Raw genomic sequence first — 71,323 nt, 5'->3', positions numbered from 1 at the left:
TTTCATGCTTGGCCTTATTTTGACGATTGCCCAACAGTAATGGAGGATAACCATTTTCAAGAAACTACAAGAAAAGGGCAAGGAAACGATCCACCTCACATATCCACACTGGTTTATTGAAAATGAAAGTTACACAGCAAAAAAAACTTGTGGAATCTTAAGTGACAACTTGATTGTCTCTGATCGTGAAATGTCCTGCATTACGTTGCTCTGGGTAAAAGCAATGCGCACACCATATGGGAGATTCTTGTCATTTGTGTCCAGGTGCCATAGCGAGGAGAGACAAGGGGCACTAACGGCTGTTTGTGACTGAATATATGAACAGTATTCAACACGAAGACCTTTTTCTGCAAAGGTGAGCATCGACAGGTAGCATAGGGAGGGCTAAGTCGCACGAAGGAAGCTCCAAAAGCCTCTAATATGGAGAATAAGACCGTCATTACCTCTACCTCTCGAATGCCAAGCGAGCGCTCTATCATTTGAGCAAATTCCAGTGCATTATCGGAAAAAGACGCGCATTGCTTTGGCTCAATGAAACGGGGCACACGGGGAATATGCTTTTACAAAGCGCCTTGAAATCACAATCGCTGCACACCACTCGGCACGTTGGTCTAGGGGCATGATTCTCGCTTTGGGTGCAAGAGGTCCCGGGTTCAAATCCCGGACGAGCCCTGCTTTAAGCGTTCCTCGTATTCTGAGGACACTCAAGGTGGCAGTATGTGGATCCAGATCATGAAAGCAGGAGACCCATGTCCGGTTAGCTCAGTTGCCTAGAGCGTGGTGCTAATAACGCCAAGGTCGCGGGTTCGATCCCCGTACTGGCCAAAGGCTTTTCTCTGGCATTCTGTTCCATAATTCAGGGCTTCAGCGCCAGGGGTCGTTCGCGGACTACGATTCGCAAGTCAAGAAAACTACAAACGTGGCCGAAATAGCTCTGTTGGGAGAGCGTTAGACTGAAGAGCTAAATGTCCCTGGTTCGATCCCGGGTTTCGGCATGCGTCCCTCTTTCCACTCTAGTTATAGTGGAGCTCTTGCATTCACAAGACCGTGCACTCTTTTCTTCGGAATCTGGCATGTCGAAAACAGCTTCACATTGGGTTTCATGGTGTAATGGTTAGCACTCTGGACTCTGAATCCAGCGATCCGAGTTCAAATCTCGGTGAGACCTCTCATTGAAAGTCTTTTCGAGGGGGTCATGCCAGGGATTGTTACAGCCCCGCTCTTTGACCTTTGTACTAAAACGTTTAAGCTGTCAGGCAAACACAAGTGAATTTCATCTGTTTACGTGCAGGAAAAGTGTTGTACATGTGGAACGAGGAACCACATAGAAGGCGGAGGGTCTTTCTAATGATAACGTAAGACAATGGTAGGTTAACAACTAGGTTTCAGTAAACCTCAAGTTAAAGTAGCATTTGCTGCTTTCACACTGACAACAGGCCAACGGTACACAATGAGCCAAAGGTCAATACAACCAAGGCAAAGCGGAAAATAAATATAACAATTTGCCCATTTCTGAAACGTTAATGTGATTGCACACACACACGTACCATAAAGAGAAGATTAGGGGAGAGAGATTTTTCATGCTTGGCCTTATTTTGACGATTGCCCAACAGTAATGGAGGATAACCATTTTCAAGAAACTACAAGAAAAGGGCAAGGAAACGATCCACCTCACATATCCACACTGGTTTATTGAAAATGCAAGTTACACAGCAAAAAAAACTTGTGGAATCTTAAGTGACAACTTGATTGTCTCTGATCGTGAAATGTCCTGCATTACGTTGCTCTGGGTAAAAGCAATGCGCACACCATATGGGAGATTCTTGTCATTTGTGTCCAGGTGCCATAGCGAGGAGAGACAAGGGGCACTAACGGCTGTTTGTGACTGAATATATGAACAGTATTCAACACGAAGACCTTTTTCTGCAAAGGTGAGCATCGACAGGTAGCATAGGGAGGGCTAAGTCGCACGAAGGAAGCTCCAAAAGCCTCTAATATGGAGAATAAGACCGTCATTACCTCTACCTCTCGAATGCCAAGCGAGCGCTCTATCATTTGTGCCTTGAAATCACAATCGCTGCACACCACTCGGCTCGTTGGTCTAGGGGCTTGATTCTCGCTTTGGGTGCGAGAGGTCCCGGGTTCAAATCGAATGCCAAACGAGCGCTCTATCATTTGAGCAAATTCCCGTGCATTATCGGAAAAAGACGCGCATTGCTTTGGCTCAATGAAACTGGGCACACGGGGAAAATGCTTTTCCGAAGCACCTTGAAATCACAATCGCTGCACACCACTCGGCTCGTTGGTCTAGGGTCATGATTCTCGCTTTGGGTGCGAGAGATCCCGGGTTCGAATCCCGGACGAGCCCTGCTTTAAGCGTTCCTCGTATTGTGAGGACACTCAAGGTGGCACTATGGCAATCCAGATCATGAAAGCAGGAGACCCATGGCCGGTTAGATCCCCGTACGGGCCAAAGGCTTTTCTCTGGCATTCTGTTCCATAATTCAGGGCTTTAGCGCCAGGGGTCGTCCGCGGACTACGATTTGCAAGTCAAGAAGTCTGCAAACGAGGCCGAAATAGCTCAGTTGGGAGAGTGTTAGACTGAAGATCTAAAGGTCCCTGGTTCGATCCCGGGTTTCGGCATGTGTCCCTCTTTCCACTCTATTTATGTTGGAGCTCTTGCATTCACAAGATCGTGCACTCTTTTCTTCGGAATCTGGCATGTCAAAAACAGCTTCACATTGGGTTTCATGGTGTAATGGTTAGCACTCTGGACTCTGAATCCAGCGATCCGAGTTCAAATCTCGGTGAGACCTCTCATTGAAAGTCTACACCTTTTCGAGGGGGTCATGACAGGGATTGTTACCGCCCCGCTCTTTGACCTTTGTACTAAAACGTTTAAGCTGTCAGGCAAACACATTGTTACAGCCCCGCTCTTTGTCCTTTGTACTATAACGTTTAAGGCTACCGGTTTTGATTTGCATACGCAATAATTTTTGTTTTTTCCAGACCCTGGTCCCAAACCTTTTTCATGACTTTCATGACTGCATAAGCTTTATTCATGTATGGATAATCCCATATTGGGTCTCCCCAGCCTTCATGTGACATACCCTTTGCCAATAACATACACTCATCAGAAAAGGACCCTTTCTTCGGATAGGGAATATACATATTCGGTTTTATTCCCTCCGACCATCCTGCGAGATTGCTAACATATGGATCTAGATAAAATCCTTGATTATTTCTGTACATAAATGCCACTTGCATTTCTCCCAGCATTGTTCTTGAAACAGAATTTCCCATCTTACACTTCAAACCAGGCGGTGATAAAACAGTACAGACAAAACAAAACAAAACAAAGAAAAACCCTTGTGTTCAATCGACCAACAGTTTCAACAATTCTGCATGTATTATATTGTGATCATAGGTGGATATTAAATTCACCGTCTTTTTCTGACAACAATATTTCAATACATGCCGTAACAGTGATATCAATAATATTTTCAATTTTAACTGTAAGAATGTTATCTTTTAGAATAAACATTAAATAGATTTTTTTTGTGAGTAACAAAGCCCCTAACTCAAAGCTAACACTTCGATCCCAAATTACAGTGTGATCAGGACTGCCTTATATTCACATTCGTGCGTTAATAATTATTTGACTAATTACTGTTGTCAGCCTCACTGTCACAACAATGGGAGAGTCAACTCCCACTAACATGAATTGAAACACCACAAGAATCCTACAGGGTAAGCGTTAGATTTCTGTAAGTCAAAATGAACTGTATAGAAAAACAATTAACCCTTTTATGTAGGTCTGTGACCAATCGTCAGTGCGCTTGTCAGGTCTTTGTTCTCTTTGTTCTAAGAGAGAAGAGTCGCTTCCCCTCTTTCTCAGACGAGCCCCCATCTGTAAGAATGTAAACTTCTTACGTCCCCTTGTCTAAACAATATTCATACGGTTGAAGAGTCTAGTCGACAGAACACACAGAGTTTCTGGATCCAGGAGACAAAGTTTGACACAGACACAAGCGCTTGTTCAATCAGAGTCAAATGTTTATTGTTTTAAGGACAAATATTTATAAGCTTGAAACAGGAGATGTCATATAAAACCACCAGAGTGGAAAATCACCAGACTATCTGTTTAGTCTTACTCCTGCTGAACAATCAGATATGATCACGTATTTAATATTACAATATCAAAACAATTGTCCCTAGGCATCATTAGGATCCTTGAGATGGAGAACAACAGATACTTATATCAACATAAGACAGCATAAGATACGATACAACTTTAAACGAGGTTACACAACAAGAAAGTAAGGCACATCTTATATGAATAGAAGCTAATACTAATAGGAATGAATACGAATTAATAAATATGATATATGAACTTTGTATTAAACACAGATGCAATATTTGTAGAGGACAGGACGAAATCCAGATTCTCATAGAAACCCACGAACCAAAAGTATAAGGTTGCTAGAAAAGATAAAACATACCAGTGTATTTGGCAGGTGACCTGAAAGTTGGCACAAAAGCACGGCCAAACACCTTTAAGCTGTTGGTGTTAACACAGTGGGCCATATCCCCGGAGTAAGTTAGGAGAGATGCTGTTTGCTGGTCACTGCTGCAGTCGCCCGATCTTGATTCCACCTGTTCAAGCCTTCCAGGAGGCAGAGCTGGATATTCAGTAGAGAAAAGACGCAGCTCAGCCGTGTATTACTCCTTTTGTAAAATGGCTACTAGATTGAGATTAACATTGTTTTATCGATTAAATATTCTTGTTGACTTGTTTCTAGACCAGTCAAAGCACCTCATTGTTACATTGTTACAAGTCAATTACTTGATTTTGGCTTAGCAGTAACAATGCTAATTTACTCACCATTGTGTGACTGTTGCAGCGTTCACTTCTGGGAGCTGGATGGTGGTCTCGATCATCACCTTTGCATTGGTGAGGATATTTTCACAATAGTGACCCCCGTCAGAGTTTTTTCTAACAATCTATGGTTGGAACTGTGTCCATAGCAACGTAAAATTACTTCTCAACATAAGGTCAACATTAAACATAAATCACACAAAAAAATATATGTTTTAAACTTAACAGGCTGCAGAAAGATAAACCTGTCGTCTTCATGACAAGCTTAACTAATTAGGGCCCGATCATGAAAAAGCAAGCCACCGGCTTGCTCTGCAGTGCATAGCCCTCTTTTTTCTGTGTTGATTATTATTATTATTATTATTCCTATCTCGCTTTGATTGCAATTTAGACAGCCTAAACATGCTCGAAAACTCACAATAAATTTTACGCACATCAGACCTTGCAAAACTTAGACACCTGGAATTGCCCAGACCTCTACGCAATACGTACATGCACCAAAATTGGTAGGCTCATGTAACACCCCGAATCATTAAGAAAAGTCTCTAAGGGCATATCTCTAGACCAAACAGGATGTCCGTTATTTTTTATTTCCTGTTGAATTTTGTAATTTGTTTCAATTTCAACACATCGTATTTGAACAAACTCCTCCGAGAGATTTAATCTGATCAACATCATATTTGTGTCATTTTCATCTTAAGGCCTCTGCAAAGCTAAATTGCAGAGATCCTGACTTTTCCTAAGGAAACGTGACCCTGGCGGCCTGCTAAAGTTAAGCCTTCGCCATGAACAGCAAGTTGTTGTTTCTCGGGCATAGAATGTCCAACAGGCCCCAGACTTCATATCCTGAGTATAATTCGCCTGCATTATTTTGATCAACTATCATTTACTTTTTGCTTTACATGGTAATATTCAGATAGAGTCATAGCGCAACCAGCTGGCAACAGGAAATGTCATTTTTTAAACTGTTTGTAACTACTCATAGAAACACAAACAGGTCAGCATCATATTTGGCCAGTTTAGACATCCATGTCAGTTGGACTTATGGTAATAGCGCCACCAGCTGCCAACAGGAAATATGGCAGGTATAAATAAATAACAAATCCTACTATAATTCACCTGCATTAATTTTATAACATATAATATACATTTTTATTTATATGGTAATATTCAGATAGAGTTTTAGAGCCACCTGCAGGAAAATGGAAATGGCATGTTTTAAACTGTTTTTAACTGCTCATAGAAACTCAAACAGGTCAGCGTCATATTAAGCCATTGTACATATCCATGTCAGTATTCAATTATAGTCATAGTGTCACCAGCTGGGAACAGGAAAGCTGGCAACCGGAAATATGGCACTAATATATAAATAACTTTAATAAATAAATAACAAATCCTGCTTTTAGCTACCTGCATTAATTTTATCATCTAGTATTTACTTTTTTCTTTATTCAGATAGAGTCGTAGCGCCACCAGCTGGCAACAGGAAAATGGCACTTATAAATATATTACAAATCCCACTATAATTCACATGCATTCATTTTATCACCTATCATCTACTTTTTTCTTTACATGGTATTATTCAGATAGAGTCATAGCGCCACCAGCTGGCAACAGGAAATATGGCACATATGTATAAATAACGATTCCTATAATAATTCGCCAGCATTAATTTTATCACCTACCATTTACTATTTTCCTTACGCAATCGGGTTGCGGTGCCACTTACTTGTCTATCGTCTCAATACCAAGAAAGAAATCTCTTTTACCGATGCACTAAACCCACAGGGAAGTCAATTTTTTTCAATGTCCACTGCACGTTCTTTTTATCTTTTCTTTTTCCAGGTGTCATACTTAACAAACTCCTCCTAGAGTCTTAATAAGGTGAACATCATATTTTGTTAGTCATTGACCTTGAATGTTCCTGTGTCGGTTTTACACACACATTTGTGTGTACGCATGCTTAGTGAATGAGACCATTATCCACTCTGCTCCAAACATAACATGTTTGATTAGAATCATCCACCCAAAGACGTTTTAAATATGTAAATAGTAACCTATTGTATTGCGTCACAAACTGACAGCGGGAAATCTGGTACGTGTAAATAAGGGACGTTGTCCCTAAAATGTAATTCCCTATTTGCACGTTGCCCACCGTTTGCTGTTCCTGAGGCCGACGGGTCGTGGTGGCACGAGGTTGCGGTGCAACTTGCGCGAGGGCCCACACATCGCTGCTTGCAGCTTTAATTTGACTTGAAACCTTACTAAATAAACAAAGCTGGAGGTGATATTTCAGCCAGTTTTAGTTATGCTATACAAAACATTTTAGACAATCAAGAACCTGTATTTGCTAAACTTAACATACCTTTTGGTGCTCTCCACACCTGGTGCCACAATCTTCTTAGTGGCCCTCAATCTTCCCTGTTTTAGGGTGGTTTGGTGACGTGGCGAGTAAATGGTCTTCCTCTTATCATACTCCCCTAATGCCTGCCATAGGGTGATGATCTTGATGCACTCTTCTCCAGTCAAGGCCAGGCGGTGTTCTCTAAGGCTAACCAAAAACTCTGTCAGGTCCTGCACGGCTCCATACCCCTCAATATTATCAGGTCCAACAGAGTCCTAAAATGAAAGATAATTTAGGATATTTTGATAGCAACAATGAATACAAATATTCACATGAAAGCACAGCCAACATAACCCAGATTTTGTTTGTACACATGTAAATGTACATTAAAAAAGTAACTGGGCCATTACATCATGTTAAGGGTTCTCTTCAGATGTTGGAAGATCAGTTTCTGTGGACAATTGTTCCACTGGGACGACATGAAAAGCGTAAATATGCGTCAATATGACAAATATACATTTAAAGTTAGTGTGACAACAAATACAGAAACCTATATGAATGTTTTGGTAAAACTCACAGCTATGTGCACCAAGATAGAGTGAAGGCTTTGATTGTGTGTGCAGTAATCTATAAACAGGAGATGTCATTTGTGATGGAGGGACCACAGCCAGTGATGATGTGGAGCAGGTGACAGGAGGTGTCACTGGGGATGGAGGGACACCAGACAGTGATGACATGGGGATGGTTGCCGGAGGGGTTGGAGATGATGCTACAGACGCAGATGCTTGTGAGGCAGCAGGTGTCTGTTCTGTGTGAAAGGTTGGGATGGTGATGTCCTGAAACTCCTCAAGTTCAGCATCACCTTCATCCACCTCTATACCAACCTCAGTTGTCTCTGACTCTTCAATGGCCAACTTGTAGTCCTGCAGAACTTTACCAGATTTGCTGGTAAAGATATTCCATTCCATAAGCTCACCTTTAAAATGTGCATTTATAAACATTGACAATTAGATAATAGACCAGAATAGTATGTTATAACTCAGTGGTTAAATGGTATGTGTACACTTCAATGAAATTGTCACCAAAAAGAACAAATAGTTATCTACCAGTGTACTTTCTTGGCCCAACATAAGGGATGATTTTCTTTGCCATAACCTCCTCTGCAAGAGTATTGACAGCATGACGGAGAAGATGATTGTAGGAATGTGGCTCCTGCTCAGTTGCTGCTGCCAGAGCCCGGTCCTCATTCCACCTTGCAAGTCCATCCAAAAGATATGCCTGGAAGAAGGTGTCACTTGCCACCTACCTGTACATTCAAGAAAGGAAAAAGAGACCACACAAATATGTCATAAATACACAAATAGTTGTTCTTGCCATGCTCATAATTCTAAAATATTAAAAATACAATTAAAGTTCTCACCTAAAAGTTCCATTAAAGTGTTAAAGTTCTTTCTTTGTTTTGCTGAACACACAGGAAGATATTTGGTAGAATGTCAGATCTCGCCTCCCCATTATTTTTCCTACTGTGGGAGTCAATAGGGTGCGAGATCTGTTTTTTCTTCTTCCTTTGTGTTCAGCAAAACAAGGAAATGTTTACAGGTTTGGAACAATCTAGGGGTTAGTAAAGGATGACAGAATTTTCATTTTTGCGTATTTCTCAAAATAAGTCAAATCTTATTTTAATAATTTAGTGAAATTGCTTTTTTACCTGGGATGAATCTGTTAAGGAGCGGGTGAATTGACTCCAGCGAAGTGGAACCTCAGGCACAGCAGAAAGTTGGCAGACTGTGCCCTGCCTTTACTAGAGTGCCCATCTGCATATGGAGCGGAACACCTAGAGGATCCTGGGTAAATGCCACATGCTTCCGCTCGGACTTGAAGATCTCTCTCATCCGGCCGGAGATTATTAGTGGTACTCCCAGAGTGTCACAACCAGCATCGCCATCAAAGGCATGAATATGGCTCTCAATCATCGTCAGGGTCTCCTTGGTCCCACGAGTGGCTAGCTCGTTATGGTTGATACAGCGCAACACACCAGCCTCGGATGTTGGTTTAGAACTCAGCACACTTCGCCTTCTTCAGGGCGGTCAAGTCGTCCTGGTCCCACATGAAAATACAGTGGCTGAGGCGACTCATAAATGTGGCATACTACTGCTGAGAATCGGTGGTGCAACCCACAGAAAACCTTTCCATGAAGTGCCATACATCTAATCGGATGGTCATTTGCTCCCACTATTCAAACATCCTCCTCAGAAGAGTGTTGCCACAGCAGGCTCGGTCGACATACAGTACCTCGGGACGAGCCACCCTGTATCGCTTGATGAGGCCTTCAATCATTGGCCCGAGACCAAAACCTTCACTGGCTGTGATCACCTGTCCATGCGCATTGCCAACATCGGGTGCCCAGGTAGCGGTGCCATAGCTGTGTCCTGCTAGTTTTCTGGACACTTTTTTAGTGGAATCCATTTTTAAGGTTCGACCATATTGTGATGTGATTGTGGCCTTGATCTCATACAGCCGTTGCAGGATATCCTGGGCATACACCTGCATCAGCCACCGGTGCTTAGGGAGAGAAGGCATTAAAGGAACAGGTTCAAATGTCACAGGCAGGATCAGGCTCGACTTGACAGCACTGGCAATACCCTTGCAACCTGTCAGATACTGGACTGTCTTTTGTAACCAGACAAAAGACAGTCCATCAGCATGACGCTCCTGCAGCTTGCGCTGGATCTGGCTGCTGCTATTTCCCAGCCCTCACTGATGCATCAAACTAACTACCTCAAAGTCACATGCAAGTTTTGATGTAGGCATGCAAGGGAACTGCACCCTGTGGCCAATGTCGAGCTGGGAGACGATACCACGGCTCCAGCTGATGACCTACCTCTTACATCTTCGGCACCCCAGGTACACAGATGCCACAAAGTACATCTTACCCATGGCCACCACCTGCCTGATCTTTTGATGCAAGCCTGCTGAGGTCAAAAGGTCTTTCTGACAGTCTGGTTGTGGACAGGTAAGCTTCACTTGCCACAGTTTTCGTGGCATCCAGAGCAGGAGGGGATGGCCCAAGAAATTCTCCAAGGAAGGAGAACTGCTTGTCTTCAGTGGCACCAGTGGAGGATACCACCAAAGTTTGTCCTCTCAAGATCATCTCTGGATGCCCCTGTGCTGTCTATGAACAGAGCCTTGGATATCCACCTCTGGTCCACTACAGGCAGGGTATGTAACCATCCCGCTGGAGGACAAACTTTTCGTGCTGCAAAAAATTGAAAAACAGAAATAAACACAGGAATAAACAAATGCTAATTTACATTGTTTCACTTTACTTTATTATCCCTGGAAAGGATTTTTTTTTTGTTATATGTTTTAAATAAGATTAAACGTGTGCCTCCTCAATCTCAGTTGCCTTTGCCAGCAGTGTGCTGTCATCTATCTCAGTGGGTCGGGTGACGGTGGCTGAGGGACCTGTCAGGGTACCCCCAGGATCCTCCAAATGAAATTCAAGACTTTTTAAGACCTTTTTAATACCATTTTAAATGAAATTCAATGCCAACTCCGTACCCATTCTGAAAGAAGTATGAGGGGAAAATGTCAAATCTGTATAAATTTTGAACCCTAGAAAATAATTATGTACAAGTAGGCTACTTGAATTAAATAAAACATTTTATTTAAATTATCAGTTATATTTAATACCAACAGCGTAGCACATTTGATTTGTAATAAACAAATAGATTTGAACTTGGTGTTGAACACTACAGCCTTCGCAGCTCTGCTGCCTTGGCTGCAATTTTTTCGCCCAGGCTCTCAAGTTCTGTCAACTACTGCCTGTAGCTTCTTCTCAACGTGTTTGACTTGGCAATTAGCTCTGCCATTTTGCTGCCTTGTTTGCCCTCAGCCTCCTCTGCCATCTTGTCTGCCTCCCTCCTCAGATGCTCCGCAACTTCCTGGATGGTCTGTCTTGTCTTTTTTAGCTGCTCCAACTCCTCTTCAATCATTATTCTTCTTTGACTGTGTGCTTGAGATTCTTTTTTCTTTCGTTCACTTTCAAGGTGCATCCTGTACCTCACCCTTGCTGATGTGACTGAAGACAGGAGCTCTGGTGTGAGGGGCACCTTGGTAACACCCCCATGCATGGACAGGTAATCTCACACGACTCTTTGTGCAATGACAGTGTCCTCTTGGATATAAGAAGTTTCTACTTGTTTATTGATAGAGAAGCCCCTCTCCACCGTAGCCTGCCCATGGGAGAGGAGCAGAAGGTTTTTGATGAAAGCCCAGAGCTTTGGGTAGGGCTGACTTATATAAGGATGGAGAAACACATCCAGCCTCTTCTCGAGGGGCTTGAAAGACAGGAACTTCTCATTCCTCACCTCCAGGGACAACAATTATGAAAATTGCTGAATGATCAGATCACCTAAAGAAAGAGTGAAAGAAATAGCACTTACATCAAATGTACACATGTTTCTTTTGTAAATTGTATGCCTCACGTCAAGACTTAATCTTATGTACCTGTAGCAACCCCATCTTACTGCTTGTCTTGAAGAAACCTTTTGACTAGACACTTCATCTGGCCCTGACACAATTCTAGATTTGAATACATCACAGCTGGGTTAAGACAAGTCATTTGCCTTACAGTTGGGAATTTCAAAGGGCTCTTCTCTTGAATCTTCTTCACAACTTTGGACAGACCCTCCATGCATTCCTTTCTGAACTGGAGGACAGAAAGCTCCTCAGTGGATCTACTCTGCTGCTGACGTTCCTAAGGATGAATGGGGACTAAATTAAGTAAATTGCTTCCTCTCCCTCCTCTTTCCTTCTATCCAGTGAGGGGCTGAGCAGACGGGTCTAACAACAGGGACACCAGGAGCAGTCTGGTCACACATTATGTATTTCCTAAATACCTTTATTGCAGCTTCAGCTCCAATGCCAATATCAACAGCTCTTAGATGAACTCTGGACTGTATGTCACTAACATCAAGCCGGACCAAATGCTGAGGTGTGGCATCATTGAGAAGTTCTTGTTTAATGAATCACCTCAGCAAACTCTATGAAAAGACATAAATATACATATTTGAGAATACAAAATATTTTAAAATACAAAATAAGGACTCTGACTTTACAATGTTTCTTTTCTTCAGTATTATTAAATGAGCCTAATTTATCTGACTATTCAAAATATTTGCATTTTCAATTCATTCAGTCTTAGCTGTAGTCTTAGCGTAACTGTGAACGAGAGGAGATTTTAAAATCACTATGACAATAAAATGAGAAGATTACCTCACCTTCAGCAGTTCAGCCAAGTCATTACCAATGAAAGGCAGCACAGGATCATCAGTCTGGTATCTGGTGAGGAAAGGTGTTACACTTCGACACACTGCCATGAAAAAGTGAAGCTTTGCCAGAATGAGAGGCTCTTTGGTTGCCGCCGCAATGGTATCATAGGAGGACGTCGCAGGGTTAGGAAGCTTTTTGGTGCTAACAGCCTCAACATACTTGATCATGTCTGGCCAGATGAGGGGGCCATCTCCGCCACAGGGAGGTTCTCGACCCAGCGATGACCACAAAAAGGCAAAGCGAAGATTTTGGACTTTGTGAGATTACAGAAATCCTCCCTTCTTGCTGGCACATTGTGAAAAATTGTATGCAGAGCTCTTAGGAACTTCTCCATTTGCCAGTCGGTGAATCCACATTTGACAGAATTATGGAGAGTATGCAGGCCACAACTCCCCACCACTGCCAGCTGAGCACCCCCAAAATGCTCTGCATGCTCCTGCTGCAACATTTCCAAAAAACGCCAATTAACACTGGGTCCAGCCATAGACACAGAGACCATCTTCCTCAAGTCAAGGTCACATACACACTCTTAAAAGACATGAAATGCAAATTTTAAACAAAGACATTATACAGCCTACATAATATCTAGCATGATGGAGGTTGGGGCATCAAGGTTAAAGGGTTCTGTCTGAGTGGTGAGATACAGGTTCAGACATGCAAACTCACAACTTGTGAAAATGGTGACATGTTAACAAAGTAATTTATTTGGGGAATTATCCCCCATGAGACAATTTTTATGATTTAAACATGTAAATGAAGCATTCTGGTGCATTCTGAAAAGAAAACATTTTGCTTCAAGACATTTCCTTCAAGTAAAAAAATAAACAATAAAACCAATAATTAAAACAATTTGATATCATATTAATTAAGTTGGGGCCTATCAAGTACAGTACATAAGAAGAAAAAGATATCTCACTGTAAAGTAAACCATAAGGAACCCCATATGGTAAATCATTTTAATATTAAAGGTTAAAAATTATTTATTTGTAAGCTACTTTCATTTAAATCACACATAAGGAAGTTTTTATAATAATGTTACAATACATTTTTAATGACATAATATGTTTCTACTTTTTAAATAATGTCTGTCATAAATAAATCAAATTTATTTTGAAGCAATATTCTCATCAGACTTTACATACTTAAATCTGCATAATTGTGATTTTCCTGTCAAATTCTTACATTTGATCAAATTCAGTATTAATGATAAGGCTGCCGTTATCAATCAAATTAAGTAATTTACACTGCAAAAATGCAACTGTAATAAATAATTTTGATGAGATTGATGTTTAAACAAATAATATAAAAAAACAATGATGCCTTTACACAATAAAGTAATAGCTGGCAGCAAGTGACCGTCTTAATAAATGAATCATTGAGTCATTCATTAAAACGATTTGTTCAAAATGCTGAATCATTCAATAACAGAACACAGCACTTTAGTGTTGCTTTTCTTTTGTAACTATTTTCGTCGTTGAAATAGAACAAAACGATATTGTGTCTAAATTGTAAAAGACTACATGTTAGCTAGGCTACTTGTTTATTAAACTATACATTTAATGTAACATTTGCAATCGTGATATTATAGAACAGCTCACTTGGTCGTGTTATGTTACTTTACTATATCATATATTATTTATAAATAAAAAAAACTCTGAATTAAAACTTACTTTGAAATGTTTGAGCAAGTCCACCGCCGTTGCATGACCCATTAACTGCAAGCCGAAGTATCGTGACTGGACGTGGTCTTCCACCCAGTAGCGAATATGAAGGTCCGACTGCTTACTTTTCGTCACCTTATTGAGAGTCTCCTTAAACATGATCACAAACCCGTTGGACATATTGACATGGTCAGTCAGTTCTTTCGTTATAAAGGGAGCTAATCCGAATTGAGTAATATATGCCGTTTTGTTGCTTCCACACTAGAATGTAGCTGCAACCTCGGAGTCAGGAAACATGATTTTAAAAATCTCTGTAACGTTTTCATTTGAAGTGTAAGAGTGGTGCTCAGAGACTGTTTTAAGGACCCACATCACCTCTGCCCGCAGAGTTGGTGTCGAGCCACAGTACGATAGAATGTTCCTTGCCTGTGGTGGCATTTCTATTGTAGAAATGTCTTCATTATTGATAGTCAGAGCTGTTTCAGTAACCGAAGTGATCTGTGGTGCACAGCTGAACGGGCCAATAGATGGTTGGCGCTGGCGAGCAGTGCTACACGCGGTGTGTTTGGCACCCTTCATATGGGAGTCCAGGGCCGTAACACCCATTGTCGCTAGCTTAAAAGGTTTCCTGCACCAACAGCAATAGGCCTCGCGTTCATTTCCTGGCACAAGCTTGACCCAAACGTAATTCGGATTCCTTGTCCACAGCGGATTAAACCGACACTTTCCCATTTTAGCCGACAAACTAGGCTAGCTACTATCTTGTTCTGTAATTTACCTCACTTGCCTAGTAACCATAGTAACGGGTGAGCGAGCTTTCGCGCTTACTGCTATGACGTGAATTTTTAATTAGCCCACACTAGTAACAGTTCATTTTGTTACGGTATGAACTTAATCCTAGGAAAAGTAAAAAAAAAAAAATTAAAAAAAATAAGACCTTTATAACGAAATTACGTAATGTAACTTTTATGTAACTTTTTATACCAACTTCAAGGCTATTAAGGCCTTAATTTTAGATTATCAAATTTAAGACTTTTTCAATGCTTTTAAGACCCCGCGGGTACCCTGCCTGTGGCTGACTCAATGGACACAGTCGGGCGGGTGACGGTGGCTGAGGGACCTGTGGCTGCCTCAATGGACACAGTTAGGCGGGTGACGGTGGCTGAGGGACCTGTGGCTGCCCCATAGACACAGTCGGGTGGGTGACGTTGGCTGAGGGACCTGTGGCTGCCTCAATGGAGACAGTCGGGCGGGTATGGGTGGCTGAGGGCCGCGCACATGCCTGGGTCAAAGCTACAAAACACAGCACAGACAAACATAACAACTGAACAGGAATAAATACTAAACAAATCAAAAATGTGTTATACAAATAAATGTTTGCCAACAATGTGTGGCATTAAAGGGTGAAACTAGCCTTTCTACTGTTGTGCAAGGTTTCTCTGGTTAGGCAACTTCCCAACCAAGAGGGAGCATAGAGAGGCGGTGGAAGTATGAGGGGTGGTAGTGTGCTGGGTGGGGGAAGCATGCAGGGTAGGGGCAGCGTGCTGGGTGTGGGCGGTGAACTGTGTGGGGCCAGCGTGCTGGGTGGTAGCAGCATGCTGGGGAGCTTTCCCAGCATATTGCTCTTCCTTCATGGCAATGGCAATTCTGCCCGAAGGAAAGAGCTCAATATACTCCCTGAAACTCCCCTTGTTGTGGGAATGTTCTTGGGTGTCTTTGCTGCCTCCTGTGGGGTCCCTCTTCATATCTGCCACCAGGTAAGCAGCATACCCCAGGTCATTTTTAGCCACCCACCTGAATGTTTGCCCAAAACTGGATTTCAAAGAAACCCAGCAGGCGCTTTCTAATAGATAAATCCCCATGGTGCTGATGTAGGCTTTTCTTGGCCTGGTCAGGTCTGCCTCTAGGGACAGGGGCCTTGTGAGCGGCTTTCCTTTGCTGGCTTCCTTCACCTTTGTCACTTCCACTAAATCTGTCAGATTCAAGCTGCCATCAGCCCGTCTCCTGAAGCGAGATTCCATCTAAATAAATAAAAAATCAAGATATAAAAACTAGAGGGGCAGACAATCACATTTTGAGGATTTATTTTTGTGTGTACTTATGCCTTTTTCCATGTATAACAGTCTTTGGCTGGTCTTAAAATTTTAACTGTATAGATTTTATTTCTATTTCTTACAACTTAATAATTGTGTTTTTTAATAATAATTGTTCACTTGTCATCCAGAAGAGCTGCTAAACTGTATTTCATTGTTCCTAAACAGTGACAATAAATATCTATTCTATTCTATTTGGGAACACATGAGTTAATGCAGCCGTTTATATTACAGTATTACCATGGGCAATTCGACGCAAAGATCAACCTTACCATGAAAAACATTTTTTTTACAAAGAGTTTCCACTACATTTATAGCTCAGATGGAAATATTTGGTAGTTTCAATACCCGTGTGATGTCTCTCTAAAAGATTTCAAAGCATTTGCGATTTTACATTTACATTTAGAAGACGGTTTTATCCAAACCGATTTACGAATGAGCTAAACAATGGAAGCAATTGGAACAACACAAGCAAAACAAAAAAGCATAACTGCAATAGAACTGGTCTCATATAACTTAGCCCATCACAGTATGTATGCAAACCTAAAAAGTAGAAAGTGAAAGAGGTCAGAACTGATCGGTTAGGTTTTGACAGAAGAGATGTGTTTTATGTTTAAATATTTGTCACATCCATAACGGTACTGTAGCACCTCTAACCTGAATTAGAATGGTTGCTATATATCTAGTACCTAGGCTCTGAGCAGTAATTGACAAGACTCACAAGAAGACTTAATTTTTTAAACAGAACAGCTGGCAGGTTTATTACACAATCACTGTGCAACACACTATTCACAGAATGATTTTGTCTCACATTAGAAAATACCCCAAAATAAAATAGAGCTCTTTCTTTTAGGAAAACAATAGGAAAACAAAATAAATTGTCCTCTGAAAAATAGAAAGTCAATCTACCCGGGTAGTAAACCGAAACACATTCAAGTTTCCTTATCTGGAATCCATGGAATCCAAAGTCTGGATACAAATCAGTTCAGTCACTCCGCAGAAGATAATCCGACACAGCTGGCCACACTGCGTCCAAACGTTCCTTCTGTAGAATATCACTCACTGGGACAGGCTCGCCATCGAAGTCGGTATGGTTTGGAACCAAACTAAATCCAGGATAAAAACCAATCTGTACATAGCAGTACAGAATAGAAAAAAAACAATTATAATTCTTTCTATCTCCTTTTTATATATGTGGTACCTCATTTACTTTTCTTTTCTCAATAAACTAGTTACACATTTAGAACCATTAGCTATGATTATAAGAGAACTGTTCAAATCATACAACGACCATGCTCCATACAAATCTGTCTGACTAGAGACCATAGTTCACATTGCAAACCTAAGACATGGTACAAAATTTAAACAATATCATTTATTTTCCTAAATAAATGTTCCTTAAAGGATTAATGCATTCTTCAATCATAACATATAATGAACTGTATGCTATTAAACTAGTAAACAACATGAAATGAATGCATTATTTCCCCATTAGTCATTTTACATCAGTGAAACACATTTAGAACACAGTATTTAGCTCAATGTTCAGTTTAGCAAAACACAAAATTCACACACTATGAGCTAAGTGCAATTAAACATATTACAATACTCTCATGTCACTCCCATTGGTTTTATTATAATAGCATGAAACCTAATACTGTTTACTGATAGCATCACCTCGTGTTAGCTAGCAATATGGTAAGCTAATGAGCACATCGAGACAAAAGAAACTCACCGGAGGTTTCAGCAGAAATCACGGTGGAAAACAACATAAAACATCTCTCACAATGCAGTCCTCGGGTTACTAGTAAAATATTATTTTATCAACACTTGATTAGCAAGTTTAACAACTCCTGATTAGAATTGTCTCGATATCGTACTGTTTTCAATCTATTTTCGCCAGGTGAACTAGAGCTTTTCCTGATGTAACTTGATACAGCGGAAAATTCCCAATGACGGACATAAAAAACAGTGTCTGCACGCCCTCTAATGGCACCATGTAATTCAACACCCAACTAATTAACCCTTTAGTGACAGCATATACTATATGGGTTACAGTACATATTCCTCATAAGTGGACACATGAAAATGAACTATTTTGTGTTCTAAGCGTATTCGCATCTATATTTGTTCGGTATTTTGGCTTCTGGTTTGTGCATTTTAATTCACTGAAATCTTCAAAGTATGTCGAGCTACAGGTTGTTTATTCCATTTTCCATTTTCTACCGCTTATCTGAACTACCTCAGGTCACGGGGAGCCTGCGCCTATCTCAGGAGTCATCGGGCATCAAGGCAGGATACACGCACGCGAACGTGCTAACCACTAAGCCACCGTGCCCCCCCCAGGTTGTTTATAAAATACAAAAATATGTAAATGCCACTTTATTTCTGTTGATCAAAAAAGAGTGCTTACTTTGCAAATGTTGGTCTGAAGTTAATGAAAACTTGTCATCTTCAGTCGCCTTCGTCATCCTCAAGTCTCAATGGGCTCTTGATGTTAATTGGTCAATTCTTGGTTGTTACTTGGGGAATCATGGTTGCGATGCGAGTGCTGATTATTCGTTGGATTCGATTCTTGGTTGCGGCTCGGAAAGTGATTGGCTGTCATTACCAAGAATAAACACGATCTACATGTGAAATGGAGAGCTAGCCGAGCTGACACACGCATGTCCCTTGTCTGTCAGTGCTTCCAAGCGGTCAGGCGGAGGTTGTACGGTGCCATCAATGTTAAGGGGGTATGGGATAAGAACGTACACGAGAACCAACAATAGCCTGGATGGTTCAGTTGGTAGGGCATCAAACTTTTAATCTGAGGGTCGAGGGTTCAGTTTGAAGAAAATGCTTCCCGCTCAGTTTGGACCTGTTTTGGTGGCAAACCCCTTCCATCGGGTGACCGAATTTCGATTAGTGAACAACGCACTGCAATTTGTTCAAAAAGAGCCACGCCAAGCACTTCCTCAGCTGTTCTTTAGAATGTTTAAACCCAGTTCATCCAATAGGCGCACATTGTTTTATTTTAAATTTCCTTTAATGTTCCATGCAGTTCTACCACAGCCTCCACCAACATCATATAGAGTCTTCACTTCTCCTGTTCCACCAGCTCCTGCGCGTAGACGTTCTTCACAGGATGAAGGCCCATTACCCCTTCCGGCACCTGTTGCACAATCAGCACCTCCACCAATGTTCAATATAAATAATTCTTGAAAAAAAGTAGAAACAAGACCTCATGGTTTATAAATAAGCATGTAATCGAAGAGTGAAGTGTCAAAAAGTCCCCTCTATCTGGGAATTGCGCTCCTGGCAGGACGTTATTTCTAAATGGCCTGTGTGCGATTGAACGGCTGCAATCACGAGTCATTCCGAAAGTCGTAGGTCTACGGTTGCTGAGAGGCCTGATGCCCCCACAGTCAGGATGGCAGATTTATTTTCATTGTTTTATTGCAGCGTTGAGTATTACAATACCTGAGAGACAGCGCTTGAGGTAATGGCCTATCAGAAGTTTATCAACTAAGTGCAGATAGGCCTACGATGTAAGTATGACTTGTTTCGTATAATGGGATAAAAAGTCTTTGTAATGAGCCAAAATAGATTCAACTTCTGCAGTGTAAAGATGGCTTTTTTGATGTTGATAATATATTACTGTCCATACTACTTCATTATTTTTATTTGCTGAATTAATTGATTAAATACACGTGTTTTACATAAAATACAGATGTCAATTTACATTTAATAAGGTTATTAACATATTGCCCTTATGAAGATAAGACATGTTTCTGGAAATCACTTCGAATCGCAAATTTTTGTCCTTTAATAAAAAGTTAATTTCCTTTCCCAATTACAGTGTTATGTTTGATTTAGTTTCATTATTCTTAAAATACAAACTAACAAATGTGTTTTTTTCCTGACCACTACTTCAAGTGAATTGAATAAATTAATTGAGAAATTGTCTAGGAACATTATATAACATGAATATCTGTCTTCATCTCTGGTTCCACAAGAGTGCCTGCAAATGGTGAGTTTCTTTGTTGTAGTTGTTTTATTATTCTCTTTTTGTAAAAGCTAACTGTGGCTTGTAGGTTTCTGGAGAAATGGATATTCAAACATTTTCACACTTTGGAGTATTATGCCTCTTATGTGTGTGCCCTAAACACTAAAAAAATACATACATAATATATGGGTGTAATGTCACCATTTAGTTTGTGCATTCACACGCCAGCAACTTCGATTTGTGTCGTTTCTTTCTGTGATGTTGTTAGAAGCTGATAGTTCTGGTTGTCTTCGTAACAGTTATGAACATCACTGTAGTTTCATGTCAATTCGTATAGACCTTGAATCAGTTTTATATCATTTAAAATGTCATATACAAATAACACTAGTTCATATTAAGTTATGACAAATATGCATGGATGACATGAGCTCCACTGACTATACTGTTACTGTCTCTGTTGCTGGTTGTGTAATTGCAGGACCACTCTCTTGTACATGATACTCATCATAAAAAACGATTTTCATTAAACATAGGCAATATGAATGTACTTGTATGAAATTATTAGTATTTTAACTAGCAAGTTTAGCCTCCAAATTAAGAATGTTTTGCTTTCACACTTTTGGTTTAGAACTAGAGGGATTACTTCAAATTGGGTCTCTTAATTTTTATATTTTTGGCATTTGACTGTGTAATAACTTTACCTAATATTTACAGGGGTCATAATAGTGCTTTCTCTACTGTATATTAACTCATTCGCCACCAGCCTTTTAAAAAAAAATTGCCTGCCTACGCCAGAGTTTTTTTACTTTTTCACCCAACATTAATGGCTCACAGTAAATTTTCTGTAAAGAATATACGGACAAACAATATGTCAAATGAAAGAACAGAGTCTCAGCTTTTAAACAAGAAACCATATTCTTCTATCCTCATTTGTTCGTTTTTTATCACTCCATATATAAGGGTAGGTTTCTTCAAATATGCATCACTTTGATTAAACAGCTGAAATAATTAACGTTTTTTGTCAAAGATTCCGCCCAGATTACACTCAGAACAATCATTAAAAACCTCTACAGCATATACGTTCTGGGATTCTGTAATTTTTCCCAAAGGTGTGTAATAGCGCCAACTGTTGTACAACAGTACAAACACTGATTGCCGTAATAACTCGTCTGTGGTGGGGATTTTTTTTTTTTATTGACAATGGCGGTGAAAGAGTTAAACAATTTAAAGACGAAAACGTCTTGGTTACGTATGTAACCTCAGTTCCCTTTCTGTCGGTCTCTCGACGTTGTGTCGAGAACGACAGATGGGGTTCGCCCTTGAGAAACAATCAACTCTGACTACTATAGAAAAGGCCAATGAAATTTGGCGAATGAAATTTGCATGTCGGGATCCGCCCCCGGATATCCGGTATAAAAGGAAGCCGGCGTGCAGCATTCATTTACCTCTTGTTCTGAAGAGCCTGAGAGCCTCTCACGACTGCAGCAGAATACGATACGTGTTTGTGGCATAAGGGACACAACGTCTCGTTCCCTCCTTAAGGGAACTGAGGTTAGATACGTAACCACGACGTTCCCTTTCTGTCGGTCTCTCGACGTTGTGTCGAGATCGACAGATAGGGTTGGCTATGGAAAACGCCACAACACTGTATTGCTTCACAATCTCAGCAAAGTGAGGGTAACAAGCCTGGGCGTGTCAGCTCGAAGCTTTCGTGAAACTGTAACTTTCCAGTGTGGTGTTCGGGGGGTCCCAGAGCTTTCTTGGAGAAAGATGGGTACAGCCCTGACCGGTAACCTTTCACGGACGGGGCCTTAGCTCTTCTACTGGCGAGAGGCCGTCCGGCTCGGGTTTACACTGGGTGAGCGCAACTCTTAATCAGAGAAGCGCTGCAGAGGCCACCTCCTACCCGTGGGGAGGAATATGGTGGATATAGGTATGGTCTCGTCCTTGGAGGAGAACGCATGGAGCGTGCGGACAGGGTAGTTAACCGCGAGGTGGAGATCCACCTGGGGAAGCTCATGGGTAACCATGTGTGGGAACCATTGTCATGAGGGTATAGCAGACGGAACAGCACAAGTGGGGGATGTTACTGCGTCTGATAGCACCAGGCCGGTTAGAATTATCTGTGATAGGTCATATGGTGTCCCTGCCTAAGGGGGAAGGCTGCTCTGCCCAGCCAACCCCCAGGGGGTGCTTGCTCAGTGTCTGGGTAAGAAGGAAGGTTGGTGAGGTACCAATTTCTTAGCCATGTGTTTGGGTAAGAAGAAAAGGTAGATAGCACACTGACCCAACCTCTTGGAGGGTGGGAAGGTGCTTTCGCAGGCATACGCCCCCCCCGGATGCCAGTCCTACATGTCACCACGCAGGACGTGGGCTGACACAGGGTTTACGCGAAGGTTGCTAACCCTTGCGAAGGTGTTTGGGCGTAGCCCAACCCGCAGCTCTACAGATGTCTGCTAGAGAGGCGCTTCTGGCCAGTGCCCAGGAGGCTATACCCCATGTGGAGTGAGCCTTCAGTGGGCATGGGACATTCTGAGATCGGAATGCCGTCGTAACAGCATCCACGACCCAGTGTGCCAGCCTCTGCTTGGAGACAGCCTTCTCCTTCTGCTGTCCTCCAATACAGACAAGGAGCTGGTCAGACCCACTGAAGCTCTGCGTGCGGTCCAGGACACAACACGGATGGGGTTGGGTATTCCTTCACGATGGGGAGCGCTTGCAAGTTCACCACTTGGTCCCGAAAGGGAGTAGTTTGGGAACTTTGGGCACGTATCCGGGCCTGGGTCTCCGGATAACGTGAGCGTTACCAGGGCCGAATTTAAGGCAATCCGGGGACACAGAGAATGCTCAGAGGTCCCCTACCCTCTTGAGCGCCAACAGGGGGCCGTCTTACTCAGGTGAGGAAGATCGGAACCTCCGAAGGGCTCTTGGACCCACGTTAGGGTCCAAGAGGGTATGGAGCGGAGATGAGGTGGATTCCGCCCTCTCGCGTTCCTTAGGAACCTGGTTACCAGGTCATGTTGCCCTAGAAACTTTCCATCAACTGAGGGCATCTGTGCCGAGGGGGCCTCGGTCAGGGAGTACAAAAACAGACAACGGGTGGTGTCGCGGGAGGCAAAGAGGTCTATCTGTGCCTGTCCGAACAGCACCCAAATGAGCTGGACCGGGGGTGGAGTCGCCACACTCCGCAAGGCGTATACTGAAGAGAGAGCACGTCTGCTGTCTGGTTCAATTTGCCTGGGATGTATGTGGCCCGCAGTGAGCGGATCACCTGCTAACTCCACAGGAGGAGGCGTCGGGCAAGTTGTGTTAGCTGCCGTGAGCGTACGCCACCCTGGCGATGTACGCTACGGCTGTCCCAGAGGACCAACACGTGCTGGCCCTGCACTAGAGGCCGGAGCCTTCTCAGCGCAAGCCGCACAGCCCACATCTCTAGGGCAATTGCATGCTAGTGCAGACGAGGGCCCGTCAAGCGCCCCGCTACTACGTGCTCGTTGCGAACTGGATCGAGTAACCAAGACGGACCGCCCGCATTGGTCAGCGAGACAGTGTGGGCAGCTCTCGAGCTCCCAGGGACTGTGACAGGGTGACCAAGGGGACGGTCTGCTTCATCATTTCCCAGGGGGTGGTTCATCGGCTGGCGGAGCTAACAATCTGTCGCGGGGGTCCCCTGAGGGAAGGTTGGCTCCGCCTTTTTACCTGCCTGGCGGGACAACATTACGCACTGTCGGTTTGAGAGTGGTGACAGCTGTCGTATGTATACCACCTCACACCTCGCCAGGGTTTGAGGTCGGTTCGCCAAGTACAATCCAGTGGAGTTTGCGATCGGCTGCAAGTACACCCGGGGAGAATGGAAAAACTCTGCGAGTAAGTGGGCGCCAGGCCCTGAAAAGGCTTTGGTGACGAGGCAGGAGTCGTCCCGTACCGACCGATCAGAGCCGTGGCTGTGAAGGTTCGGGCCCGATATTGTTCTCCCTGGGGTCTTCCCGTCAGTGTCCACTCTCGCGATAAGGTTGCTGGCGGGGTGGAGGTTTCCCCCTCGACCTCTGCTACCGGGGTGCTGCCTGTGGGGGCACAGGAACCGGAACCAATGTCGAAGGGGTCCTGGGTTGCAGACGTCATGCGGGATCTCGGAGGCCTCTAGGCGGCCGAGTCGCAGCGTGAAAAAATGTGGCTAATTGCCACTGTCTGCTTCACCGTCAAAAAACTGCTGAGCGCAGGCCTCGACGATGTTGCCAACAACATACCCTGCGAGATGGGTGCATCAAGAAAGCGGACTTCCTTGGTGTCACTCTTCTGCACGAGGTATATCTGGGGGTGTCTCTCCTGGACCACAACTGTGGACATCGTCCGACCCAGGGCCTGTGCCACCGCCTTGGTCGCCTGAAGAGTTTTGTCAGCGGCGGCACAGAGATCCTGCATTATACCCTCGTGGAGCTCTTTTAACGCTTTGCCCCTGGCGGACCTGCACATGGCGTAGAGAGAGGAGGCAGCCTGGCCCGCGGCATGGCAAGCCTTTGACACAAGTGATGCCGAAGTCTTACGCGCTTTGGGCAGTAGGCGTGGCCGATTCCTCCCAGGTGGTAGCCGTCCGCGGCACAGGAGCACCGCGGACGGACATTCCTACTGGGGGATCTCGACGTAGTCCTTGGCTGCCCCACCATCGAGGGAAGTAAGGGAGCCGGAGCTGGGATCACTGGAACGGTCCGTGAGTGGAGCGTTCCAAGTTTTACACAGCTCCTCATGCACCTCCGGGAAAAACATGGCACCCGGGTTGGGCGCGGTTTGCACCGCACTCTGACCTCAGGAACCACGCATCCCCGGGTTAGCATGGATGACATCACTTCTGCTTCCTCCTGAACTCGACCGCTGTGGGTAGAGCTTGGATTCGTCAGAGTCGGATGGCAGTCTCCGTCCGATGCTGCGAGCGACATCTCATCTACGTCACACATCGTTTCAGAGTGTGTGCGTGAGAATCCGGACGGTATGCCACCGCCGGTTGGGGAACGTTCAGAAGAGCGAATCGGGGTGCGAACGGCCCGTGAGCACTTGGCTGGCGGGTTTACGTTCGCAGAGTTCCCCATATCACTAACGCTGCTAACGTGGGTGGTCATCGGGGCCGTAGCCACAGATGTCACAGCCCAGGTAGCAGACGAAATGGTGGCTGGTTTCCGTAGGAAGACAGCCACCCGTGACCGCAACTTTTGAATGACAATCTGCCCGCAGTGTGAACATTGCTTCAGCATGCTAGACGCCCAGACGCCTAACGCAGCGATCGTGTCCATCCCCCTCCTCGATGAGGGGGCTGCACCCAAGAGAACAGCGGGACATGCCGCGCTGGAGGATGCTTAGTCAGTCCTGAAAAGGGAAATCTCTAACACCTCCGGAACCGCCGAGACATTTCATTCGCTGAATTTCATTCGCTGAATTTCATTCACGTTTTCTATAGTAGTCAGAGTTGATTGGTTCTCAAGGGCGAACCCCATCTGTCATGCACCCGACTTTTGAATGTAGTGTTGACTTCTTGAGTATCAGGTAGAATAATTATGTGTTAAAAACTTCATGAAAATAACGTGAAATAACAGGGCATTAATAATTCAAAAACAAACTTACTTTTCATACATTTTCAACATTTTATCTGCAAGGGGTGTGTAAAGTTTTGACCGCAACTCTACAGTTTATAGGATTTTAAACCTTTCCTTTTAATTTTATTTCCAGGTCATGTAAACTAGGAGTATACTTTTAAAAGTTACAAATAGTTCTTCCTGTTGTAAAATCATTTATTGTCTTAAAAAATGTCTTAGTAGAATTGTCCTACCAATTGTTTTTGGAAGTCAGGGCAATTCCTTAGCCGCTGCTCCAAGTTCTTAAGAGCCTAAAGATCAGCTACTGGCAGTATGTTTGATTCAAGACCTATTTCTTCTTCGTTTAAAGTTTTAAGGCCCTGTACTGTTTTGTGGATCACTTTTATGTGGTCCATGATGATCTCTTGATTAGTGATGATATTACGCAGAAGAGCTGCAAATAAGTTTATCATTGAAAACTTATTACAATCCATATTAAACCAAGCACACAATCTCATATTTATTAAAGAGATTTTGTAGAGATATAAATATATACTTACAAGTATCAAGAAAAAGTTGAGGATTTAAAAGTCCTTTAAGGGTCATGGCCAATGTTCCTTCTATGAAATGGGTCAGCAGCTGTGTGGCTTATCTGTAGTTGGACTGGAGGAGTTCGGCCTCGCTGAAGCTGGACTGTAGGACTTCAGCCAAATTAATTTAACAGTTAGGTTAAATATTAAGTGAATAATCCCATGTCAAAGATGTATATCATAGAGATGGAAACAAACTTTAAAGCTCATTGTCTCAGAAGTAGATTTTCATTAACAGTTTAGCCATTCCAGAAAATAATGTTGTTTTTAAGGGTCCCAACTTAGTGGTGTCTAAAACCATAAAGCACATTAATGAGTGCCATTCATTTATATATAACATGCAGACACTTGTGCAGTTACAAATTAACAGATTTATATATTTATAATCAGATCATTTTTTTTAAATATTGCATGTGTCCTTTCATGCGAATACATCGACATGTATTAAAAAATGCTGAAAAACGAAATTGTTTATTGTTAGCTAATGTTTGCTTATGCAGTTACTAATCTTAACTAATAGAACCTTATGGTAAAGTGTTACCGGAGCACTTTTCCTCCATCGCGCCGAATCATTCTTCTTGCTTAATAGTTCCACTCTGGGCCGATCCATGCCAGCCGGTACGTAAATGGTTTCATTTTTCACCACAGGGCTGCTATCAGAAATTTTAAGAATGTTAACACAAACGCTTCATGCGCTGCCTTGGCAACACAAGAGACTGAGCTATAATGGCTCTCTGCGCATTCATTAGCACAATTCAGGATGGTTATAGGACTGCTGAAAATTCAGAGCCGAGAACAGTTTGTAATTGTGTCGTGTTGAATCAGGCTCACGTGGAAAAATAGCTGTAACAGATTCAAACTGTGTTTAGAAAGATTCGTTGCGATGGTGGAAAAGCTCAAGGTGTGAAGGGATGAAGACCTGTTGATGCTTTTAATGTGACATAGAATTGAAAAATATATATTTACCTAGGCATAGAATAATGATAAGATGTCTGTACATGGAAATTACATATTGTAGGCCTCAAACACTATTGTGCCAAAGACCACAGAAAAAGAGGCCAATCCCAACATCACACCGACGTTAAAGTTTGGATGTATACTCCCAACCTTGCATATACCCACCCATGTTCTAGGCCAGCCTAACGTGCACAGCCGAATCATCAGAATTTCTACAGGTATTGTGAATAAGGTTGAGCGATGTCTACCAAATTTGTATCACACGGTGTCTACAGTGAAACCTCGCGATGGATAATGACACAGTTGTCTTCTTTAAACAAGCCGTGTGGTTATGAAGTTAGGTGCGTCTAGGCACGAGCTGCGCAGGGACACATCTTCTTTATACAGCATATGCTGGGCAATAATCATGTCTGGCATATGTCATCTGTACTGTGCAACATCTTCGTTAGTAAAACTCATGCTTATTTATACAGCAAAAGCTAAGCGTCTTCTTCAAACAGCACGAACATCATAGTTCTAAAGTCTGATTCATCTGATCTGTATCGTGCGAATTGATATGCCCCTAAAGCCTTGTTTATATTTGTTTACAATGCCATTTTATCCATCACATGAGCAGCTTGTAGAGAGAGCGGTTGCAAACCCATTGTCCGTTCACACTGGCAGCACTTGCTTTGCATGCCGTGCTGCCCCTGTACCACTGCAGGTGAGGAAGATATGTTGTTGTTTGGCCAACAATTTCTGACAACAGTTGTGTGTTTCAAAAGTTTTTCCAGCACATTTGCTGTGTATAAATGCTCTAATCTGTTAACATGAACACTGAAAACAATATTTGACTGCAGGAACTATTGGAATTCAAACTATTAGAAGCTTTTGTATGTTACCGGATGTCCAATTTGTGTACCGTGATGTCATCAACAACTAGTTGTTCAGTTTTGTTCCATACACACTGATTGGGTATCGTATTCAGGTGGTTGTCACAGAGAATTGTTGTGTTGTTATTCAATAATGTGAATATTATTGCAACATAAGTTTGTGAGTGAATGGATTTGTAATGGGTATGAATTGTTTGATTTTTCTTGCAGGTCTTTTTGTTCTGTGAGACCCAGCTGAAGATATCAAGAGCTCAGATGTTGGCATACAGTTCATTACACTGACTTCTTTGATGTTCCCTGAAAGACTGACTACTACATTTTCATTAAGCTAAACCGAGCACTTGTGACAGTTTGTGGAGTTTGTATTTAAAATGTCACACATGTGTATCAGTAAATTGAAGGTTTTGTCACGAGTTGCTGTTTTCTATTTGTCAACATCAGTTTTACCTTTTCTAAGTGGCCTATTATTCATTTTATGTGTATTTCACAAATATACTTATATTTGCTATTTATATATTTATATATACAAAAACATGTTTTTTATTGTGCATTCAAAACAATATAAATCGAACCGCAGTTGGTTTATTTTGATTTAAGCCATAAAACTAAAAAGTACAATAAAATATAAAACATAATAAAAAACATATTTGAATTTTTTCTCATTATTTAAATCATTAACTCATTTTGGAATTATTTTGATTATGATATTAGTATTTCACTTCACTGATACATTATTAACCTATTCAAATACCTTAAATATACCTAACGAAATTCTTAAGGTTTCCATTAAAATACAATCATGAACCAATAGCCTTTTCTATTAAAACCACAATCTATGTAACCTACGAAAATAATTAGTTATATGACAAAACATGGCATGGTGGCTTAGTGGTTAGCACGTTCGCCTCACACCTCCAAGGTTGGGGGTTCTATTCCCGCATCCATCTTGTGTGTGTGGAGTTTGCATGTTCTCCCTGTGCCTCGGGGGTTTCCTCCGGGTACTCCGGTTTCCTCCCCTGGTCCAAAGACATGCATGGTAGGTTGATTGGCATCTCTGGAAAAATTGTCCGAAGGGTGTGAGTGCATGAGTGAGTGTGTGTGCCCTGCAATGGGTTGGCACTCCATCCAGGGTGTATCCTGCCTTATAATGTAATGACGAAGCATTAAATAGACCAGAATATGTGCAAGGGTTTTTTAATGCCAGGCTACTTTAAAAAAATACTCTGCCTGAAGTACTTTAAATAGACAGAGTGCTGGTTTACTTGATATTTCAACATTTCAGTAGAACAGGCTGAGCCGAGTTAACCACTGCCATTACTGCCGCACATGGCCCACACTCGGCTGACTTGTTGCATGCCAGTGCCGGCAGTGCGCCAGCAGCGCCATTCTGAGGCCACATCAGGGCCGAGTCTGTCTGCTATGTGGGCATCACCAGCCAACTGTCTGGAAAATTATACTATTTCAGATAAAGCCTCATGTAAAAATATAACATAATCTGCCATGTCTGTAGTTGTTATCGATCGTAGGTTTAAAATTCTGTGCACTTCCAAACTGTTAAACTTACTTCTAGGGACCACAGTATATTTACCTATGCGGCCTCCCTCTCTTATTAATCTCTGTGTTTCGTCAAGACTTGTACAAGTTATTGTTTCATTTGGATGGTTTCTCTGCACATCTAATACTGCCATTTCATCATCATTAGGCCTTAAAGACACAAGGGGTGCTGGGGTATCATATGGCGGGTCATCTAAACCAAAACCAACCTGATGGTGGTTAAAAACATTGGCATCTAAGTCCAATACGGTGTCTGGCTGATCGTCCGACATTGATCGAACTGTGTTTATTAAAGCTACAAGGGACTCGTTTGTAGATGTCAGTCTATGCATAGCCCCCTCACTGCATATATTAAATCATGTAATACATCTGAAACACTTTGTTCTGGGGGTCGTAAATTACCATCAGTTTCACGTTTAAATCTTTTTGCTACTGAATAATCTGAATCAAGACAACGTTTTGGTGCGAGGTAGACGACGTAGCTGTCCACGTTTCAGTAGTGTAGGGGTTATCACGTTCAGTGCATTGTGACTTTTCAGCTCAAGGTAAAGTAGCATTTGCTGCTTTTAATACTGACAACAGGCCAAAGGTACACAATGCTCCAAAGGACAATACACCCAAGGGAAAGTGGAAAAAAAAGCGGAACAAATTCCCCATGTCTGAAGCGTTTATGTGATTGCACACACACACATGCACAAAAATAATTTGGGCAGAGAGATTTTTCATGCCCTGGGCTAAGGACATATTTGACAAATGCCAAACAATAAAGGGGGATAATGCTTTTCAAAAAACTACAAGAAAAGGGCAAAGAGACGCACCACATCACACGTGCACACTGGTTTATTGAAAATGCAAGTAACACAGCAAGAAATCTTGTGGAATCTTAGGTGACAACTTGATTGTCTTTGAACGTGAAATGTCCTGCATCAAGTTGCTATGGGTAAAAGCAATGCACAAACAATATGGGAGATTCAATTCAATTCAAGTTTATTTATATAGCGCTTTTCACAATGTGTATTGTTTCAAAGCAGCTTTACAGGGGCGAACAGGAAAAACAGAAAAGTTAAAACACAGCACAGTGCATGATATTTATACAACGAGTAAGATCATTCTTATAAATAATATGTAATTTCTAAATAAATAAATAAATGAATGAAACTATTTCGTAATTTGGCAACATTTCTAAGGTGGAAGAAGGCTGTTTTTGTGATATTTGAGATGTTATTTTTAAATGACAGGTTGCCGTCTAATATAACGCCTAGGTCTTTAACTGTATTTGTTGGAGTAACAGTGCAGCTTCAATTTGCAGGCTGTAATCTGAGATATTCTGCTTACTTGATTTTGGTGCTATAAGTAATATTTCTGTTTTGCTAGAGTTTAAAAGGAGGACTCTAACTGCACTTTGCCAGTTTGGATAGCTTAAAGGAATCATCTGGTCTTGATGAGATATATAGCTGAGTATCATCTGCATAACAGTGGAAGCTAATTCCATGTTTTCTAATAATGTTGCCGAGGGGCAGCATGTATATGGAGAAAAGCAAGGGTCCTAAAACCGATCCCTGAGGTAATCCATAGTTTACTTGCTTAAGATTTGACGATTTCCCATTTAAATGGACGTATTGATATCTGTCTGTTAAGTAAGATCTGAACGATTGCAGTGCCTGTCCCTGAATACCGATATAATTGTGTAAACGATCTAGTAGTATTTTATGGTCTACAGTATCGAAAGCAGCACTAAGGTCAAGCAGGACTAATAGTGAGATGTTACCTTTATCTGAAGCAATAAGGAGGTCTTTTTTAATTCTAACGAGCGCAGTTTCAGTGCTGTGATGCGGTCTAAAGCCAGACTGAAACTTTTCGTGCATGTCATTATTTTGTAGGAAGGTACACAGTTGAGTTGACACTACTGTTTCTAGTATTTTAGACAAGTACGGGAGATTTGAAATCGGTCTATAGCTTCCAAGTTCATTTGGGTCTAAGTTTGGTTTTTTGATAAGAGGCTTAATTACAGCCAGCTTAAAGGGCCCTGGGACATGTCCTAGATTAATTGACGAGTTGTCAATTATGATACAGATGGTTGTAACTCTTTTAATAAAGTAGTCGTCAGTTTGGATGTTGCAAAAATTTTAATTAAATCTTCCTGATTTATAGGAGAAAAACACTCTAGCTTTTCTTTTTGGGTGACGGTTGAAACTAATTCTTCCGACACACTTGGAGGTTTGGTTTTAACTATGTTGTCTCGTATTATTTCGATTTTCTCTGTAAAAATGTCATGAATTCATTGCTACCAAAGTGCGATGGTGATCGGAAACATCGTCGCTTTGAGGTATAATATCGATATTGGTTAGATCGGCTCCATGAGATAAACCTGTTGAGTAGATCGTGGATCTGCTTCTCCAATACTTCCAGTTCTGACTGAAGTGCGAAGAAAGATTCATCATTTGCACTCAAAGGTAACGTTAAACACATATCTGAATCATTAGCCATTGGTGGTGTCATAATGAGAACAGTGGGTTAAGCAGTAAAGGGAATATTCAGAACCTAAAGGCTGGGAATGTTAACAGCCTGAGTGCTAATAGCGAATGATCGTATAAAACAAATTTATCTGTGCGTCTATATGACGATATTTGGTATGGGATACACTTAAGGATAGGTTTAACCCTCTGTAAGTTATCAATTTAGATCATAAATATTAAGAAATAACAGGAATAAACAATATATTTAGAAAAAGTTTGACGGAGTTCTGTCTCGAACCACGCTCTCTCAGCAAACAGGAAGTGATCGAAGATGTCCAATATGGGAGACTCTTGTCATGTGTGTCCAGGTGCCATAGCGAGGACAGACAACGGGCCCTGAAGGCTTTTTGTGAGTGAAAATATGATTAGGAATCAACACAAAGACCTTTTTCTGCAGCGGTGAGCCTCGACAGGTACCATAGGGGTGGCTAAGATGCACGAAGGAAGCTCCAATAGCCACTAATGTGGAGAATGCGGGCGTCGGTCCCGCTTCCTCTCGCATTCTAAGCGAGCACTCTATCATTTGAGCTAATTCCCCTACATTGTCATAAACCAACGCGCATTGATTTGGTTAAATGAAGCGAGGCACACAGGCTAAGGAAATACCTTTTCCATAGGGATTGAAGTCACAATATTTGAACAACACTTGGCTCGTGAAAGTTGGAGCCCCATGGCCGGTTAGCTCAGTTGGCCAGAGCGTGGTGCTAATAACACCAAGGTCGCGGGTTCGATGCCCATACAGGCCATTGTCTTTTCTCCAGCCTCCTTTCCATAACTCAAGGCGCCAGGGGTCGTCCAATGCTTTGCTCTCGTTATTGCAGAGCTCTTGACTTCGCAAGACCGAACGGACTGTTCTTGTGAATGTGGTGGGTCGACAACAGAATGACATTGGGTTTCATGGTGTAATGGTTAGCACTATGGACTCTGAATCCAGCGATCCGAGTTCAAATCTCGGTGAGACCTCTCATTGGAACTCCACACTTTTTGGAGGCATCCCAGGAGAACCCCCTCCAAATGGGTCCCTGCCAGGGATTGTTACCACCCCACTGTTTGAACCTATTTCCCAAAGCGTTTGAGCTGTAAGGCAAGCACGAGTGAGTTTCATCTATGTTTATGTGCAGGAGTAGTGTTGCACTTGTGGAACGATGAACCACATAAAAGATGAAGGGTCTTTGTAATGATAAAGTAAGACAACGCTAGGTTACAACCAGGTGTCAGTAAACTTCAAGTTAAAGTAGCATTTTCTGCTTTTCATACTGACAACAGGCCATCGGTACACAATGCGCCAAAGGACAATACAATACATCAAGTTGCTCTGGGTAAAAGCAATATGGGAGACTCTTGTCACGTGTGTCCAGGTGCCATAGCGAGGACAGACTCCGGGCCCTGAAGGCTTTTTGTGACTGAACATATGAGCGGGAATCAACACGAAGACCTTTTACTGCAGCGGTGAGCCTTGATTGTCCCAGCTGTACCTTCTTTACTTTTCAGTTGTCGGCACCCAGAACGCAGCACTTTGTGTCCAGCACTTGTTGCCTGAGACCTCAGGACGCACAATATAATACAAGGTAAATACTGTTTGCTCACTTGAATTTGGATTGTGCAAAGGAGTTAAAATGTAGAAGGTGCCAAAAAAGGCTGATAAACGAGATAAGTGGCTATTTGTTTGACCTCCTACACAGCTGACTCGTCAGAGCCTCACTGTGAAACAGCAGCTTTTTCATTTGAAAATAACCAATTGAGAAAATGGTAATTCCCATACTGGGAGTTGAACCCAGGCCGCCTGGGTGAAAACCAGGAATCCTAACCGCTAGACAATATGGGACGCCTTAGCTGTCTTCTTCCGACCTGGAGGCGACGTGCACTTCAACTGTTTCCCAGTACAGAGGAAGCAAAATAACAATCACACATTTGAAGTGCATTGCAGAAGATTTTCTCCCTATCTGAGCAGGTGCTGACAATAAACTCGCAACAAGCGTGGTGAAACCAAGAGTCCCAAAACAGCTAGGAGACAACGATGTGCAGAAGCAATCCAACAGAGGCAGATTCTTAAACTCTCTGGTTCTTGGCACAATAAAGAAGGTCTGCCGTGAGAGGAGCCGTCCAAAATTACATTAAACTCACGGTGGTTTCATTCTGCGGAAATCTTTCGTAAAAGGCAGAAGATTTATGCGTAGATCAAGAGAAACTCGAGCTGCACCCACCAGCTCTCGGCCCAGTGTGCTTCCTATGTCGCACCGCAATGTTCAAGGGGCTAATATTTGGTCGAGGCTCCTACCTGATAATTCACTCTGGGAGGGGCCAAAGAGACAAAGTTCTCTTCCATCAACAAATTACTGCAAAAGCCAAGTCTGAAGAGATGTTCCTGAAGCTAGCATCCTGCCTACCAGAGGTACTAGGATCTGGATCTGCCAAGAAATAAAATACAAATCTTCAATCTCAGACAACTCTAGCTGAATCAGAACAATGGTACTGTTTAGCGTGTTGACACATGGTTCATATGCTCTCCTACTTTGGATAAAAGCATCTGCCAAATGAAAAAAATGCAAATGGATAGTGAACGGCGTCCTTCTGCCTCTATTGAATTTCTTTTAACCAACAAATTAAAGTGTGATGATGTGTTGACAATTCCACCGAGGTCCAAAGCAGGATTCAGAAAGTCTGCACAACACTCTAAATTAGCCAAGCTTGCAGCCTTCCTCCTGCACACATCCAATATCAAAAAACGAATCTTTTCAAACGAGAATGCTATGAGATATCGGTTGCAGTTCGGCACAAAAACATTTCCGTAATTGCAAGTCAGTCCTCGTTAGTATAGTGTACAGTTTCTCCGCCTGTCACGCGGTAGACCGGGGTTCGATTCCCAGACGGGAAGCTTGATTGTCCTTCTGGGTCATCTCTGCCAATGTTTTGCTTTGTCAGCCTTAATGTGCAGCAAGGTATGCCCGGCATGCTCTGTCAGTAGAGCATGAGACTCTTAATGTCAGGGTCGGTAGAGGATAAAATTCAGCGTCGTGTGCTCGAGCCCCACGTTGCACGTGCAAATGACTTTTGATCGTGGTGTCTTTCACCTAGGCCTCAGTTCCCAGGCTAAGTGACAGAACAGTCAGGCATCTTCTTGGAAAAAACACAGAACACTTGAGGACTTAACCGTTATGCTGCAAAAGCGGCTCTCGGAAAACGAGCGCTATATTTTCGTGCGGCGACGTTCGTTGTTATGACTTTGCAAACCTCTGCTGTTTCTTTCCAAGTCAAACCGTTGCTCTATCCGAGAACAACAAATTTGACGTCTCTTTCTGCCGCCGTCTCCTGATGGCTTTCCTGCAACTGTGCGTCTCTGTGGCGCTATCGTTGGCAATTGCCCAGCGAGAGGCCTCGTGGCGCAACAGTAGCGCGTCTGACTCCAGATCAGAAGGTTGGGTGTTCAAATCATGTCGGGGTCAATATTATGACTTCACCTCTAAATAAGACAAAACTAACTAAATGATTAAATGTAATTACGTAACTGATTAAATGATTAAATCCCTCATATACGAGATAAGTGACTATTTGTTTGACCTCCTACACAGCTGACTCGTCAGAGCCTCACTGTGAAACAGCAACTTTTTCATTTGAAAATATCCAATTGAGAAAATGGTAATTCCCATACCGGGAGTTGAACCCGGGCCGCCTGAAGCTAGCATCCTGCCGACCACAGGTACTTGGATCTGGATCTGCCATGAAATAAAATACAAATCTTCAATCTCCGACAACTCTTGCTGAATCAGAACAATGGTACTGCTTAGCGTGTTGACGGACGCTGCCAAAGAGTTTTTGCGCTCATCGATTTCCTAGGTTTTCTCAGATTGTATCACATCATGGTCACAAGCAAGAATATCCATCCTTACAACACCTCGCAGCCTGTTTTTATGTGCAGTTCCCTTCCAATACAAACGTTTGGCCGAAAACCAAATTAATTCCAAAACCAAATGGATAGCTTCCCTGTTATGACAACAAAAGGCCTAGTCTTTTCCCTTTTGACCATTGCTGTATAATGATCCGTGCCGTGGCACGCCTCGTTAGCGCAGTTTGGCAGCGCGTCAATCTAATAATCTGAAGGTCGTGAGGTCGAGCCTCACATGGGGCAGCTTGGGTGGGAAATTCTTTTGAACTGACAGACTGGCTCTATTAAGGATACACATCTTGCCGGCGTCCCGGGCTCCCGCAGAGGAACGTTCATGAGCGTGTGCTCCCTGGTGCCCTAGTGGCTAGGATTCAATGCTCTTACCATCGCGGCGGGAATCATTTCTGGTATAAATGGCGTGGAATGGCGGCATTGTTAGTAACTTTGTCAGTACTTTGCTCGCGATGAATCCATTTCAATTTTTACACTGTGTTTGTATGTTCAGTAGTTTTTACTTCAAAATAAGAATATTGACCACTTTAATTTAACAGCCCTGATTTACGGAACAGAAAGAAAGGGAAACAATACACTGGAAAAAAAATAATTCTCACGAAGCACTTTTGTCTTGTTGTTAATTAAATAAAAAACTTAAATCAATATACATTTACGTGTCACGAACAGTGACCTAAGATATGTTTTCTTTTGTTATGAAATAAAATATAAGGATTAAGTGTGTTTAAAATGAGCTTAAAAAAATCTGTCAATGGTGTAAGAAAAATTATCTTTAGTTTGCCTTTTCTTAAGTGCCTAATTCAAGAGCATTTTTTACCCCATTGATAGATTTCTTTGTTTGTTTTAAACAAACTATTTTAATTCTTATATTTTCTTTCATAAAACAAAACAAAATATCTTGGGTTACTTTCCTTGTCATTAATTGTCTTGACTACCTTTTTTTGGTCAGGTAGCTAGGAACAGGGGCTTCTGGAGGGGGTACAGAGCCTTCACCCTCTGAAGAAGTTCTGCGCATATGACCTAACGGAACATGAGGCTGTGATGATAGGACTGCTTGGAACACAAAGTAAATATATATACATATATATATATATACACACACAAGATATAATAAACATTGAATGCGTACGATGTGTCTAGTCTTGACTATACACACTATACACAGGCAGACACGCGCAAATACACAAAAACACACACACACCCGCACTCACAAACACACACAGGCTGTTTTTCATTGTCTTGGATGTCAAAACAAATCACTTGCGTTATTTTAATTGGATTTACTTGCCTCCAAGTAAAAATTCTACCTATAACAACAAATAAATATTTTTTTTCATAAATACAATTCATGAAATGCAATCCCTCACCACTGGTATGTTTAACCCTTAACAGTAGTTAGAACAAAAGAACATGTCTTTTAGAACAGGCAATAACACTTCCAGAACCATAAATATAATAATTAAAAATCAGAAATGGAGGTTAAGTATGTATGTAACAGAACATGCCTCTAAAACTGATATGGAAAATAACCTGTTGTAGACAAGACTGTTTACCAGTTGCTCCAGATGATCCTAAATTAAGGATTATAATTAGAATAGTTTCACTGAAGTATTTAAAATTAAATTTGTTATCATGGTTTATTGATATATAACAGACGTGACATGATTCTTAAATTCACTTACCCAGCTGTGCGAGATATTTTGTTGGAGAAAGACTCAGCATCATCCTATCCAGTTCCTCATCTTCCTCTATTTCTCTAAAAGGTTTCAAAATAGACAGATCAATAGACAGATAACGTTAGATAGATCGCTAGATTACATATTAAGTATCATAAACATAAACTTTCATTAGATTAATAAGTATCATATACTTTATTGCAACCTTTCTCCTCTTACGAAAATTAACCATGTTTTTTTTTGTGGTAACGTAACAAGTGTAGTAACCATATTTTTGGTGCAATGATTTACTTGGGGCAAAACCATGGTTTTACTACAGTAATCATCGTTTACTATGGTTTTTACAAAAAACATGTTTTTCAAACCCATAGAGCATGAGACTCTTAATTTCAGGGTCGTGGGTTCCAGCCCCACGTTGGGCGCCAGGGCTACCCCAGTCAGGGGCGCTTTTTAAAGGAGCCCCGTCCAGCAGACCTAGTGCTAGGATTTTCTTGGGACAAGTGCAACTTCCTCACTCTTCTGTTTCCAAAAGGTGTTCTGTGAAAACGAGCATGACGCTCATTTAGTTTTGCCACACTTTTGCCCTTTAATTCCGAGTCAAACTTAGCGACGTGTCCAAGCAAAATCCCTGACTACCGTCTCTGTGGCACAATCGGTGCCACAATCGGAAGCCTTTGGCTTCTCACGCCGGGAGTTAAACCCGGGCAGCTTGGGAAAAACCAGGAGTTCTGACTACTGGACCATGCCTGACACCTCAGCAAGCGCAATACGGACTGCAACTGTTTCCAAGAGATTAAGAATCGGAGTAGCGAACCCACATTTTCAATGCAAGTCGGAAAGACTTTTCATTTCTCTGCACGTGTACTAGCAGTGAACAACGGAAAGAAGAACTACGATTTGAGAAGTATAATCCTAGCGAGCTGAGCTGTCTGGGCTTGTGTCGGTGCGTGCCAAGTTCTTCTGCCAAGCCTCCTACAAAATGATTCCCCGACGGGGAGTTAAGCCTTTTGTTTGCCGCTTTCCAATAGCTTGGATGAGCTGGGTTTAAACATTCTAAAGAACAGCTGACGAAGTGCTTGGCGCGGCTCTTTTTGAACATATTACAGTGCGTTGTTCGCCCGATTGAAGTTGATTGAAGAAAAAGTTGACTCGATCCGGATTCGCTGAGACCACAACACAGAGTACTAACCAACCACACGATCAAAGCGAGCTAACAGACGGCTGCACAGGGCTCGGCCGAGATGAAGTTTGCTCTTTCGCCTCTAGAGATACAAATCAGCATCTGAGCTTAATACACCGCAAACATATTCGGCAGGATTCGAACCTGCGCAGGGAGACCCCAATGGATTTCTAGTCCATCGCCTTAACCACTCGGCCAAAAATGGGGCAAAATGGACTGCTATGGTGGGGGAAAAGAAAATAAAAAAGAAAGAAGAAGGGGGGAAAGAAAAATTGAGCAAAAAATGAAGTAAAATTATAGTATATTTAATATTATAAGTACAAAAGGTAAAAAAAACGTATTCAATTTTATCAACAAAATACCTAAGTGCCCATTTAGATCCAAGTAATTGTAATGTTCAACTTTTTTTTTTAAATCGATCTATTGCACTATAACATCAATAACTGCATTAACTCATATACTGCACCATACCTTTAATAACCGCATTAACTTTCCATTGCACTGCAACTTTAATAGCTAATGTCTATAATTAATGCACACCTAAGTCACTTGCACTACTGTATAGTCTAAATTGTAATCTGTTCATAACCACCTGTACACTAATGTTCACAGTATATAGCCTTCTGTATATATTGTCCATAGTACATACCGACTGTCATATTGTCATAGAACATTCCTTCTGTAAAGTATTTTCATAATAGTTTCATAATAGTATTTTTATGCCCATTGTATAGTATTTTCCTAATATTGTATTCTGTATTTATTCACACTGTATATCCTGCACTTGCTAATTGCACTTCTGGTTAGACCTAAACTACATTTCGTTACACTGTACTTGTATATGTGTAATGACAATAAAGTTGAATCTAATCTAATCTAATCTAATCTAATATACACTTCCAAAATCCTTATATATATGAGATACATTAGATGTAATAGTAAACATTTATTAAATACAATATTAAATATTAACAATAATTATACAATAACTAGAATACAATAAGAAATAGAGAGGGCTATCCTTCAAATTCCGTTAACCTAATACACTACTTAAAATTTACTGTAACTAGATTTAAGACAAGTTTCTTATAAAAATAAAATAATGTGGTGTTGGTATGGTAATGTTTGTTTGTTGCCTGTAATGCTCTGGCCCGATGCTGGACAGTACCATTTTCCTCTAAGCTGAGTATGACCAGTAAGTTTGCTTTTTGACTTGCCACAGATTTTGCATTGATAGTGGTAGTCGTCTTTTGTTTGCCTTTTCTTTGGTGGCTCCCCTCATGCCACACGCTGTTCATCCTCAAGTGCTGCCTTGTGGAGCCTCCATGCACGTTGTCGGTTTTCAGGTGGTGGCAGAGCTAATGGCTGTTGACCAGGGGGAAGGGAAGACCAACCATGAGGTGGGGGTGGAGCCGATGATGGATACCCGGGTGGAAGGGAAGACCACCCATGAGGTGGGGGTGGAGCTGATGATGGATGCCCGGGTGCAACGGAAGACCAACCATGAGGTGGGGGTGGAGCTGATAATGGATGCCCGGGTACAACGGAAGACCAACCATGAGGTGGGGGTGGAGCTGATGATTGATGCCCGGGTGCAACGGAAGACCAACCATGAGGTGGGGGTGGAGCTGATGATGGATGCCCGGGTGCAACGGAAGACCAACCATGAGGTGGGGGTGGAGCTGATGATGGATACCCGGGTACAACGGAAGACCAACCATGAGGTGGGGGTGGAGTTGATGATGGATACCCGGGTACAACGGAAGACCAACCATGAGGTGGGGGTGGAGCTGATGATGGATGCCCGGGTGCAACGGAAGACCAACCATGAGGTGGGGGTGGAGCTGATGATGGATGCCCGGGTGCAACGGAAGACCAACCATGAGGTGGGGGTGGAGCTGATGACGGATACCCGGGTGAAAAAGACCAATCAGAACACTCAGACCAGGTATTCCACCCAGGAAAGTGCTGTGCCTCAGGACAGAAGAAATTATTCTGTGCAGCAGGAGAATAATCTGTGTCATATGGAGATGTGTCTCCTAGTCCAGTGCCTGTGAGTGCATTTGAAGACACTGCAGTTCCACTTCGTGCATATTTACGTTGACGAATGACTGCCTCACCCTCCCGATTCTCAGGCTCCTTGAACTCAATGGGAACATGTCAATGTTCAACAGGTCCAGATGGGAGCTCCCTTGGCTTTGGCAGTGGCTCCTTCGCTATACCAATTTGCTGGGGAAGCTCCACTCCTTGCAGTAAGGTGTCCCGATCAGTTCGTTTCTGTCGGTCGAGAAGCCTAAACAAATGCAAACTAATAGTTAATTAAGAAGTTAGTATAAGGAATATGCTACTAAAGTGAAATTAGGAAGGCAATAACCAACTCACCAAGATGACACTGTAGTGTTGTTGATTGTAACTAGCACCAGGTTGGTCTTGTCGAGCAGCTCTCGGCAGTCTTCAAGCAGCTGCTTGATGTGACAATACATCATCACAATTGCCTGTGTGATTGGAAAGGTTTTGCCCTTATTGTCTTTAGGTCTGTTTCTGACTTCCTTGAATTCCTTCAAAAGCTTGAGTGCGATGCATTCTGAAATCCTGTTGATATCAGGTCTCTGAGCTGCCTGGCCATGGGTCATGAATAGTCTGTGGATAAAACAATGCATTTAATGCATTTTGTATGTTATTCTATGGTTCATTGGAGCTTTATAAACATACAGACTAATTAGGAATTTTTATTTTAGGCAAATGAAAAGTGAGGGATAATTTATGATGGCACACACTGTAAAAATGTCCTTTAACACAGGTGCACCGCAATTTAACTCACCTCTCAGCTGCTTGCTGACCAGGGGCTGAGCCACTACGCTTTCGAGAAGCTCTCCAAGGACCTGGCAAGATCCTTTTCTTGCACTTAAGGGAATACTTGGAAGGGGACTGATCAATGGCATGCAGACACGAATACAACCGCAAGATCTCTGCTATCTCGTTGGTTGACAAAGCAGTGATAGTCCGGTTGAGGCTAATAAGGTACCCTGCCAGGTTATCCACCGCCTCCCATCCAGGGACACCCCTTGAATCACATCTAAGGTCGAAATCCTGGATTACAGTTCTTTGATAAACTGTTCTTCACAAATTACAAGCTTAAGCATCACGTATTAGAGTCTTTACCGGAGTTGATGTGCTGGGCCCAGCGCAGGACATGTCTTCAATGTCAGGACTGTGAGAGCCACCACTTGGAACAGGGGTTTCCTAGATCATTTTTGAACATTTGTAAGTATACCAATTAAACATTGTAGAGCATTACTTAAATTGAATGTATAAATTATAAAACAACTCATGTATTGCTCATATAAGCTAACATTCCTATGCAATTTCAATTTAATTCAAGAAAATGTATATTACCAGAGAAGAGGTCAATAAATCATCATGACTGCTGGAACTGCCAATAGTGCGTGTGTTTAAACTGATGTCTGCTGCATCACATATTGTGACATCCAGACACTCATCCTCCTGAACTTCAACCTGCATCTCTGGCAGAGTGATTTCACCAGGCTCCAGTGGAGAAAGTAGGTCTCCTCTGCCAGATTGTGCCAACAAGTACTCCACTGCTATACGCTCATCTGCCAAAAAGAGGCATCATATTTTAAAAAGAGGAATATATCAGGCTAAATCATAACAGTAAATGTGATGAATGTGGTGTTGGAAATGAATAAAAAAAAATTGTGATTTAAAAAAATACATAAATTAATACAGTCACACATAGACAACTCAACCAAATACGCTGGAAACACACAGACACATCTTATAACAGTATAGATAGATAATAGATATGACACACGTTACAGTAATGATCATTCCATTAAAAATGGAATGAATTAAAAATGGAATGAATGGTTAGCGTTTAGGCAGCATTCAAACTCACAGCAAAGCCTGGTATTACTATAGTAAGAGAATGTACAGTATTGAATCTTACTTGTGGGTTTCCCATGGGTTATGAATTCTGGCAGGAGTGCACATCCGAGGACTCTTTTGCTGAGGACATTAATGTGGGACATTAAACGTACATCATAGATTTTAGTTTGTGATGCACCACTCATGTCAACAGCCTGAAGAGCCCGGTTGATGTTCCATCTCGATGCACCCTCAAGCATGTACATCTGAATATGTACAGAATTAAATCTCCACCCTGTAAGGAAAAATGTGTCACATTGTCAAAATACCATTATAAACCCCCCTACGAACTACCAAAGCTGACTACCAATTAAAGCTAATTCACTTGTTAACTAAACCTGTAGAAATTGAATTCCTTTATTTTTACTTTACTTCTTTTTAAGTCGTATTTAAAATGTTTTTTGTTGTATTCTTCCAAAGTTTAGAAATTCCTGTATTGTGACAACACTACTTAATTACAGACATGATATTCTTGGTATTGTTACCATACCTGGAATGAAAGTGCACTGATGGCGATGAAAGCTTTCAAGAGAAGAGGACCCTCTGCCACACCGCAGTACATCCAGAACCTTGTCACCCTTCTGTAACCCAGAGCCCAGCTTTGTGTAAAGCTGAACACCAGGCGGGTCTTGGATGCAGGGTAAATGTTTCTGTTGTACCTCCCAAACGTGCATCATGCTCTCTGGATTAATGAGGCGCAAACCAGTCGTGTCGGTCAGTTCCCACATGGAGTCTAGCAATGCTTGTATCAAGTCACGAGTTTCTTCAATTCCACGCGTCCTCCTCCTGCAGTGTTTGGCCAGCTCACTTGAGGTGATGCTTGACAAGATTTGGGCCTCTGTTGGAATATGCCCCTGATGTTTTTTTAAAAGTATGTTCTTTTTCGCTTCTTTAAGGTGAGAGAAGTCATCATTGTCCCATTCAAAGATACAACTGGACAACTTGGAGCAGAAAGTGCCATACAGTGGATGGTGCTCTGTTGTAAGACCAGCAGTGAACCGTCGCATGAAGTGGAAAACATCAAGGCGAACTTTGAACTTCCAAGGTCGAAACCAGGTAAGAACTGGAGTCACACCTACACCAATGAGAAACAATCAGCGAGTTTACACATCTTCTTAGATTTAAATTTGTATCATTTAAAAATATGCTAATGCTATTTATAAATATTCTCTTAAACCTCTAAATCCGTCAGATTTCGCTTCTTTTAAAGAAACATTTTTATCAGGATCCTAGGTTCAGTTTCATAGCAGATAGCAGATAATTCAGAATGGGCTAAGCGTTATTTAGAAGTCTTTGAAGCAAGATTATTTGAGTAACATATACTTTACTTTGAGAGCATTCACTCATCACTCACTCATCAACATTATAATCTCATTTTTGACAGAGGTGGCTTTTAGAGGGTTCTGCATCTGAACGAACATGAACAAAATATGAACACCTAAAAAAGCCATCTAAACACCATTTTCCTAAATTAGTGGGAAATATGGAGATCTATGATTTATTGTCATTGAGACACATGCCAGAAATTATTGCTTATATGGATTAGAAATGTATAAATGCACACACATTCCTGTTAAGTAATGGCTTAAATTGACAAACCTGTCCCGCTGCAGCAGTCCCTGTCAACATAAATCGCAGCTGGATCTGGCTCCCCAGCATCCCTGTATCGCTTTACAATGCCCTGACACAAGTCATCTAAGCCGGCTCCCTCACCAGTGGTTAGGACACAGTTCAGAACTTGGCCAAATTCATTACCAATGTTGGTCATCCAGGTAGCAGTGTCAGCAATGCCACCAGCAAGCTTTTTAGTAATCTGTATAAATGCATTAAGACAATACAATTTGGTATATTCAATATAATTTAACATGCATTTGGCTCTTTATGTGTATCTATGTTTACCTTTTTGGTAGAATCAAGCTTCAGGATGCTACAATATGTTGATGTTACAACACCCTTAAGCTCATCAAGTTGATTCAGGATTTCATTGGCATGGGCAGTCTCAAACCACTGTGCCAGCGGTAGGGGGCGAAAAGGCGGGGGCTGCTCATAATTCACTTCCGATTGGGTCAGGGCAACATCTCTTTTTGTGGAGCTCACAGTCTGTCAGGTAGTCTATACTCCGTCTTGCCCACTCCTCACTATGAATTTCTTCTAGCGCTTGTTTCAAGAAACTGGAGCTGTTTCCTGCAGTTCTTGGTTTCATCAAAGTCACACACTTCCTGTCAAGGGCAAGGTGAGTGGTGAGAACAGCGGGGAATTTATTTCTGTGGGAGGGATCCAGCTGTTTAAGGATCTCTGAACTCCAAGGGCAGACAGGTATCATACAATTACTGCAGCGAGGGTAGTCCAGTCCAATTAAGTAATATGTGGAGTCAACATCAATGACTTCCCTAACTTTAGTATAAATGCCTGAATGATGCATCTTCCTATTGCACCGTGTACATTTCAGAGGAATACCCCACATCCTCATTGGTGCCCACAGAAACATCCTCTGCCTAAAGTAACTGCTAGGATCAGGAGTTGAAGTAGTAGGCTTGCTGGGACTCGGTGGATGAAACCAGTTTTGTGGAAACTGCTGCTTCGGTCGTCCTGTGGTGTCATACAGACACTGAGCTATCCACTTTTGGTCTGCTGGTTTGAGCACTCGACAGAACTGTTTGGGGAGAAAACTCAGCAAATTTACTTCTGGAGGCCTTAGTGTAATGTCCTGTGATGGTGTTTGTACTGCAGTTTGTGGAGCTCTTTGCTGGTCTTCGATGTATGCAGATGACTGTGCAATGGATGATGTTGGATCCACAGATGTTCTGTCCCCATCTGAAAGACTAATCAAACGATGATGCTTGTCAATGTGGTTAAACAGTCCAACTGCACCCCAGACTTTTTCACCACACTGATCACAACATTCTTGGACATGGTTGTCTGAAAGATGTTCACTGAAACCATCCACATTAACATCTTCGCTACAAGGAGCACACTTAATTGAACTACTGCTCTGCAGGGCTGGTCTGGAGCCTGCACTGGGCTGCGGGGCTGGTCTTGAGCCTGCACTGGGCTGCGGGGCTGGTCTGGAGCCTGCACTGGACTGCATTGGCGGTGCTGAAGCCTGCACTGGGCTGCGGGGCTGGTCTGGAGCCTGCACTGGACTGCGGGGCGGTGCTGAAGCCTGCACTGGGCTGCGGGGCTGGTCTGGAGCCTGCACTGGGCTGCGGGGCGGTACTGAAGCCTGCACTGGGCTGCGGGGCTGGTCTTGAGCCTGCACTGGACTGCGGGGCGGTGCTGAAGCCTGCACTGAAGCCTGCACTGGGCTGCGGGGCTGGTCTGGAGCCTGCACTGTGCTGTGGGGCTTGACTGAAACCTGCACTGAAGCTCTCTAAAACTGTCTGCTCAGCTGACTGTTAAAAAAAGTGTAAACATCTACATCCTTGCTATCACTTTGTAAATCAATTTACATTCTTACTGGATAAAAAATTCATCTCTTAAATATCAAACAAATAAATAAAATGGATAAAACAAATGCAGAATTGATGAACATAAGAAAAGGGATAGTATAACAATATTGTCATAATATACTTAATTTAGAGTTGTTCATAATCTGTATTAGTCTGTGTGTCCAAATATCTTTCTCTGTTTTCAACCAATCAAATAAGTTTATACAGGTTTGGAATAACTGCAGAGTTAGTAAATCATGAGAGAATTTAAATTTTGGGGTAAATTATCCCAAGGCTTCACAGCTCAAAAAATGAACATTTCACCCTAGTGTTGGCGAGTTTTTCACATTTATCATCACATACCTTATCATCACATTCCTTTTCATCACATACCTTTTCATTACATACCTTATCATTACATACCTTATGAAAACCACATTTGCAGGGGATTCTTTAGCCAAAGATATCATATGCACGGGTTTGTTTGTGTAATGGGCAGTTATTAATTTTTTCCAACGCATTTTTCCACTTCTTCGCCCCTGGCTTCTTGCCTGTGGTAAAGTGGTATTTCACCTGGGCATACTTTACCATGATGTCATGCCAGTACGAGTCAGGTTTACCGGTCTTAGTCATGTCTAGATATATAAAACAAAAGGGTAAACATCATAAAACTTCAGTTTAAACTCAATTTAAAATATTCGCCAAAGCCTTTAATATACATCTTAGTGTTAACAAGTGCAATTGGATTTAACCAAAAATTGGCTAAACGCATTGGCATTCTGAATTTGGACATTCATCATCATCATCACCATCACCATCACATTATTACAGTTGTTGTAACTTAATGTACATATACCTAAGGCATTTTGCTATTGCAAAATGAATGGCCATGGCGATTTCAAATTTCTAAGTGTTAAACCACAAATTACAATTTAAGCAGTTTAGATGAAACCGTAGTGTCAAAATAAACCAATCTACCAATCAGAAGAGAGCGTTCGGATTGTTACAACTTGTGTTAGGAATTATTTCGCAAGTGTTAGGATTTTAGTAGAATGTGTTAAGACTTGTAAGGACTTATTTAGAATGTGTTAGGACTTGTAAGGACTTATTTAGAATGTGTTAGGAATTGTAACGAATCGTTAGGAATGGCTTTGCTGTCGGATCGCTTGAGGAATACACAAGGTTTTTATGTCGTCTCGCATTCGTTTTGACGCTTCTGCTGATACTGCTTCTCAGCGAGGCGAAAACCAGGAGGTGAGCGCTAAAGACAGCAGACCGTCGCCCGAACAGGGACTTCCCCAATGATGGCACCCTACAACTTCGCCTGACCGTTTGGAAGCACTAACAGACAAGGGCTGTGCAAGGCATCCAGCCCGGCTAGCTCAGTTGGTAGAGCATGATACTTTTAATCTCAGGGTCGTGGGTTCCAGCCCCACGTTGGGCGCCAGGGCTACCCCAGTCAGGAGCGCTTTTTAAAGGGACCCCGTCCAGCAGACCTAGTGCTGGGATTTTCTTGAGACAAGTGCAACTTCCTCACTCTTCTGTTTCCAAAGGGGGTTCTCTGAAAATGAGCATGACGCTCATTTAGGTTTGCCACGCTTTTGCCCTTTAATTCCGAGTCAAAAGTAGCGACGTGTCCAAGCAAAATCCTCGACAACCATCTCTGTGGCGCTACCTCGATCAGGATCGGGGGTCTCGCTTTCCATTGTGAGATTGGACGGGAGCCAATCGGGGCTCTCGCTCTACATTGTGAGATTGGACGGGAGCCAATCGCGTCGCGGGATGAGAATGGACCGTGACCACGCCCATTGTCAGATAGGATGACGAGCCGCAGGTAGCGGATTCATGAGCAAAATAAGTAATACAAGTTATGTTTTAATCTTAACACTTTGTTAGTAATTAAGTTGTTGCTTTTTTTTTATCAGTCACAAAATGTTGTTTCGTCGTGTGTTGCTCTGCGATTGCGTGCTTTTGCGAAATGACGAGCGCAGGTAACGGACAATGAAGCATCAAAGTAAATCTTAAATAGCTGTTTTCCTCTTCTGTTTACAATATTCTTATTTTTAAAACATTCGTTGCGTTTTCATCCGTCACAAGTAATAAATGACAAACAAGGTTAGTCGAGTGCCTCACTCAAGCAACCGGTAATATTACCTTCGGCTAACGTCACTTTGTTCACAACACATTGTAAGGGAAATATTACATGAACTTTATGTAAAACTTTGGTTTCATGATAAATTATTAGGAATTCCTTTCGTTCTTTCCACCGTAATTTCGATTTTGTGTTTATTAACTGTGGTCAGGTTATAACGATTTGCCCGTAATCATACATGTTATACCAAATGTATTCATCTCGAACTCCGTTTTGACAAAAATAAACTATATTCGTAAACTTAGTCATCCCTTACGAAAATGTACCATGGTTTTACTAGAGTAAACGTTTGTTAGCCATGTTTTTTGCATATTGATAACCGTTTAAACCACAGTTTTACAGCAAATGTTATGGTTGAACTATGGTTAGATTAGCAAAACCTTTTCTTTGTGGGTGCAAACTACTCCTTGCTTTTTTGTTGTGAAATCCGTAGTTAAGTTAGCTTCAGGTTGTAATTGAAATGCATGTTTTTATGGTTTAAACCTTACAATTGAGTGAAATAATAATACTAGTAATCAGTGTATTTATTCATGCAAAAATTAACCCTTTTGCTTTTATTCCCATGTTATGGTTAGATGACCAGTAACCAAAGAGTCACAAGAGTATGGGAGATGGCGAGTGGATGGCCAGGTTGAGGACTTTTGCCAGCTCTGGGGTCTGGAGTTCTGGAGGAGGCAATAGACCAGCCCCAAGGCAGAAAAAATGGCATGACCTCTATCAGAAGGTAACACACATTTGCCTGTATCTATTAGATAGCCTGTAGTATGGAGGTCACCTTACTGTGGTGCAGAAAATAGATATTGTTACTGATCTTTTCAGATTGAGAAATGCCCCATGCAGACCCGCGGACAGACCTGTGGAAGGTCTATGCACTGCAATTGTGGATTCCACACCACTAAGGTGATCTAATCGAAAATGACGTCTAATGTTGTATCACATATCTGTCATTACATGTAATGTCTTATCATTACATCTTATGCGTTTTTCCTGTTGTTTTAGCAGCCTGACACTGCCACTCAATCTCCACACTCTGAGGTTCCACAGGCTGGGGCTTCAGACACGGTTCCTGTCCCACGGTCATTCCTGAGGCCCTTTCCAAGTTTGTCAATGAATATATTCTCTGTAGTTAATGTGGATTTATAATTATTTTGTATTTGCTCGATAGGAAGCACAGCCTTCCAAGTTCAGATTGACTCTAGTGTAATTCTGCAAACGTATTATATCGCTTATTGCTCCTAAACTCCTTGTAAGTCGTTTTGGATAAAAGCGTCTGCTGAATGTCTAAATGTAAATTTAATGTATTAGTCCGAAACAGGCATACACGTTTGTGTGATTATAGTGAGGACATTGCATTGACTTTAAGTGATTTGATCAGGTTTTTTGTTATTTTCTATCACAAAAACCAAGACATAACAATGCAGATCACAGATGTTTTCAAATTTGTGAAAGACCTTATATCTAACGAGGACCAGTAAAATGTCCTTATTAGTCAGTTATAATATTTAGCCATTTTTGCCCCTTATATAAGTGTAGTAAACTGTTATTGTTTAGGTTTAAGAATTTTGTAGCATCTATGAGAATCAACAGCTTCTTTTGGTTTCTGCAAAAACTCAATTTGGAGAACTCTGAAACCAATCAAATGTACAAAAACTATATACGAATCAGAAAGTTACATAGTTTTCAATTTTTATTCAAAATATCAGATAGGTAAAGTGTGAGTTAAAAAGGCAAATAACAATATACATATGATGACTTTATAACATAATAACGTTGTTGGTGTCAATACACATTAAATTGGTGTTGGTGTCAATACACATTAAATCATTTCTAAAATTTGCACATAACAGAAGAGTTAAACAAATACAGACACACACACACAGATAAACAGACGGTATGCAATATACTTAAATTAAAATAAAATAGAATTGTATTTCACTTCCATCATGCTGCGTAATTATATATTTATTTTTTCTCTTTACAGTTCACTAAGTCACGCTTTGGCGGGTCCCAGTCACTGAAACCAAACTTAGCAGCTCGGAGGACCTCCAGCCCTTCTCCTCCACCTTCTGTGAGGATCCCCAGCCATTGTCCACCATCTGCAAGGCCTTTGACACGTCTCCATCCTCTGTGAGGACCAGCAACCTTTCTCCATTCTCTGTGAGGACCAGCAACCCTTCTCCATCCTCTGTGAGGACCGCCACCCATTCTCCGTCCTTTGTGAGGACCAGCAGCCCTTCTTCATCCTCTGTGAGGACCGCCACCCATTCTCCGTCCTCTGTGAGGCCCTCCACCCCTTCTCCATCCACTGTGAGGTCCGCCACGCTTTCTCCATCCTCAATTAGGATCTCTAGCCCTTCTCCATCCTCTGTGAGGACCCCCGGCCCATCTCCATCCCCTTTGAGGAGCAACAGTCCTGTTTCAATCGCTTTGAGTATAGCAACACCAATGTGTTATACAGGTTGTCATGTATCTTAGCACAGCCTTTGTTTTTAATAAAATCATTATTTTTTAACTAAAAATTATTTTTTTACATTTGTCTACCAAACAGGAGGAGTCTGAAGGAGTCCAGCCAGCACCTGCTGATGCCTCAGCTACATTCTGGTTGCCAGGTGAATGGAACAGGACCGTCCCTGCGCAGGACAAGAGGTGGATTGCCAACACCTTGTTTCTCTCTGGTAAACTGCGGCCAGATTTGAAGCTTTGGTATGATCCTCCTGTCCTAGCCCTAATTTACCACCAGACACCAACGCCTGACAGGTTCTTTACTCATCGGTTGATGGTGTGGATGCCATATCAGCCCTCTCTTGTCCTCACCAACCAGCAGGTCAGGAACATTTAACTTTCTTTACTTTCCCTTTTTGATCTGTCATACATGTTTATACTTGACAGTGTTTTGATTTCTCATTTGCTATGTATTATATGCTCTCTGTGCTTAGGTGAGCAATGTTGTTGCTCTTTGGCAGAACCTGCTGGATTACGACAAGCAGCGAGTGGTGTTCACTCCCATACACCAGAGCAGGCTGGACACAGGGAGGTTCAGGTCACCCAAAAAGAGGCAGGAGTTCAGTCCAGGGGTGGAGAGTGTGAAGAGGCACGCGCTAACAACCACTGCTCGAATTGCCCAATGGCCAGATTGTTGTCGCCTGATTGAGACCACTTTTGTCAGTCTCTGTGCCATTCACTGGAGTCCCAAGAAGAAGGGGAATGGGACAGTGGATGTGAGCCACACGACTGTTGTTCAGTGGCACAATAAGACTGTAAAAAGTCAGGACAGTGTAGTCGTGATGCAGGGACTGAAACTGCCTAGTCGCTTGTCTGTTGCGGCTGACCCTCTTCTCCCTGGCAATGTGCGCCCCCCGTCTGCATCCCCCCCAGCCAGGCCCAGCTCACCAATGCCTTTTGCCCAGTAGCACCGTTGGGCAGGCTCAGTTGAGAAGGAAGATGCCATCAGCCCCAGCAGTTTTGTCACCGACTGCTGAAATACCACCAACACCACGGCAACTCTTTCCTGCTACACCCCCAGGTGCTCAAATGGTGATGCTGATGCCGATCCCAGTGGCCTCACAGGGACCTGTGCTGGTTCCTGCTTCACAGGCTCCTTTTGTCAGCCTCTCTTCTGCTCCTTCTCCTGATGCTTCTGCTGGTCCAGTTAGAAAACTTACACGAAAAGTGCTGCACAACACGTGCAAGAAATGTGGGAAGTTCAGGACAGCAGAGACTGGGCACAGCCAAAGCAAGGGGGTTGTATACTGCCCCTCTGTAGAGGCTGTACCAAAGGAACAGTGGTTGGAGAATATAAAAAAAAAGTAGCTCCTCCAAGTAAAAATGGAAAGATAATTTAATTACCTTCTTGTCATTTCACTCATTTTAAACATGCAAGACTGTCTTTTGATGGACATCAGCTGTCCTGCGTATCCAAAAATTGGACTAAGGCATTCTGTTGAACAAAAATTGAAGTTTATTAATTAGAAAATCAGCGCTGGGCAGACTCAGACACAATGTCTTTCAGAGTTTCTGCCCCGCCTCAATGGTTTACAACATTTTTATATGTGTATGTGTGGGTGTATCTTCCAGCTTGCTTCGGACCGTGGCCAACCCCTGAGCGCCTCCACATTTGCTGCTTTCTTTGTGTCCAATGGAGTGATGCTTCATCTGATATTTTCTTAGACTACTCCCTTCTTCTTTTACTATCTGCAAAATAACACACTTCCCCCACCCAGTTTCCACATAAACTTTGTTTCTTAGACCCCGCGCTATATGGGTATGTGCGTTGCATGTATAGCATACTCTCCTGTCCTCCTTTCCTGCATGGAATGCTGCACACACACACACACACACACACACACCCAACCCCCACATCCTGTTGAAAATACCATTTTGCACTAATATTCTCCCTTAATCTTTCAACCCTTTAAGCACACACTTTATTCGTAATTGTTCACACTAATACACACATTCTACTATTGATTATATGTAAGCCATAAAAAAGATAAAATGTAACTTAAAACATAGACTATAATTAAATGGACACTGTAATTAAAACATAAATTGTAATTAAAACCCTTCAATCCCTCTCTTGACCTCTGAAAGAGGTCACACAACTTCATCATTGTCATCACCCTCATCATCCATAAATAGGTTGTCAGACAACAGTGGCATACTGTAAGGGGTTGGGGTGAGATCTTTCTTTTCTATTGCAGCCACAATTAAACGGTTACATAATGATCTGATACATGGAATACAACAACATCCACAGGTGACCAAAATTCCCATGCACACAGCAATAGACACTGATGACTGCTTTCCATTTACCCAGTGCTTTATCTAACTAGTCCCTTATCGGATTGTCCACTCCATAATGTTCCTTCATTTCAGCTGATAACGTTCGCAAACCCTCTAATGCCTTGGTGACTGAACCATCTGGAGCTATGTTATTGGGAATAAAAGTGCAACAGAAATCACCAAACATATGAAAGACTCCACCTTTTTCCGCTACGAGCATGTCTAATGCTAATCTATTTTGTACGGCCATTAATGACGTGGGCGCTAATTGTTCAGATAGTCCCTCTACTGCATCCCTGGACAGATTGGCTAATCTCATAACATTGTAATGAACATAATTAATCCTATCTACATTTTTGTTAGGGGTGATTGGGAACAACATAGATAGAACTGGTATATTCTCAAATCCTGCAGCTATCTGGTCAGCTAATTTATATTCATCTGGGACACCACGTGGAACTCCTATGGCATCTATATATGTGGGACTGTTTATTGATAAATCAATGATAGCTGCAGCTCGTTTTCTCAACACATGGTGTCTTCTTCTTTTTGTTAAACTTCCTATACCTTGTTGTTGTAACTCCACCAACTTTTCTTCTAATAATGTTAAAGGAGCTCCTAGCCTGACCATAGCACATAAACATATATATTTTTTATTTATTTATTTATTTATTTTTGGTACTCTGGTGAACAGTCGTCTGTCACCACAACTCCCCCTGTGGTCAACATAAAATACTTGCTCCCAGTTTAATCAGTAAATCTCTCCCCAGTAGGGGTATCGGGACATTAGATGAGTACAGAAATGAGTGTGAAAGGCTCTGATTCGCCACCTTAGTGGTAAGGTTTTTAGTCATTGGCCAGTGTTCTAACCCACCCGAGAAGCCCATAACTTCCACTGTTTTATCACTTATGTCTTTGTCAATGATTGTGCCTCTTGTTACAGTGGAGTATGTTGCTCCGATATCTACCAGAGCTCTTAGTGGTCTGTTGTTAACCACTATGTCCATGAGGGGCTCAGCCACTCCCCTCATGATGGGTCTCTGTGGGCCCCTTCAACAATCCCCCGCGTCTTCCCCCTGGCCCCATGTTGGGTGCATGGGCGCCTGAAAACTGGTTGGAGACGGATGTTGTTGCCCCGGGTATCGTGAGGCTTGTGGTCCCCTGCCACGACCACTGGGTCCACCCTGCTGAGGACCCCATCCCCCTCGAGGTGGCCCCATAAGCTGATCATCCCCTGCCATGGGACATTCATTTATCCAATGATCAGTGCCCCCACACCCAAAACATGCACCCCTCGAACGCCCTCTACCCCTACTTCCCATGTTACCTCCCCTCTGTCCCCTATTACCTCCCCAGGGACCTATTGGTGAAGGGGTTAGTTGGTAGTTCCCTCCCTGATCATACCCAAAGTAAGGGGGAATAACTGAAGGGGTAGGTTGGTCATTTGTTAAGTGTTGGAGCATTTGTTTGGTCTTTTTCGGGCCATTGGCTCTAGCTAAATCCAGTTGGAGTTTTAGCAGCTGTGTTTTAGTTTTTTCTATTTATGCCTCATGGTTAAGTTTTTTATAATACACTTGTTTAAAAAAAAAAAATGGAAATAAATGACTCAAAATAAATGATTTAAAGTAAACAACAATAATGGCCAATGATAATGGTATAAACTTGATTATAATGAGTATATTGTTATCACCATGTCCTCTTTAGCAAACACTTTGCTTAAATTTTTTGTAGCCTCTGAAAGTCTAGTTTATCCAGTCCACACCCCAACCTTGGTACTGAAACTCTTTTTACTTTATTTTGTACACACCAGTCTTTCATATGCTTTAAACTGTTTGTAAAGTCTTCATATGTTGGGAGATCGGTGCATTTTGTTTCTGTGATTAAATAGAAAATTGTTCTACCATCTTCTTCGTGAGTTACTGCTCATTCCCCTGGTTTCTTGTTTTGTTTTCTCACTTTTTCTACACCATATCTACTCTTAAATGTTACTGCAATACCTGTACCATATGCACAATCTTCACTTACACAGTGCGATAGAGGTTCCTTTGGTGGACTTGAAAAAATGTCACCTTACTTGTGTATGATCTGTAATGTTCCTTTTTCTGCGCTCCCTTGTACTTCACCTTCAACACCCTCCCTCTCTTGGACCTGAGATCTCAGGTCCACAGCCGTCTATTCCAGAGACCTGCCTGGGGGATCACAAGCACCACAAGAAGACAAATGGTACCACATGTCGCCTTTCCCTTCAAGGCGGACACAATGCGATGTTCGGGAGGTGACACGCAATGTGTTGACCACCGTGTTTCGCTCCACCTCCTGTGGAAGGTCTTCAGTCGTACCCACTCCGTGGGTCGTGGAATAGGTTCTGGTTCAGGTCCTGTGTGACTTTCTGGGAAAAGTGTTAGATCAGAGCAGTTAGTTTGTCTAAATATGCACAATGTGACAACGGTTTGATGGTGTCTGGTCTCAGCAGTGTGGTTGGTCCTGGAAAAGATCGACCTGTAAGCAATTTAAATGATGTAAAGCCTGAAATCCTGTTAACAGAAGAATGTACAGACATTAATGCTAGAGGGAGTTCAGATAACCAGGTCACTTTTGTCTGTGCACAGATTTTAGCCAATTTCAGTTTCAGAGTGAGATTCATTCTCTTCACTTTGCAGTTGTTCCTTCAGCACTATCTAAACTCTGTCTGCTATACAATGAAACAGGGGGTGTGTGGTGATTTATTAGCTCCCCACACTCCTCTTCCCCCTCCCCTTGTGGAATTTGTTCTCCCTGTTCTTCTCCCTCGGTGGCTAACTGTTGTGCTGTTCCACTGACTAATCTTGTTAGTTGGTGTAATCGCTGTCTTATTTCATTTATATCAAACATTGTGTCAGGCAATTCTTTACTACGTTTCCTTGGTTTAATTTTACCATAACTTGCTGCAATTTTGTGTCATACGGTTGTGGTTTTGTCAATAGTTGCAAGTCTTGATATAGTTTTGGGATGGGGAATATGCTGTCTGTTCAGAGGTGTCTCCCTGTTCTCTTCCTGACTTCTTTGTCTGGACATTTTCTCCCCCCTCTCTTTTAACCGGACTCAGAGCAGTGGCCGTAAGCGCAATGCATGTCCATAGTCTTAATTCTTCCTTCATTTTAACTTCTTTATTTTTATGTTTATTCTTTTCTAACCACTTTATATATTTTTTTTTCTTCATCAACATTTCTCTAATGTTTGGCGCCAATCTAACCAACATTTTTTTCCGGATCTACCCATCCGTTTTCAATACATATCTGACTCCATTTCCCTTTCCAAATTTTCCTTTCCTTTTTCTGATTTTTAACCTCAATCTGGGCAAACACCATATTTACCACATGTCCCCATTGGCTTTCCACTAGCAAACACCCATATTCATCCCATTCTCTATCAAATTCTCCCTCCATTTTTTGAAGTTATTCAATTCTCTTAATTATACAGTTATCAATTATTTTATTATTATCTGTTTTCTATCAATTATTCTAAACAAAATATTATTTCTAATTTTCCGTAATTTCCAACACGCAATTACATACACATAAATTACACATAAATTCCTTCAGTTCGGGGGACCACCCACCCGTGTTTAATAAATGTGCGTAGGGACTCTCACCCTACGTCTTAGCCTGCGGGGGACCAACCACCCGTGTTTAATAAATGTGCGTAGGGACTCTCACCCTACGTCTAAGCCTGCGGGGGACCAACCACCCGTGTTTAATAAATGTGCGTAGGGACTCTCACCCTACGTCTTAGTCTGCGGGGGACCAACCAGCCGTGTTTAATAAATGTGCGTAGGGACTCTCACCCTACGTCTTAGTCTGCGGGGGACCAACCACCCGTGTTTAATAAATGTGCGTAGGGACTCTCACCCTACGTCTTAGTCTGCGGGGGACCAACCACCCTTGTTAAATAAATGTGCGTAGGGACTCTCAACCTACGTCTTAGTCAGTGGGGGACCAACCACCCGTTGTTTTATACCTGCGTAGGGACTTTCACCCTACGTCTTACCCTACGGGGGACCAACCTCCCGTGTTTTGTTCAAATCAACAGACTTTAAATTTTGCTTATTTTGTATATCTATTAAAGGGATCAGGAATATTTGAAATTCAACACAATTGAATTTAGAGTAGTCAATTAGCAGATGTTTGATGAAACAGGTCTTTGCTTACCTTTTTCATTCAGCCGGCTGTTGTGTTGAACCCAAGATTTTCCCTCTCCGCTTTTTGTCAATTCCTACTTTTCTAAAATCGTCCGAAATGTCCCTTTTTATCCAATCACGTCGGGGTCACCATCTGATGGACATCAGCTGTCCTGCGTATCCAAAAATTGGACTAAGGGATTCGGTTGAACAAAAATTGAAGTTTATTAATAAGAAAATCAGCGCTGGGCAGACTCAGACACAATGTCTTTCAGAGATTCTGCCCCGCCTCAATGGTTTACAACTCAATGGTTTACAACATATCTTCCAGCTTGCTTCGGACCGTGGCCAACCCCTGAGCGCCTCCACATTTGCTGCTTTCTTTGTGTCCAATGGAGTGATGCTTCATCTGATATTTTCGTAGACTACTCCCTTCTTCTTTTACTATCTGTAAAATAACACACTTCCCCCACCCAGTTTCCACATAAACTTTGTTTCTTAGACCCCGCGCTATATGGGTATATGCGTTGCATGTGTAGCATACTCTCCTGTCCTCCTTTCCTGCATGGAATGCTGCACACACACACACACCCGACCCCCACATCCTGTTGAAAATACCATTTTGCACTAATATTCTCCCTTAATCTTTCAACCCTTTAAGCACACACTTTATTCGTAATTGTTCACACTAATACACACATTCTACTATTGATTATATGTAAGCCATAAAAAAGATAAAATGTAACTTAAAACATAGACTATAATTAAATGGACACTGTAATTAAAACATAAATTGTAATTAAAACCCTTCACTTTCTTCTGCGAAACACAAAATATATTTAAAAGAAGTTAGTGAACAAAAACCATTGGTCCCCATTCACTATTTTGTTTGAGCACATATCAACGCCGACCAATGGTTTTCTGTAACCAACGTTCTTCAAACTATATTTTGTCTCCTGCAGAAGAAAGAAAGTCTTGCATGTTTAAAATGAGTGAATGAACAAATACGTTTTATGTTGGGGTGTACTTTTCCCTTAATGATAATCTTTATTTTAGTTATTATTAATGTATAATAGTTTTAATTGTGTGTTTTCTGTTCTGTTGCACTTTAAAACAACTAAACATTGTATAAAAATAATGTATAATAGTTTTATCTAGGTACGTTTTCAGTGCTGTTGCACTATATTAAACAAAGTTTTTTGCATGTATAACTGTTTTATTCATGTATATTTAATGTTTAAATAAGTAATAGAATGAAAGTAATTTAAAATAAAAGTCTTGACATAAATGATTCTCTCCCTTTCTTTTTGATTTGATATGCCACAGTGCATTTGCTATTGTACAGTGTAGTAGAGTAGGCGGGGCGAGACCGTGGTTCGAGTCCGGTGAGTAATTGTGAATTAGCGCCAGCTGTGCGCACACCGGGCTCGAATCACGTAGGAGATGGGAGCATAAAAGGAACGAGCGACCGGACCGTCGAAGAGAGAGGACCGGGCCCGAACTTGTGTTTGTATTTGTATTTATGTTTATGTTTATGTTAATGTTATTGCGCCGGCGGTCGTCCGTGAGGGGCCGCCGGCGCAATAACATTAACATAAACATAAACATAAATACAAATACAAACACAAGTTCGGGCCCGGTCCTCTCTCTTCGACGGTCCGGTCGCTCGTTCCTTTTATGCTCCCATCTCCTACGTGATTCGAGCCCGGTGTGCGCACAGCTGGCGCTAATTCACAATTACTCACCGGACTCGAACCACGGTCTCGCCCCGCCTACTCTACTACATACCCCCATCACCCCTCACAGGCCGGGGGATACCCCCGCGACTGTGCAAGCTCCCTCCCCCTCCCTCGGGGGGGGTGGGGTGGGGGGTATGCAGCGACGAGACGAGACAACGGAGACGGGAGCCCTCGGAGCGACCGGAAAGAGAGAGGGGAGAGAGGAAAAAAAAAAAATCCGGTTCCCCGACATGCTGCCGCTCGTTCCTCAACCAGCCGGAGTACTCTCCTTCGCGGTGCCTTGCGGTGGCCCTGGGGCTTCGGTGGACGGCTCGACCGTCCGCCCCCTGGCGGCCGGCGGTGGCTCCTCCTTTATCCGGGAGTCGGGGCGGGTTCCCCGTCCCCTGTTCCTCCCCCTTGGGCGGACGGACGCAGGCTCCGGCCTCTGGCAGGCGGTGGCTCACCCGGCACTTCCATCCCCTGCTCCTCCCCCTCGGGGGACGGACACAGGCTCCGGCCTCTGGCGGACGGCGGCAACCCCCCCGCTCCCACTTGGACGAAAGCCACCCCACCTCGACCCAGGGGCGCGGCAGCAAAGGTCGCCGTTCCACCGAAGTTTTGACGGTGGCCGCACTGTGCACTTCCGTTTCCCCAGAGCCACCGCTTCGGGCAGCCACTGGCGGACGCCCTTCGTCCGCGCTGCCCGAACTCTCCGGCACCGCGAGGCCACTCGGCGGCGAGGACTCTCCGACAGCATGTCTCTCCTTCCTCCCGGGTTTCGGCACCAATGTAATAAATCTCAATAAAATGGAAGGAAGGAGGCGGGAACCGGTAGACATTTAAACAAACATTTAATAAAGTAATAATAGCCGGCGGCCCCTCACGGACGACCGCCGGCGCAATAACATTAACATAAACATAAACATAAATACAAATACAAACACAAGTTCGGGCCCGGTCCTCTCTCTTCGACGGTCCGGTCGCTCGTTCCTTTTATGCTCCCATCTCCTACGTGATTCGAGCCCGGTGTGCGCACAGCTGGCGCTAATTCACAATTACTCACCGGACTCGAACCACGGTCTCGCCCCGCCTACTCTACTACATACAGTCAAAATGTTATAGGCAAGTCTTGTTCCTTTATATTGCACATTTCATACATAAAGCGCTTCACATAAAAATGATTGACAAAGGCAAAATAGAATAGAATACATCATGCAAAAGACATCTTTAAAAAGCAAATGAATAAAATCACAAATACAACTTAAGAATTTAAATGATAATAAAAAGGAAAAAAATGTATTTAAAATGTGAATTAAAAGATTAAAACTGAAAAAATAGAAATAAAGTGCAGTTGGTGTAGACCAGCACAGTGCTCAGGTTGTAAATGCACATCTAAATAAATGTTTTTAATCTGAATTTAAAAGTGGCTACTGTTGTGTTGTGGAAGCAGATTCAGTACATTTACTTTTGTATAGTCAACAATTATAGGTAATAAATAATAGAATTGATTAGTTATCACTACAGAAATATACTCAAAAGTGCTTAAACTCTGTAAAAAGAACAGTTTAAATGTATAGAATCGGTAATATATCATTAATACAATGCAATGTTTTATTGTAATAAGGAAAATAAATTTCCATTTTGCTACTGTTAGCATATGTCATATGATTTTAAACGATGAAGCATAATTCAAAACAAAAAGTAAACATCTTCTTTTCTGCCAACAGTGGGATTCGAACCAGCAACCTTGTGATGAACTTTACTCCCATACAATTGCATTGTGAAATTGAAAATAGTGTTTTAATGATAGTTTATGATAAACAATATAAAAACGTTATTGCCAGTGGGGGAAAAAGTCACTTTCTTCTCTTTCCTTTCATTTTTTCTTTCTTTTTTCTCCCTTTTCCCTCTCTTTCCCTCTTTTTCCTTCTTCCCCTTTCTTCCCCTTCTTCCCCCTCCTTAACAAACTATTGTTCCCCAGCTTTGGCGAAATCGTTTAGCGCGTTCGGCTGTTAACCGAAAGGATGGTTTCCCCACCCTTGGACGAAAACTTTGTGGCGAGCAGCTGCAGTTTTCTGACCCCAAAATGCTGAGGCCCGCCAGTGGAGCTTACTCAACAGAGTCTTACTCTAAAACAATACGGCTTTGCAAACACACTGAAAGAAAAGATGCCTTTGGCTTCTAAAGCCGGGAGTTAAACCCGGACCGCTTGGATGAAACCAGGAGTCCTGACTGCTGGACCATGCCTGACACCTCAGCAAGCGCAATACGGACTGCAACTGTTTCCAAGAGATTAAGAATCGGAGTAACGACCCAACATTTTCAATTACAGTCGGAAAGACTTTTCATTTCTCTGCACGTGTACTAGCAGTGAACAACAGAAAGAAGAACTACGATTTGAGAAGTATAATCCTCGTTAGTAGGTTGGACAGTATCTCCGCATGTCACGCCGTAAGACAGAAATTATGAGGAGGCTCCTCCCAGACCGAGCTGAGCTGTCTGGGCTTGTGTCGGTAAGTGCCAAGTTCTTCCGCCAAGCCTCCTCCGAAATGATTCCCCGACGGGGAGTTAAGCCTTTTCTTTGCCGCTTTCCAATAGCTTGGATGAGCTGGGTTTAAACATTCTAAAGAACAGCTGAAGAAGTGCTTGGCGCGGCTCTTTTTGAACAAATTGCAGTGTGTTGTTCGCCCGATTGAAGGCGTTCGCCACCAAAACATTTCCAAAGCGAGCGGGAAGCAGTTTATTCAAGCCCACCCCAAAAAGTTGCCTCGATCAGGATTCGCTGAGACCACAACACAGAGTACTAACCAACCACACGATCAAAGCGAGCTAACAGACGGCTGCACAGGGCTCAGAAGAGATGAAGTTTGCTCTTTCGCCTCTAGAGATACAAATCAGCATCTGAGCTTAATACACCGCAAACGTAGTCGGCAGGATTCGAACCTGCGCAAGGAGACCCCAATGGATTTCTAGTCCATCGCCTTAACCACTCGGCCACGACTACACAGGGTTTATATGTCGTCTCACATTTGTTTCGACAGGGACTTCCCCAGTGATGGCACCCTACAACCTCACCTGACCGTTTGGAAACACTGACAGACAAGGGCTGTCCGAGGCATCCAGCCCGGCTAGCTCAGTCGGTAGAGCATGAGATTCTTAATCTCAGGGTCGTTGGTTCGAGCCCCACGTTGGGCGCCAGGGCTACCCCAGTCAGGGGCCATTTCCAAAGGTGCCCAGTCCACCAGACCTAGTGCTGGGATTTTCTTGAGACAAGTGCAACTTCCTCACTCTTATGTTTCCAAAGGGGGTTCTCTGAAAATGAGCATGATTCTCATTTAGTTTTGCGACGCTTTTGGCCATTAATTCCGAGTCAAAACTAGCGACTTGTCCAAGCAAAACCCATGACAACCGTCTCTGTGGCGCAATCGGTTAGCGCGTTCGGCTGTTAACCGAAAGGATGGTGGTTCAAGCCCACCCAGGGACGAAAGCTTTGTGGCGAGCAGCCATTTTTCTGACCCCAAAATGCTGAGGCCCGCCAGTGGAGCTTACTCAACAGAGTCTTACTCTAAAACAATACGGCTTTGCAAACACACTGAAAGAAAAGATGCCTTTGGCTTCTAAAGCCGGGAGTTAAACCCGGACCGCTTGGGTGAAACCAGGAGTCCTGACTGCTGGACCATGCCTGACACCATGAAGAGGCTTCTCCCAGACTGAGCTGAGCTGTCTGGGCCTGTGTCGGTACGTGCCAAGTTCTTCGGCCAAGCCTCCTCCGAAATGATTCCCCGACGGGGAGTTAAGCCTTTTCTTTGCCGCTTTCCAATAGCTTGGATGAGCTGGGTTTAAACATTCTAAAGAACAGCTGAAGAAGTGCTTGGCGCGGCTCTTTTTGAACAAATTGCAGTGCGTTGTTCGCCCGATTGAAGGCGTTCGCCACCAACACATTTCCAAAGCGAGCGGGAAGCAGTTTATTCAAGCCCCCCCCAAAAAGTTGCCTCGATCCGGATTCGCTGAGACCACAACACAGAGTACTGTACACTGTACATTGGTCCAAAGACATATGTTATGTTGTAATGTTAGTAGTAAAACGCATAGTGCCCCTCGGTTCAGAAGACTTGTGACCGACATTATTTCTGTAAAGCGTATTGAAAGAAAATTATAGCAGTGTCTTTCTTGTTGAGTTCAGTGTTATGTCCTTTTCCATTTAATTCGTATTTATGAACAAGGCATTAAGGCTATTTTTATTGCAGTTAGTGTGTGGTTTTGGTTGGACAAGGCTTTACAGACGTAATTGCGCTTTCTGCCATATAGCTTTCCTGTAACTCAGTGGTAAGAGCATTGCGTTAACAACGCAAGGTTGTGAGTTCGATCACAGGGGATTGCAAATACATGTGTAAAATGTATAAGATAAAGCAATGTGAGTCGCTTTGGATAAAAGCATCTGCCAAATGCCTAAATGCTTGTCTTGCTGCATCCAAAGCACATATGTAAGGGCTCTATGTCATACTTTGGATACGGGGAGGGGACCAGAAGCTCATTTGCATTTAAAGAGACACACACCAAAACACCCTGTTTTCCATTGCAGCCACAAATGGCAGTGTTCATCGTATTGTAATGAAAGATATGTGATGTATTTTGAGCTGACCGTTTACACAGACATTCTGGGAATACCACTGACTATTTTTACATTGCAGAAAACACCTGGATTTGCGGCCCTTTAAATGTGTTTGTGTACAAATTCTACTTTGAAAAAACTATTGTATTAACAGTGACATCCCCTTCTGTAAATAGCTTTATTGAACAGCGTGTGGCACACTTGAGCATTCATTTATTTTTCCAAAAAATGTATATTATGCAATTGGTAGAAATAACGGAAAATGTCACTTTGTGTCAGAACAATACTTTTCCAAAGGAAATATATAGTTCTACCAGAAAGACTCAGGAAACATAGAACGATATATGATATTTATCAAACATAGATTTAAATTATAATGTTAAAGATCTCTGAGCATAGGCCCCGTCCGATGAAGGAATCATAAAAAAATGATTCTGATGTTCCTGCCTGAAGATAAGGCAGGGGCGGAGCCTACCCCAGAAGAGAAGGTAAACAAAAATCAACGCACCAGATGATTCATCTCCCTGAGGTTCCTAAAGGAGAAAGTATGTGCCTGTCATTCATGGTTGAAACATGAACATGAGGTTATATCATACTTCTATTGAATGTAGCAATCACAACATTTTTAAGGGTAAATAGTTGCATATCACTGTTTTTAACAGAACCTGCACAGGCTGAATGGGCTTGCAAAAGCACATAAAGAAAAGATAAAATAAACAACAAACATAAAAACGACAGAGCCTGCACAGGCTGAATGGGCTTGCACAAGCCAACATAATTTTCCAGAAGCCTGCATAGGCTGAATGGGCTTGCACAAGCCAACAGAATTTCCAGAAGCCTGCACAGGCTGAATGGGCTTGCACGGGCCAACAGAATTTCCAGAAGCCTGCACAGGCTGAATGGGCTTGCACAAGCCAACAGAATTTCCAGAAGCCTGCACAGGCTGAATGGGCTTGCACAAGCCAACAGAATTTCCAGGAGCCTGCACAGGCTGAATGGGCTTGCACAAGCCAATAGAAGTTCCAGGAGCCTGCACAGGCTGAATGGGCTTGCACAAGTCAACAGAATATCCAGGAGCCTGCACAGGCTGAATGGGCTTAAGCAAGCCGACAGAATTTACCCAAAGCATACGAAGGCTAATATGAGGCTTGCCAAAGCCGTGCTATAAGTAACCTATACTTAAGCAACCACCACCAGTAAATGCAAAGTAAGTTCCTTAAGCTTGTGGAGTACACCTGCTGAGCATCCAGTATGGTTTTAGAATCCAGGCTTATATAGGATTCTAATGGCATAAATGACCATCTGCTCAGGACCTTAATAGAAGAAGTCGGAATCCCACAGGCTGCAGAAGCAGCTGCGCCAATCCTAAATGGATTTTGCGTTGTTTGACCTCAAGCGAGTCCCAACTTCAGCGACTCATAAAGCTGGTAATCAACTTGATCTTATCTACACACGCCATTGTTTCACCCATCACTCCCAGGCCACCCCGCTGCACAAGTCAGATCATTTCCTCATCACTCTTAATCTCGACTTAACTTCTCCAGACACTACACATGCTTCCCCACTGGTCACATTCCGACGCAACCTTCAATCACTCTCTCCCTCCCGCTTATCCTCTGCAGTCTCTGCCACTCTCCCACCCCCTAAACAGTTCTCTCTCCTTGAGGCTAACACCGCCACTCACACCCTTTGCTCCACATTAACCTCCTGCTTAGATATCTTATGCCCTCTCAGATCTAGGCCATCTTGTACATCTCCTTCTGCCCCCTGGTTATCTGATGTTCTCTGTGAACATCGCGCCTCTATCAGGTCTGCTGAGAGAAAGTGGCGCAAATCAAAAGAACCTACCGACCTCTCTCTTTATCAGTCTATTATCTCTTCTTTCTCTGCGGATGTCTCCTATGCGAAAAGCCAGTACTACCACGCTAAAATCAGTAACTCTCCTGACCCTCGTACTCCCTTTAAAACCTTTTCTGCTCGTCTTTGCCCGCCTACCCCCTCACCTCCATCTGACTTAACAGCTGACGATTTTGTGTCGTTCTTTGTAAATAAAACGACCGGCATCAGCAATCAATTCTCTGCGCCACCGCCTCTTGACCACACCCAATTCCCAGACACATGCTTGCTCCCCTCGTTCTCTCTCGTATCTGAAGAGGATGTTTCCAAAGTCATTTCTTCGAACCACCCGACTACCTGCCCCCTAGATCCCATCCCCAGTCATCTCATCCAGGCCATTTCCCCATCGGTTGTTACCTCTCTGACCCACATTATCAACTGATCTCTCACCACTGGTACATTTCCTACACTCTTCAAAGAGGCCCGTATTACCCCACTACTAAAAAAACCTACTCTTAATCCTGCACTGTTAGAAAACTACAGACCGGTATCCCTCCTCCCCTTCATTGACATCTCGCTCTGGATGAATGACCATCACCTGCAGCTGAACCTTTTAAAAAAAACAGAACTGCTTGCAATCCCGGCCGATACAAAGACTCATCAAAGCCTCTCCATTCAACTGGGCTCATCAACCATCACATCTTCCAGAAAGGCAAGAAACCTGAGAGTGGTGATCGATGATCAGCTCAACTTCACAGATCAAATTGCTAGCACCACCATGTCCTGTAGATTCATCCTCTACAATATAAGCAAGTCCCAGTAAAGGCTCTGGTCCTATTCAGACTGGACTACTGCAATGCGCTACTGGGTCGACTTCCAGCTTGCACAACCAAACCTCTACAGATGATCCAGAATGCTGCTGCAAGAGTTATCTTTAATGAACCAAAGAGAGCACACGTCACTCCTCTATTCATTAAGCTACATTGGCTCCCTATAGTCGCTCGCATCAAATTCAAGACTCTGCTTCTGGCCTACATGACCACCACTGGTTCGGCACCACCTTATCTTCACTCGCTACTGCAGACATATGTACCCGCCAGATCCCTAGGCTCTGCAACGAACAGTGTCCTGTGGTGCCATCCCAAAAAGGTAAAAAATCTCTCTCACGCACCTTCTCCGGATCTGTTCCACGTATGTGGAATGATCTGCCTGCTGCTACAAGATCTGCAGATTCTGTAGCCATATTTAAGAAATGTCTGAAAACACAGCTCTTCCGTCAACATCTGACTGATCTGTTCTAACTCTATTTTCTTCTCTACTCTTTAAAAAAAATCCATTTTTGATTGCACTTATGCTTTTATTGTACTTATGCTGTCCCAATTGCTTCTATTGCCTACCCCACTTGTAAGTCGCTTTGGATAAAAGTGTCTGCTAAATGACTAAATGTAAATGTAAATGTAAATGATTGCCCGGTGTAAAGTTGTGAAGACTTGCCACAACTCTCCAGAGCTGCTGCAAGATGAGTCCTGAACCAGTCTTTTGTTAAGGGAAACCCATTTGATGACATAAATAGGGGGGATAATTAAAGATGACGGGGGCGAGTCTGGAGGTATCTAATCATGGAAGTGAAGGGGCAAATATTCCCAAACAAATTCCCACTGATCTCGTTTATGAGGCTTTCTGGGCTCCTCCTACTTTGAGCCCCTTTGCAAAATCCAAAGTCAAGTGAGCACAAAGTATTTACCTTTTAAATTATCATGCTCTGAAGCCTCAGGCAACAAATGCTGGATACACAGTGTTGTGTCCAGGTTGCCAACAATTCAAAAGTATGGAAGGAGAAGCGCGGATCTTTTTCACGACACGTCTTAACACTGTCTTCGCATTTTGAACCTCACCTCTACATAAAAAAATCCTAAACGTCCACCGGTTTTAAAGTGGACAATCAAGTAGGTGCAAAAAGCTCCTTCTGATTCTGCCGCAGGGTCACGGCGACCGATTAGCTTGCAGCAGTCACTAAAGCCAGAGTGTGCGAAAGCAGCCACAAGGCATTGTTAACAAAACAACTACGCACAAAGAACCAGTGACCACGACGTGATTCGAATATGCAATCTTCTGATCTGGAGTCAGACGCACTACAGTTGTGCCACGAGGCCGCTTGTTGGTTCACACAAACACGTTGCCACTAGAGACTGAGCAGAAGCAGTATGCAGGTTTTGGTGTCCAGCAGAGCAGATGCCTTCGGTAAAAAATTTAGCTGCACTGCGTATCAGCCTGATTGAAAGCATTTTGGGATTGTCAAATTAAGCCTCTATTATGTCACAGGCTATGTTCTTTTAGTGACTGTCGCATTCTCCTGACTTGAAAGGTCCCTAGTTGAAATCTGAGTGGAAACGGGTTGTCTATTTTTGTGCCAGTAGCAAAACTTACAGAAATAAAAAAAAAGTACGCTGGTGTTGTGGGGTTTCTGTGATGCAGTGGTTTTAATGCCACATCACACGTGAAAGGCCCCGGATCGTAACTGGGCAAAATCAGACCGAAATCTGACAAGAACCATGTGTTGCTTTTGACCAAAATCAAGTCAAACATCATTCCTGAAACATAAGTACAACGCTTGCGTGGTCTGTTTTAAACCAGTGCGAGATAGACAACGTTTGCAGGATTTGTACATGTTTCTGTAGTGTAGTAGTTATCATGTTCGCCTAACACGCGAAAGGTCCTCGGTTCGAAACCGTGCAGAAACAAAGCCTGCTTTAAGCCATAGAGTGGAATATAACGAAAAACTAAACAAACCTTTAAGCATTCAATGCACGGTTTCGTAGACAAGGCTTAACGGTAGTTCCAGACTAAGATTACTGTTTGAGATGTCTCAACTGAAAATCTTGCCCTGAAACACCTTAAAATTTGTGACTGGCAAGTGTTTTTCCAAAGTCAGAGTTTCTGTGGTGTAGTGGTTATCACGTTTGCTTTACACGCGATAGGTCCTCGGTTCAAAACCGAGCAGAAACAACGCGTGTAGTTTGACGCAGGGCCACTTGAATGTCGTTTATGCGAAACACTCCTTCTTGCACTTTTGGGGTCACCCGAAATGGAACTGATCAGTTATTTAGGCTGACCTGGTTTCTGTGATGCAGTGGTTTTAACGTCCACATCACACGTGAAAGGCCCCGGATCGTAACTGGGCAAAATCAGACCGAAATCTGACAAGAACCTTGTGTTGCTTTTGACCAAAATCAAGCCAAACATCTTTCCTGAAACATGAGTACAACGCTTGCGTGGTCTGTTTTAAACCAGCGCGAGGTAGATGACATAAGAATGAATTGTACATGTTTCTGTAGTGTGGTGGTTATCACGTTTGCTTTACACTCGAAAGGTCCTTGGTTCGAGACCGAGCTGAACCATTTTTCAGGTTTTGGCGTCAAGCAGAGCAAATCCCTCAGTGTAAAACGTAGCTGCACTCCGTATCGGCCTGATTGAAAGCATTTTGGGATTGTCAAATTCAGCCTCTATTTTGTCACCGGCTATGTTCTTTTAGTGACTGTCACATTCTCCTGACTTGAAAGGTCCCTAGTCGAAACCTGAATGGAAACAGGTTGCCTCTTTGTGTGCCAGCAGAAAAACTGAAATTACAATTACCTGAAACACCTTACAACTTGTGACCCATGGCAGGTTAGCTGAGTTGGCCAGAGCGTGGTGGTAATAACGCCAAGGTCGCGGGTTCGATGCCCGTACAGGCCGTTGTCAAGTCTCGGTGAGACCTCTCATTGGAACTCCACACTTTTTGAAGGCATCCCAGCAGAACCCCCTCCGAAGGGGTCCCTGCCAGGGATTGTTACCGCCCCACTGTTTGAACCTATTTCCCAAAGCGTTTGAGCTGTAAGGCAAGCACAAGTGAGTTTCATCTATGTTTATGTGCAGTAGTAGTGTTGCACTTGTGGAACGATGAAGCACATAAAAGATGAAGGGTCTTCGTAATGATAAAGAAAGACAACGGTAGGTTACAACCAGGTTTCAGTAAACCTCAAGGTAAAGTAGCATGTGCTGCTTTTCATACTGACAACAGGCCAAAAATACACAATGCGCCAGAGGACAATACACCCAAGGGAAAGTGGAAAAAAAGCAGATTAAATTTCCCATGTCTGAAGCGTTTATGTGATTGCACACACACACATACACCAAAATGAAGTATGAGTGAATTTCATCTATGTTTACATGCAGAAGTAGTGTTGTACTTTTGGAACAAGGAACCACATAGAAGATGGAGGGTCTCACAAAGACTATTACAGTGTACAGAACCAAGTTTAGTTTAATTTAATATTAAGTAAGTGTAGCGAGGAAGGCGTGGCGAGGGCCGTCAGACAAAGGGGCGGGGCCGGTTGCGTGAGTGATAATGGCTATCAGCTGTGTGCACACCGGCTCCGCATTTCTGACGGTGGAGATCGAAAGCATAAAAGAACGAGCTGACATAAGGTACGACGAGAGAGGACCGGGCCCGAACATGTTTGAATTTGTATTTGTATTTGTGTTATGTTCGCCGGCGGTCGGCCGTGTGGGGCCGCCGGCTATTATTACTTTATTAAGTGTTTATTTAAATGTTTGCCGGTTCCCGCCTCCTTCCTTCCATATCTTGAGACGTATTACAATAAGCATGCAGTTTTTTTTTAGACATTCTAGAAAAGTTATAGAAATCAGAATCGGTCCGGTGCCGCAAAAGAGATGTGTCTTTAGCCATTCTTAAAGATGGACACAGAATCTGCTTATCTTGTCAGAAGGCAGATCATTCCACAAATGTGGAACCGATCAAGAGAAGGTTTGTGGGAGCGATATTTTACCTTTTTGGGATAGCACCATAATACGTTGTTCGTTTGCAGAGCATAAGGGTCCGGCGGGTATATAAGTCTGCATAAGTGAATGAAGATAAGGGGGTGCCAAACCAGTTATGGTCTTGTAGGCCAGGGGCAGAGTCTTGAATTTGATGCGAGCGACTACAGGGAGCCAATGTAACTTATTGAAGAGAGGAGTGACGTGTGCTCTCTTCGGTTCATTAAAGACCTGTCTTGCCGCTGCATCGTGGATCATCTGTAGAGGTTTGGTCGTGCAAGCAGAAAGTCCAGCTAGTAGCTCATTGCAATGGTTGATGAGCCCAGTTGAGTGGAGAAGTTGTAATGGAGTTTAGGGTTGGACAGGATTACAAGCAGTTCTGTTTTTGCAAGGTTCAGCTGCAGGGGATGGTCCTTCATTCAGAGCGAAATGTCAATCAAGTATGCTGAATCAGTCGGACAGTCGAAAAAATCGTCAGGCTGAAATGACTGGTGGAGTTGTGTATCATCCGCATAGCAGTGATAGAAAAAGCCATGTTTCCGAATGACAAACCCAAGTATACAGAATGTATACAGAAAAGAGCAACGGCCCAAGCACTGAGCCCTGAGGCATCTCTTCAGGATACTCTAAATGACCTACCTGAAAGGTTAGACCTGAACCATGGCAGCACCATTCCGGAGAAACCCATAGCCTTGAGGGTCGACAGGAGGATGTAGTGGTTAACTGTGTCAAAGGCAGCAGATGGATCCAGTAGGATGAGTACAGATGAGTTC

General features: G+C 42.8%; 1 long non-coding RNA gene and 16 other non-coding genes across 17 annotated transcripts; 12 read left to right on the top strand and 5 right to left on the bottom strand.

The window, feature by feature from the left end:
• Positions 1-751: 751 nt before the first annotated feature.
• trnai-aau (transfer RNA isoleucine (anticodon AAU)) lies at positions 752-825 on the top strand. The gene has a single exon. It is a non-coding gene; the product is annotated as a tRNA-Ile (tRNA).
• Positions 826-922: 97 nt separating this feature from the next.
• On the top strand, positions 923-995 carry trnaf-gaa (transfer RNA phenylalanine (anticodon GAA)). The gene has a single exon. It is a non-coding gene; the product is annotated as a tRNA-Phe (tRNA).
• Positions 996-1,096: 101 nt separating this feature from the next.
• On the top strand, positions 1,097-1,168 carry trnaq-cug (transfer RNA glutamine (anticodon CUG)). Its single transcript has one exon. It is a non-coding gene; the product is annotated as a tRNA-Gln (tRNA).
• A 1,128-nt stretch (positions 1,169-2,296) lies between these two features.
• On the top strand, positions 2,297-2,368 carry trnap-ugg (transfer RNA proline (anticodon UGG)). Its single transcript has one exon. It is a non-coding gene; the product is annotated as a tRNA-Pro (tRNA).
• Positions 2,369-2,570: 202 nt separating this feature from the next.
• trnaf-gaa (transfer RNA phenylalanine (anticodon GAA)) lies at positions 2,571-2,643 on the top strand. The gene has a single exon. It is a non-coding gene; the product is annotated as a tRNA-Phe (tRNA).
• Positions 2,644-2,744: 101 nt separating this feature from the next.
• On the top strand, positions 2,745-2,816 carry trnaq-cug (transfer RNA glutamine (anticodon CUG)). Its single transcript has one exon. It is a non-coding gene; the product is annotated as a tRNA-Gln (tRNA).
• Positions 2,817-4,034: 1,218 nt separating this feature from the next.
• On the bottom strand, positions 4,035-7,027 carry LOC130420537 (uncharacterized). Its single transcript, XR_008906657.1, has 2 exons — positions 4,886-7,027; positions 4,035-4,682 (listed from the first exon to the last, which is right to left on the bottom strand). It is a non-coding gene; the product is annotated as an uncharacterized LOC130420537 (long non-coding RNA).
• A 25,997-nt stretch (positions 7,028-33,024) lies between these two features.
• On the top strand, positions 33,025-33,098 carry trnai-aau (transfer RNA isoleucine (anticodon AAU)). Its single transcript has one exon. It is a non-coding gene; the product is annotated as a tRNA-Ile (tRNA).
• A 145-nt stretch (positions 33,099-33,243) lies between these two features.
• trnaq-cug (transfer RNA glutamine (anticodon CUG)) lies at positions 33,244-33,315 on the top strand. The gene has a single exon. It is a non-coding gene; the product is annotated as a tRNA-Gln (tRNA).
• A 790-nt stretch (positions 33,316-34,105) lies between these two features.
• trnae-uuc (transfer RNA glutamic acid (anticodon UUC)) lies at positions 34,106-34,177 on the bottom strand. Its single transcript has one exon. It is a non-coding gene; the product is annotated as a tRNA-Glu (tRNA).
• Positions 34,178-34,433: 256 nt separating this feature from the next.
• On the bottom strand, positions 34,434-34,549 carry LOC130421596 (U5 spliceosomal RNA). Its single transcript, XR_008906906.1, has one exon. It is a non-coding gene; the product is annotated as a U5 spliceosomal RNA (small nuclear RNA).
• Positions 34,550-36,404: 1,855 nt separating this feature from the next.
• On the top strand, positions 36,405-36,478 carry trnai-aau (transfer RNA isoleucine (anticodon AAU)). The gene has a single exon. It is a non-coding gene; the product is annotated as a tRNA-Ile (tRNA).
• A 2,746-nt stretch (positions 36,479-39,224) lies between these two features.
• Positions 39,225-39,308, bottom strand: trnas-aga (transfer RNA serine (anticodon AGA)). Its single transcript has one exon. It is a non-coding gene; the product is annotated as a tRNA-Ser (tRNA).
• Positions 39,309-47,847: 8,539 nt separating this feature from the next.
• trnak-uuu (transfer RNA lysine (anticodon UUU)) lies at positions 47,848-47,920 on the top strand. Its single transcript has one exon. It is a non-coding gene; the product is annotated as a tRNA-Lys (tRNA).
• Positions 47,921-62,206: 14,286 nt separating this feature from the next.
• On the bottom strand, positions 62,207-62,288 carry trnas-aga (transfer RNA serine (anticodon AGA)). Its single transcript has one exon. It is a non-coding gene; the product is annotated as a tRNA-Ser (tRNA).
• Positions 62,289-62,406: 118 nt separating this feature from the next.
• On the top strand, positions 62,407-62,479 carry trnak-cuu (transfer RNA lysine (anticodon CUU)). Its single transcript has one exon. It is a non-coding gene; the product is annotated as a tRNA-Lys (tRNA).
• A 215-nt stretch (positions 62,480-62,694) lies between these two features.
• Positions 62,695-62,768, top strand: trnan-guu (transfer RNA asparagine (anticodon GUU)). The gene has a single exon. It is a non-coding gene; the product is annotated as a tRNA-Asn (tRNA).
• The last annotated feature ends 8,555 nt before the right edge of the window (positions 62,769-71,323 follow it).

The sequence above is a fragment of the Triplophysa dalaica genome, chromosome 5 (genome assembly GCF_015846415.1).
Source record: "Triplophysa dalaica isolate WHDGS20190420 chromosome 5, ASM1584641v1, whole genome shotgun sequence".
Lineage (NCBI taxonomy): Eukaryota > Metazoa > Chordata > Actinopteri > Cypriniformes > Nemacheilidae > Triplophysa > Triplophysa dalaica.
This window is presented reverse-complemented; position numbering and strand designations above follow the sequence as displayed.